At 40.0% G+C, this 61,156-nt stretch overlaps 4 protein-coding genes across 6 annotated transcripts; all 4 read right to left on the bottom strand.

The window, feature by feature from the left end:
* Window positions 1–995: 995 nt before the first annotated feature.
* Window positions 996–6,971, bottom strand: hsd17b7 (hydroxysteroid (17-beta) dehydrogenase 7). The gene is made up of 9 exons (XM_086171901.1): window positions 6,816–6,971; window positions 5,472–5,675; window positions 4,954–5,046; window positions 4,766–4,880; window positions 3,698–3,892; window positions 2,721–2,825; window positions 2,583–2,639; window positions 2,369–2,467; window positions 996–2,218 (listed from the first exon to the last, which is right to left on the bottom strand). The coding sequence occupies exons 1-9, from the start codon at window positions 6,848–6,850 to the stop codon at window positions 2,054–2,056; spliced, it is 1,068 nt and encodes a 355-aa protein (XP_086028027.1). The 5' UTR covers window positions 6,851–6,971; the 3' UTR covers window positions 996–2,053.
* A 238-nt stretch (window positions 6,972–7,209) lies between these two features.
* On the bottom strand, window positions 7,210–19,194 carry ddr2b (discoidin domain receptor tyrosine kinase 2b). Its single transcript, XM_086172388.1, has 17 exons — window positions 19,081–19,194; window positions 18,394–18,509; window positions 16,221–16,323; window positions 15,769–16,006; window positions 14,027–14,174; window positions 13,798–13,900; window positions 13,501–13,684; window positions 12,907–13,147; window positions 12,704–12,769; window positions 12,066–12,202; window positions 10,724–10,934; window positions 10,404–10,627; window positions 10,134–10,261; window positions 9,784–10,005; window positions 9,444–9,678; window positions 7,962–8,111; window positions 7,210–7,886 (listed from the first exon to the last, which is right to left on the bottom strand). The coding sequence occupies exons 2-17, from the start codon at window positions 18,467–18,469 to the stop codon at window positions 7,752–7,754; spliced, it is 2,601 nt and encodes an 866-aa protein (XP_086028514.1). The 5' UTR covers window positions 18,470–18,509; window positions 19,081–19,194; the 3' UTR covers window positions 7,210–7,751.
* Window positions 19,195–22,793: 3,599 nt separating this feature from the next.
* Window positions 22,794–40,893, bottom strand: LOC147219168 (carboxyl-terminal PDZ ligand of neuronal nitric oxide synthase protein-like). 3 transcript variants are annotated; one of them, XM_086173017.1, is made up of 10 exons: window positions 40,801–40,893; window positions 35,593–35,664; window positions 33,065–33,157; window positions 32,909–32,967; window positions 32,718–32,826; window positions 27,876–28,005; window positions 27,339–27,466; window positions 25,233–25,394; window positions 24,500–24,668; window positions 22,794–24,165 (listed from the first exon to the last, which is right to left on the bottom strand). In XM_086173017.1, exons 1-10 carry the CDS (start codon window positions 40,831–40,833, stop codon window positions 23,633–23,635), a joined length of 1,488 nt encoding a protein of 495 aa, XP_086029143.1. In that variant the 5' UTR covers window positions 40,834–40,893; the 3' UTR covers window positions 22,794–23,632. The 3 variants fall into 3 exon arrangements, with proteins under 3 accessions (XP_086029143.1, XP_086029144.1, XP_086029142.1); XM_086173018.1 differs by lacking the exon at window positions 40,801–40,893 and adding an exon at window positions 38,208–38,270; XM_086173016.1 differs by lacking the exon at window positions 40,801–40,893 and adding an exon at window positions 36,153–36,697.
* Window positions 40,894–46,473: 5,580 nt separating this feature from the next.
* Window positions 46,474–48,069, bottom strand: rgs5b (regulator of G protein signaling 5b). The gene is made up of 5 exons (XM_086172377.1): window positions 47,922–48,069; window positions 47,683–47,772; window positions 47,538–47,599; window positions 47,296–47,459; window positions 46,474–47,184 (listed from the first exon to the last, which is right to left on the bottom strand). The coding sequence occupies exons 1-5, from the start codon at window positions 47,963–47,965 to the stop codon at window positions 47,029–47,031; spliced, it is 516 nt and encodes a 171-aa protein (XP_086028503.1). The 5' UTR covers window positions 47,966–48,069; the 3' UTR covers window positions 46,474–47,028.
* Between the last annotated feature and the right edge of the window lie 13,087 nt (window positions 48,070–61,156).

The following is a 61,156-nucleotide window of genomic DNA, read 5'->3' as shown; positions in this document are numbered from 1 at the left end:
CAGATGTTCAATGCAAACACAGCAGAGACATTTGACCAATTCGAGTTGGCTGAAATTACTTTTACTTTTGACGGAGTTGATTAGTAAATACAGCAGCTTGTTCATATACAGGAAAACAGTCACTTTCAGTTTTTCAATTCAATTGTACTAGGAAGATAAAGAAACTTGATTTTGTAAACCCTTTTGTATCTTGGACAATATAAACTCTAAATTTGTTTATATTTAATCCAAGCAACCTTCATCTTTATAACAGCTACATGTGCAATTTTTTCATGCTCTTGTGCACTCCTTATCTCTCACTTGTTACTTAAGACACTTTATAGTTTATTTGTACATCTTATTCTCCCCTTTTCTCTTATTTTTTACTGTTTATACATTTTTTTCTACTTTTATTTATTATTGTTACATTTTTCTTGTAACTCTGGCACAATTCCTTCGGGATAAATAAAGTTGTTCTTATTCTTGTCTTTGGGAAAGATGGCTGACAGCTTGAGAAAACTGGAACCTAAACAATGTAATGTAGTAAGCAGTTGGTGAAGTAACATGACACAGGTATCTATATTTTAAAAGACAGTGGTGACAGGTGACACTCCTTATTGAGGTCATGGATCTTTTGTGATTTTAACATGGGAAAATCAGCTCACTTCAGGACACCAATGGATTTTCACATTTTTATTGCTATGGATATTGTTGAAATCCTAATTACAAGTCCCATTCCTAACTGACATCCTTGAATACTTTTTGAGTACCATTTCAATGTGATGACGTAATTAAATGCTCAAATACATAGGTATTTTCTTGCTAAAGTTTACAGTATTGAATGGTTTCCTGGCGGCATTTTTTTTTTAAATTTCATAATTTCCATGCAGAGATTTAGGTGTATTAAAACAGTTTTCTTCAATTTGTTTGTTTCAAAATTTTTAATTCTAAGCAAAAAAAAATCATGATTGTGTAAATAATCAGGTTAATTGGTGAGAAAACATAATCAATAAACAATTTTTTTTTTTTTTTTTAAATAATTGACAATGATTTTACAACAGTGACTATCTAAAGTCACCCCTGCAAGGTATGCAATAAAATAATCACTATATTCTTTCCCAAGTCAGTTATTCTTAAACTCACATCAAATGTAGATTATTCTCAAACTCCAAGGATAAATTGTCACTTCATCACAGACTCCACAACAGTGTGGTGATATTTAAATAGTATTTATATGACAACAAAACAATGGCCAACCTAAGGCAGCAGTCAAAAACCAGCAAACCATGCCGCCTGCAAGTGTAATGTTTAGACGTCTTCACAAGATCTTTTGGAAAGTCTTAACTAATAACTAAGGTCAGAACTGCAACAACAATAAAAGATGTTCAGATGGTCAAACATGAAAACACTGATTTGAATTCAGTGAAAGAATCATGCATACATGTTCAAATTAAACATTAAATATAAAGGGGCAGCACAAATACCTACCTCTTCCTTAGTGCAATATCTACGGTATCTATAGAATTGTTTCTGATTTGATATCATCTCATGACACAGGGTTCCCACTCTTCTGGAGAACACGTTCCAGTATTTATTCTGGGACAGTTTAATTGGAATGAATGAAAAATGTATAAACTCTAGTCTGTGAATATGCTGAGTGTTCTGCCTTTAGCTGTCCTTACCAATAATCACTTGATTAAGATTGTTTTTGTAAGCAACTATTTTAACAACAGTGCTATTAAATCTAGGAAAAAACACTTTGCTTGTGACCGCATACTATTTTTTTGCTATATCTCTAAAATAGCAACGGATATAATATTTTAATTTGAATACTAATATGTTAAGCCTCTTAAAAGAAACATGCTTATTAAAATGTTTCCAGGACATCAAGATATTTTCCAAGATATTGGTCCCCCTCATTTTTCCGTGTTGTTTCCAAGACTAGTGGGAACACTGGGGACCAGTGACGACATGATAAAACTTAGTCGTCACCTTAACTGAGGTAAATATGGTCCCAGAATTGTAAGCTCAAAAGGAATTCATTCACAGTAGAACAGGCAGGCACAAAATGTAATTATTTCAACTGCTGATGTTCTTCAGAACCGTCTACTCTATCATTGAGATACTGATTATAAACTTCTTTATCACAACTTTTCTCCTTTAGTTTTCTTCTAACTGCTTTCTCAAGTTCAACAAGTTTTTCATAAAGCTCCTCCGATGTTCCTTCATCAATATCCATCTGAAACAGAAACAAACACCCAATTTGAATCAGTTCTAGAAAAATAAGGGAAAAATAGTAGATATCACTAATATGAAGAATTTCTAAACCAATCATTTGGCATTGGAGAAGTAAATGGCTAATGTAAGGAAATTGGCTCTGGTAAATTACCTGACGAGGTTTAGTGTAGTTTGCCCCAAGACCTGAGGTCAAACTGTGGTACTTAGCTCTTGGATCCAGAGACTGTGGTGTCTGAAGGAACAGCCAGTGCTGTGAAAGACCAGATATCACAAGCCTGAGTGCATTGAATGCGTAAATATAAATCATCTAAGATTTTTTTTTTTTTTTTACTAATAAACATTAACAAGATATGTTGATAACATACCAGTGATTCTGCTCCATTGTACGGTGTGAGCGTGAATGTGTTGGTGAAGATTCTAATCTGAGAGAAAGCAAAAACATCCAAAATAAAACAAATGACGAGAATCAGCAATTAAATGAAAGCTAAAATAAAAGAACTCACCAACCACATGATTGGCATGATGAGAGTCCAGAGGAAGGGTGGGAGGATACCGTAGGTCAGATTGGTCATCACCATTCCCGGGCATGTGACAGATGAGAAAAGCCCCTGGGAAAAAAAAATACAACTTTTAATTTAATTAAAAAAATGTGCTAACTAAACTGTATTGTAAGCGCAACACAAGGGCTATACTTTACTTTACTCTATAATTCTCTTCTGTTCCATCATTTCCAGCTGTGATTTTATGACCAGCTACATTACTGTCTGGAAACTACCAGGTAAACATTTTGCAAGATATTCAGGCTCACATTGTTCATGTCTGCTTGATGTGTAAAAAGCAGTTACTCAATAAACCTTGTTCATACAATATCTTGTGTTACTTGGCCAAAAGTCATGTTTTACACCTTATCTAATTTGAAGGTAATGGAGGTAATCATGACGTAGTGAAGTAGTGAAAAGAAATCTTATTTGACATTTTTTACCCCACGAACAGGCTGATAGTGATCTAAAAGGGACACACCTTATATGATTGTGAGATCTGAGTAACATTGGTCAAGAGTTTAGACTAAGGGTGGGAGATAAAAATAAATAAACAAATAAATAACATAAATATATCACTGCAGTCAGAAACCCATTTTTAAATATTGTTACAGAGTATAAATGTATATTAAAATATACATATAAATGTACAACGTTTTTAGTTTGTTGCAAATCTTAAGCTCCGCATTAGTTCATGTCAGACTGATTTTACAATGATTTTCAAGAGCATTGACTGAAGGAAAATGGGCCTTTAACAATAATGACTAAAGCAGCCCTGAATTCCACATTCTCTAAAATAAGCCAATTTTATTGTCCAGCTGTAATGATGACATTTCCATATTTACTATAAAAGACCAAAACAATGTGAAGATCTTAGACAGAGCGGAATTTTTGAATAAGGCTTGCAATTCTTGAGTCAGTACTGCGTGTAACAGACACACCTGGCTGTTTTTATGTCTGTTGAGCGCCAAACTGAGCAGGTCTGAGGCGTACTTGGATGAGCTATAGGGCTCCATCCCACTTGTGTGCTGGATGTCTTCAATGCTGAAGGCAGAGCGGCGGGCATTGCTGGAGGAGGTCCACACTACACGTGATGTGTGATCTGCCTGACATAGAAGAGGATCTAACTCCTGGATCTACCGGAAAGACACCAGGCAAAGATTATTCAGGGGGAAATACATGGAACATTTCCTAAATTCCAACAGAATTTCTGAAAGAAGTCAACATATTTATTACTCTTTTTAATATCACCAACTACTGACCAATCTATTTCTGTCATATTGATTATGCTATTTTAATCTGTACAACCCAGAGGGTAACATTGATACGACTTAAAGTCACAAAATTGATAACTTTAATAGAATGTTTAATAAAACTTGATCTTCCTCTTAAATGATCTACCTTGGATCCAACTGTAAGCTGCTTGTGTGAACTGCAAATTGAGGAAATGGCAAATGCTTACCAGAATTTATAACTGTTAAATACACAGAAAACCCAGGGGAACACTGCAGTTTGAATAGGTTTGTTCAATGCGTGTGTAAATTTTCACAAGCAGGAGGAACACTGGAGGCTGTCCAAAGACTATGCCTTTAACCGCTGAAACATTCAGGAATGGTGAGGCTCAAAACTTGTGAGGAGCCTCATCTGCTGGTGGTCTTTCGATAAGATTTGATTGTCCAAACTTAAATCAAAAATATGTGTCTTTGGTTAAGTGTGGAGCACAAAATATTACGTTAGCTCTTCCTATCTGGCATCAGGACTTGCTTGAGACTATGGAACTTTTCACTTGCTTGCAATGTCCCTGACTCAGGACCTGAATTTAAAACACTCCATTAGATCATGTCAAAAAATGATTTGGTCCAACCTCGGGCACCAAGTACTTGCCTCAGAGCGTCATTAAACAACCACCTTGTTGTGACGATAAATTATGGGATAAACAATGCATAACAAAAATGGCTTCTAACATCATGACATCGATTGAGAGTCGATGCGTTTGTAGTATGACATACCAGGAGGAAATGACCAAAGAGGTTGGTGGCAAAAACTTCCTGTAGGCCATCAGAGTTAAGGCGGTCCTGCTGAGTTAGGAGGCCCTCCGCTGTTGCAAACATGTTTACGACATTCCTGTATGGAGAACCAGATACATGTTGCAGTCTTCTAGTTTCGCCCCAATGTAAATAATGACCAGGAGGCTTACCTGGAAAACAGACCCTTAAAAAATGCTTTGATGTCCACATGTGGATTGGGCATGATTCCAGCGTTCAGATACAAAAAGTCTATTCTGCTGTACCTGCGGAGAAAGTAATATGTTCACCTACGATCAATCAGTCTCAGGTTTATAAAAGAATATTGTCTCATTTCTTCACTACATGGGACTTTGTCCAGTTGTCCCGTTGTCCACTTGTTGTTTTCATTAACATCAGAACAAAATGTAATGTAAACCGGAGCCAAAGTGATTCAATGGACAGACAACTTGGCCATTAAAACTGGTTCTGATATTTAACACTGAATTCAAAAAACAAAAACTTCCTAATAATATTACCTGAAATGACCTAAAAATTAGTCTCAGATCATCTAAAGATCAGTAAGAAGGGACCTTAAAGGGTGGTTTAACAACTACTTCTCTGTAGGGGATATACTCTGAGAATTTCCACATTTTAGCAGATAAGTCCTATTTAACAGCGTCATATTGTCTGTGCGTCCAAAGTCTCTAACCTGGACTTAACCTCCTGAGCAGCAGTGAGCACTGACTGCACCGACCCAACGTCAAGGCACAGCAGGTCGATATGGGCGCTGGTGTGGGACGCAAGGAGGGCAACACGGGCCGCCTGGGCCCGCTGCATGTTCCTGCATGCCAGACACAGTCGAAGCTGACTGTCAGCAGCGAGAAGCCTTTCACACAGTGCCAGACCGATGCCACTGCAGACAGAGACAGATGGCAGATAAACACAGTAGCTGGTGGAATTGTGGTCCAGTAAATTAAAATATTAAGGCAGATTAAAGACAGTGCAGCACAGTACTAACTGCTGATGTATTTTTAATTCAGAATTAGAAGAACCATAAACTGTATAAGTCACATAAAATATGCTCCATGTCTTCAAGAATACTACAGTCAACATTTAGACACAGATGTATGATTTTATTGCACATAACATTGTTCACTTAGCAATATTTTAACCGTTCTAAAAAAAGGTTTGGATATGTTTTCTTACTACACTAAACATGTATACAGTATGTTCTATTAGGCATTCAATTTGAACAGCAATGTAATGCTTGTAATTATGGGAACAGACTTGGAAATAAAGAAATTTCGGTGAGATTGAAGGTAGATTTTAAGTTAGCAAAAATATCGTCATTTTTTAGGCCAATTAGTTTTATACTTTATTTCATCTTCTATAATCTTTTCTGTGTCCAGTAACCCTTCTCTATTCAGACACTATGTCAGGTCTTTAAAAGCACCCAGTCTGACCTGTTGCATGTTTGCATGTTTCAGTGCTTATCATTTTCAGTGACAGAAAAACATCTTCTATGGGATTGGGATCGCCATATCTGATAGACGATGCTTCAAATAATGACTTCCATGTCAATTCTCCTTACCATTATGATCCTGTCGTTTATGTACACGCTCAGGTGAGTTTTGTGTGTGCAAACGAACACCTGAGACCATTTCAGATTTTTCCTGATCTGACTTGGCTGAGTCTCACAGTGGTTCAGTCCAAGTTGTAAACACTGTATTAACGTTCGTCACACGTCGTCTTTACAAAGGAAGCCTACTTAAACCTATCCATCAAATACACTGACACGCCACTGGAACTTACACTGACATTCTAGTGGACAGCTAATTAATAATGGAAAACACACCGGATCTTGATGTGGTCAGTTTTCAGAAAAATGTGGAAAACAACGCCAACAGAGCTGACTTTACTCACAAACATGTTTAATAAACAAACACTGTGACCCAAATTCGTAAGGAGTCGCATCAAACTGGGCGTAACTTTAAACTTGTGTATGTGGTTTAACGCCTCGAAGTAGTTCCACCCCCGGTCTCGGTCGGTTTACCTGTTAGCGCCGGTTACAATGACAACTTTCTCCATATCCGCACCGAGTTGATGCAGATTTTCTTCTCGAAAAAGGACAAAAAAAAAGACTTTCGACGTTGTTTTTGAGGACGGTTAACGTGGGACGTTCAACCCCATCATGCGATCCCGGGCAAACGAGCTAGCCTATGCACTGACAGGTATGTGGTGTGATTGGATGACAACAAACAAGCAGCCAATCAGGTTTGACTACGGAGAGCAAAAGGGCTCAAAAGCAGCAAATAGCGCAACGATTTAATCCAAGTTTCATTGGTGTGGATTTGTAAAAAGAAATCAAAATAATAATCAAACGAAACCAGTTTTTATCTATTATTTATTTTCAAGCATCTTTGGTTTGAAACGCTATTTGTCTCAGGTCTACTTTAATAATATACGTTTATTTCGGTAAAACAGTATAAATCCTGTTTATAAAACGGCTGCAGAGTAAAGCAGATTCCTATCAGGAAAAGGCTTGTCATCATATTAAGAGTACAGGAAAAAAAAGAGATAAAACAACGATTAAAAAAGATCACATAACCCTAAAAACAGTACCTAAATGTGCAAATGGATTAGATATAGACTTTACATTGAAATTTTAACCATAATCCAAGAATTATCACAAAGTTCTCTATAAATAAACAGAATAAGAAATAAAAAGAAATCAATAAATACACTGATGTGTTAATATGATGTGATAATAGTGCTCCTTGAAATAATATCTACAAAATAAGGCTATGCTGAACTTATGGGCCTTCTTGACATACCCTATTATTTACAGCACCATTGTCACAGGAGAGCTCACAACAAATGTATAATCTTTGATGGGTTGATTCTGGCTCCACAATCATTCAAAGAAAAATCCTGACCAAGGGGAAAAATGGGACAGTGCATGACAGAGAGGAATTATATGTCTCATCTGCTACGCCAGACTCTCCATCAGCTGTCTGTGTATTTCCAGAAAGCTTGGCCTCTGTTTGGCATTTCTCCTCCAACAGCTCAGCATCAGCTCATTGTACACTCTGTCAGGACAGCAGCGAGGTTTTGGCAGGTAGACCTGAACACAGAAATAAATTAAGAGAGCCAATAGGCGAGTCATGTACAAATAAGACCGATCCCTATAAAGACTCACCTGCTTGCCCTGGTCCCTGAAGAATTCCCCTGTATTTTCAATTACTTGTTCATCAGAAAGCTGTGAGTAGGGCTGCTGCTCACACAGAGTCAAGATCTCCCACAGAGTCACTCCGAATGCCCACACGTCACTGGCCATGGTGAACTTACCCTGGATACGTGTCAGATTACACAATGCTGTTAACTTTTTTTCTTTTTTTTTAAACATCAAGTCAAAGTATGCATTTGTATACAGAGAAATCCAGGATATGATTTACAATATTCAACATCCATATTGATAGATCTCCCAATTATGAAGATAGTTTGCTCTCAATTAGATAATTTGTGTAATTCAATAGCGAAAGCAGACATAAAGTATTCTAGTAGATTAGGGAGCTGCTTTAATACAGGCTTTGTTAGTTTTTTTTTCTGATCTTAAAGACCATCAAACTGATAATAGTAAATGATGTAAGACAAATAGATTAATTCCTATTCATTTGTTTGGTATCATCATTCCTTTTATAATTTCTGCTACAAGCTGGTTCATTTCAACACCATTGAATTATATGTGAGTATAATAAAGCTTTTAGGCTGTAGTTTTATGCCAACCATTGATTTTGTCTCTCCCTAAATCAAAATATATAATACAGTAAGTGACAGGAGTAATAATAGCATGATGGGCAATTCAGTGGACCTTTTTATCTTAGAGATCCAGGTAAACACTGACAGGTTCACAATCATTCACTCTGCAGGGATCATATTTTGTGAGAAATAACAAAATGACATTCAACCATCCTTCATGTTATTGATTGCACCCTTCCTGGACTATCTCAATCCTTTGTGTGAAAAGGGTGTATCAAGCACAAACGTGTGAACCAGCACGGCAAAATAGGGTCCAACTGTTATTGGATTTTTTTGCAGGTGATACAAAAATCTTTTGGAGTACAAAAAGTCTGGTAAATAATAGAATTTAACATGAATAGTTGAAGTGCCTGGTATGCAAAATATGTTGAATAGTGTGGCACTGATTGCATGTAAAGTACATCGATCTACCTACATATATATGTATCCATGTATATATATATATATATATATATATATACACATGAATATAGATGGAAAAGAAAGAGAAGAGGATACAGAGAATAGGGCTAGATGGAGACGGGTGATTCGCTGTGGCAACAGGGAAGGCAAAAGCCAAAAGGAAAAGAAAGAGAAGGTTCCTTGATAGTTACTTGGTCATTTAATGGACTCTGATTGGAGTTTGACTGAAAACTATATAGCTGTTGGAGTTTAAAAATCTCAATTGTTTTTTAAGTTGTCAAAAGCTGCAAAGGTTAGCGTCTTCTTCATGATTTACCTTCCTGCACCAAAAATGAATAAGTGGTCGTTTAGAAGTCTGCAGCCATTTCAAAAATATAAGTAATGTTGAAATATAATAAGTTCTTTTATAAAAACAGGGTTTAACTGCTAGACTAATGTCTTGGTTCCTCAGATTACCTACCAGCAGGATGCTCTCCCAAGACATCCAGCGGATAGGCAGGACAGCACGGCCTTGGATCCGGTAATAATCCCCGCGGTACAAGTTGCGACTCATCCCAAAATCTGCTATCTTTATAGTGTAGTTTTTACCCACCAAACAGTTGCGGGTGGCCAGATCACGGTGGACAAAGTTGAGAGAGGACAAGTACTTCATACCAGATGCTATTTGCATTGCCATTCCCACCAATTTACTGTAACTGTAGAGGAGACAGAGAATCAAAAAATAAATAATACATTTCCTGGATACTTTTTGGCTCTATTCACAGTCATGCCGGAATATGATTTACACGAGTTTACCATACCTGACCATGCACTTCTCCTCTTTCTCCTCTGCATTCTCCTCTGCGTTTTCCTCTTCATTCTTCCTTAGCCTGAGATTGCAAAGGAACTGGTTGAGGTCTCCATTCTCCATGTACTCTGTGATCATACACAGAGGGTCTGTGTCCACACACACAGCCAGCAGCCGCACAATGTTGGGGTCCCTCAGACGAGACATGATTCGGATCTCCTTGAGGAAATCATTCCTGGCCATTCATGGCACAGAAGAACACAAAATGGCAAGTCACTGAATTATGTAGTATTATTATTGTCATATTTATAAAATCATATATATAGTATGACATGAACTCTGATTTATAAAGCATGCCTTCACCTTGCATTTTTGTTGGCATCTTCTCGCAGAGTTTTAACGGCCACAAGCAATGGCGATTCATTGAATTCTTCTAGAGATAAATCCTCATCCAAGAAGTCCTTCATCCCCTCTGCCTCACACAAATGCACCTGTTAAAAGTCATCATCTGTGCATCACCTTTTTTACAGCATCTGCCACCTTCTATTGAAAATGGCCATATGAGAAGAATCAGAATATCAAAGACTACTTTTTTTAAATCCCATAACAAAAGCGCTATCAAGCTGAACTTACTTCACCAAACTGGCCCTCTCCTAGTTTCTCCTTGAAGGTGAGCTTGTCTCGGGGGAACTCTCTCATGGACGAGTCGGTGCCAGCGAAGAGATTCATGTTGACAGCTGTAATGGAGAGGGTGCCAGTGTCTGAGGACTCCTGCAGACTGATAATGTCTGCCTCTGCGTAGTGGGGGGCGCTGTCTGAGCCGCTAGCTGCATGGGCTCTGGAGGAGGTGGTGGGTCCTGATGTGGACCACACACACAAACACTCATGGCAACGGCCATAGCAACAGACATCCACCTTGCGTTATTCGCTGTGTTATGCTTGTGCCACCTTACCCAGGTGTTCTGTGGACTGAGCAAACTCAGGCAGTTTCCGGATGAAGCGTGAGGGCTCCTGGTAGTCGGAGCAGAGGGGGAAGATTCTCTCATAGGTGGAGTTGGAGGTGGAGCAGCTCTCAGAGGACAGAGATGAGTGGTGGAAAGAGAAGGCCTGAGTCTGCACTGCAAGACGAGCTGTGAGTTCATCATCCAGCATGCGTCGGGAGGCCTGTTTAATCAAGTTCAGATATTGATTAAGATACCCGTCACTTCATTCTTTGGTTAAAAAGGTTGATCCAGAGCAGACCTGGGCATTTTACGGCCCGCGGGCCACATCCGGCCCATTTGGTTTTTTTATCCGGACCGCCAAACTATTTTCTTTGAATAGTTCGATAAATATTTTCAATCAATATCGAATTTCCTTTTGTTCAATTTTGTATGGATGATTACATACAAAATAATGTGGGTACATTTAAAGGATCATTAATGATTTTAAAGTTGAAATAAAATGTCAAAAAATGTCAATATTTAAATTGCAATTTTCATTTTGTTCAATTTACATGATACCTAGTTGGCCCGCGCATAAAAATTAACTAAGAAATGTGGCCCGCCAGCCAAAATAATTTCCCACCCCTGATCTAGAGCCATAAAGCCTGAGCTCATAAGCAATGATAAAGCTGTACCAAAACTGAATATTGACAGCAACATTTATATTATCACTAATCACATTTGATATGTAAAGTTTGTGATGAATTTTTTAATAGCTACTTTCAGAGAATAACACTAATGTTATTTTGATGTTCTCATTTGGCTGATTATAGAAATGGCTATCACTGTCACAATTTAAAATACAAACAATTCAATTTGGTGACACCTAATAGTGATCTTGTATTGATGAATCAATGTCCACACAACTTGAAATTTTAAATGAATTCACACTAATTCTAGCAAATAAGTTAATACAATTTAAAGTTGTGTTGGTATTCATTCCATAGTGTTGATCTCAATGTTATTTTTATTCTCACTACCAAGTATTGTCATTCAAACAATAAACTTTTAATTTAAATCAGGCATCTAATGTGCCTGATTTAACTACGGCTCAAATGTCAGTTAAGTTGGAAAAAAATATGATCCATAAAAGTATTATGGCAATTTGAATAATGAGTGAATTAACTTTATACTTTACTTTGGATAGATTTTGCTGACGGTAATTATATAGATATAGATTATCAGCAGATTAATTGTATGTCATAATCAACTGTAACTTCTTGCTCCAAAAATCCGGTACTATTTTCGGTGTGATTGAAATTAATTTGCATCTTTATGTGAGCTACTACCAAGGAAAGACGTTCCTTCGCACCTTCTCAAGCATTTTTTGCCAGACTTGTCGCCACAAGATGATGACTATTATGGTCAAAAGGATTGCAATAATAGCCACCAAGCAGCCAATCAGGATTCTGGTATTGCTATCATCCACCTTATGAGTAGGATCCTCCCCTGAAGAGAAATGGAAAAAAAAAAAAAAACAGTGTGGAATTAATATGGATTTGATTTGATCCATAACAGCTCGAGTAACAGATTAAGTTCTTATCATATCCTTAAATAATGGCTTTCTGTCTAATCCCTCTCATGTTTCACTGTAAACTCAGGGAGACTTCAATTGTCAGGATTCCTAATGATGTCAACAGGGGGCGCTGTGCGATCAATCTTTTCAACAAAGCAGCACCTGCACTGTAAGACTAATATGAATCACTACACACTCTACAAAGATCTATAACGGCAATTAAAATCCAATTAGAAATAGTGAAATAATGATTTTTTTTTAAACATGTAATCGATAATTCATAAGATTAATCTTCAAAAGATTACTGTTTAGTTTTACCACATCTCACTGTCATATTTCAAATTAGTACATGTCTTGCCCTTTACTTTGCCTTTTTTTTCTTCTTTCAATGAAATAATGTTGAAACAGCAAGCCTAGGAGGCTCAGCCGCTGACCTGGCAATGTGTTTGTTGGATGTCCGTGTTTGCGGGGAGTCAGAGATGTGTTGTAAACTGCCGAGCCTGAAAGGAGGACGCAGTGATGCATCTCGGATCAGTTGAGAAGCCGGACAAGATGCGGCTAACCAGGCCAGCCGACATGCATGCAAACATTTTTCTGGAAAGTCAGATGTGAGGCTCTGACATCTCATACTGTTTACCTGACTGGAAAGCTACTTCGCTGAACAACATCCAAAGGTCACTAAAGTGGAACCTGCATTTGATAGCGGCGGCTGTGCGGTCTCCCAGCGGCACCGTGATGAAACGGGCGTTCTGGCTCGCGCGGTCAACAGTAGGCTTGAAGGACACCGGATCTGCCTCCCAGTCCGATCCAGACCGGAAGTAACAGGTGGCCTGTCTGAACATCCTCACTCCTCGGCTGAACATGTTATTACAGTGAACCTATGCATATGACAGGAGGTATATATATATATGCATCGATGATCAATGGAAAAAATATGAATCCTGCAAAATGTGCAGAGGCAGATCTTTCATCACTGAAGCTGTAGAACATTTTCTCGTCTCTCTTATCTTTGGCTGCACTGACAAATTAGTTGATTATACATAGAAGACTGATTTTCATACTGTGAAGATATTTGAATGGTTTTACATATTTTATCACCCAATAAAATTAGGAGCAACTACACATATAGGAGCTTGCTTGGCACTTTACAATTCACAGCTCAGCACTTGGGATTCATCAGTTATATCAATAATCTGTTTTGTGAAATTAACTCCTTGTGCTGACATCTCACCTTCATGGAGGTGAAATTCCGGACATGGTCAAACTCAAAGGTCATTTCCACGTAACCTTTAGGGAAGGTCCGGTTGCTCCAGCCTACATAGTCATACCCAGGCCACATGCCGTAGATGTGACTGTGGAGGAAATCATCCAGACCCCAAGTCCCATCAGTCAGCTGGCCGAGCCCCTTCGTCAGTCTGGTAGAGTGACGGAAAGCACAAGCGGTGATTGCTTTTGCAGCCCAAAGAAATAAACCTCTGAAATTAGGAAAATGTTCTTTCAATATTTCATGAAGAAGCGTAAACCAGACTTCTCAGCCGATGCTCCATCATACACAGAGTCATTAAAGTAGACATCCAGGCCCCTGTAGATCATTTGGTGACCATCTGGGATGCTATAAGTCATCAGACCATCTAAAAGGGAGAGGAAATGTAGACAATTCTTTTGTCTACCAAATTCCCATGTTTGCACTTTATCAGAAACAGGGTTCATGCTGGTGGATGAATCCGGTTAATTATTGTTACGGAGACGTGACTAACCAAGCCATTCACAGCCGTAGAGCTCCACTCTCATGCAAACGATCATAGAATGGTCTGTCACTGGCATGAAGCGCACAAAACGAGCTATAATGGGAGGCTCAAGATCTTTCAGGACCACGTCATACGCATTACGATTCCCCTCGATGACCTGGTGGAGAGGAGGGTGGTAATTGTAGAAAATGTAGTAATAATCAAGTAGAAATCCACATAGCAGTGGCCGGGACATGGTGGTTGTTCAGACTAAAAAATAAGGTAAATATTCCTTTATAGAATAACACATAATAACCATATCAATAGTATGGTACATTAATAGAACACACACACACACACACACACACACACACACACACACACACACACACACACACACAAATATACATTGCTCAAAAAAATAAAGGGGAACACTAAGATAACACATCCTAGATCTGAATGAATGAAATATTATTATTAAACACTTTGTTCTTTACATAGTTGAATGTGCTGGCAACAAAATTATACAAAAATCATCAATGGAAATCAAATGTAACAACCCATGGATTGTTGGATTTGGAGTCACACTCAAAACTGATGTGGAAAAACACACAACAAGCTGATCCATCTTTGATGTAATGTCCTTAAAACAATTCAAAATCAATCAGTTTTGCTTCCTAAGTGGACAGTTTGATTTCACAGAAGGGTGATTGACTTGGAGTAACATATTGTTGTTATGTGTTCCCTTTATCTTTTTTGAGCTGTATGTATAGTATTGCTTGTTCTTGCACGATGCGAAATGAACATGAATAAAAAGACAGAATTGATTTCCTACCTCTGAGCTGACCAGAGCAATAATATATCTACATGCAGACAGACACCATATTCCTTTGTGAAATCAGCCATTTTGATATTCATTGTGGTAGTGCAATGTTTTCTCTCAATGTTGACTGTTTACTGTTGATTTTTTTATTCAGTGCCTTGCGACAAAATCAAGAGCATCGTTCCTTGAATGAATATTTTATTGGCGTATGTCAAATTTTGTTTCATTATTGTTTAGGCGCTCCAGGCACATTGTTGTTATTGTTGTATATATGGGACTTCTTTTTATAGTATTTGGTATTACACTTAAATTTCTTCATGTTCCTGTACTGTACACAATGTGCTGCCATGGCTGGATCATGGTTGGAGAATCTGAGATGAATAACATGCAAATATATATATATATAACATACATAATATATAACATATATAACATATATATAACATATATAGCATGCAAATATATATATATATTTTTTTTCATGTTATTCGTATATATACACACACACACACACACACACACATATATATATATATATATATATATATATATATTTACTAATCCCCCACACATATACATATATACACACATGTATACATTACTCAATAATTGCAATAGACATGAAAACAGATCTGTTCAAATATATTGTTCAAATATATTCAAATATAGTTTTTTTATAAGGAGGAACTATTATCTAACTATAAGTATAACTATAACTATAACTGTAACTATAACTATAACGATACCGATAACGATAACGATAACGATAACTATAACTATAACTAACTAAATAAATCAATGTGTGTGTGTGTGTGTGTGTATGTATACTCCAAATAATGACACGTACCCATTACCCCATTATTGAAATGAACATTAACGCAGCTCTTTTCCATCTACCTTTCCTTTTGTCTATGAGGAGGATCAATGATATTTATCAGTATTTGCTCACCTGCCTTCCTTTCCTGTCATGCCAGCCTACCCAGTTGCTGCCGTCACGGCTGTATTTGATCCTGTATCTCTGTGCAAACTCATTCCCCATTCCGTCAGCATGGCGACCTTGAGTGCCCACTAGTGTGATGAAGTGCAGCGAACGCAAGTCCACCTGGAGATACTCTTTGAGGCCGTCGGGCTCTGACAGTATGTCAGGGCACCAGGCCCCGTCCCCGTCGCCGTTGTCAAAGTCCAGCCTGAAAAGCAGAAAATGTATAAAAACGGGGATTCAAAGAGAAAAGGGAAGAGGAGAAAAATAGGACAGTTCAAAGGAAGTGATATTAAACATTAATGTTATGAAACTATTAGAAGGCAGATTAAAATTTTTGCAACTTGAAAGAAGCACTATCAGGACCACATTTGAGTATTTTGCTCAGTTTCTATCGAAAAGTAAAGTTTGGTCAGACGTGCCTTCCGAATTTCGCAGCAGTTGACTCGGACCATTGGCTGGAAGCAGAGATGTCCTCATCCTGAATTTGTCCCCCGGTCATTCCCAGAGGGTAGCGGCACATTTCTACCAACACATTCATCGCAGTTCAGTTTGATGCCTTAAAACACACTTCGGCAAGAGCAACAAGTAGACTGGAAAACTGGTGCAGTGCAGCTGAAAATAATACACACTACATATATACATATACATATATTCACACACACAGACACACACGCTGGTAATTCCCTATGTACGCCGGATGATACATTGCGGTAAATCATAGAGCATAAGGAAGGCAACAGCTTGTGTTACATGAATTGACATTGGAAAATATGTCAGTATTCATTACCTTGATATGATTTTACAGTTAAAGTACATCTCTTACTAAGTCAAGTCATTAAATTTTAGTAACTTTGATCGAAAATATTCAAATCTTTGCACAATTGAGCATTTAATTTTTTATACTTACTCCCTAAAGTTAATTCCCTTCAATCATTTAAAGCTTCTTGCACTCCATCTTTAAAGTTATGCCCCTTTACTTCACAAATTACTCCACGATAGTCAAAATTTATGAGTTCGATTAAGTCATAAAGGAAGAATATGTCACATAATATCCACCCATAATGGACCTCTTAGAATTTATTTCAAACCCCGAGTCTGACCATTTGAAATCACAGCGATTATAAATTCAAAAACATTCAATTTACAATGAGCTTCAAACATTAAAACATTCCTATAGTGTAAGAACAAACACAGCATATGAAAACAGCTGTAAAATCAAGCATTCAGCTGATAGGATAGTATATATCAATCCAACAAATTAAGAAATGTAAAAATGCAAAAAAACAAAAAAACAAAAAACAAAAATCGAACTTCAATTTTATGTATTTCCAAAGCACAACTTGTCTTTTTTGTAACTGATTGCTGGTTAATGTTTCTTTTTCTTCAAACTTATTCTCTTATCCGCAATTTCCTACTATAGGGTGCTGTCATACCATGACAAATTCCTGTGTACATAGCACATTTTCAATTAAAGAGATTCTGATTCTGATATAATATGTAGCGCAAGTGGACATAACGTGTGCGTTTATGTTTTCCACAAAGCACTCTGAATAGAAGAGAGTACATACATTTTAATTGTCAATATACGAATCATAACATAATGTTTGCTTTCTACATAAACCTATTAGTTTTGGTAACAATGGACCTCACATGCCTCTCGTATTTTACACGTGACTCTTATGAATTTGGAAATGTTAAAACTCTGCAATTCCAAATGTTACACAAGGTTTTTTATTTTATGTATTTACAAGTGTTGTTGAGTGTTGAGTGGTCAGGGCGCGCCCCCCCCCCCCCCCAACCCACCCTCCCCAAGTCTCCTTCCTGCAGCCCTGCTTGGCCTCCAAAGCCAAACAGAGGCATCACTGTTTAGGCGCCAGTGTCAGGAAAACCAGTGGCTCGGGGACGCTCTTCAGTTTTCTTCACTTTTCAAAAGTTCTACCGTGGCCTTGTGAGAGAGGTTTTTTAACTATGTGATGACCGGGCTTCTGCTGGACACATGGACAAACAGGCGTGTTTCATTTTAATCTAAGAGATTCACCTTGCAATTAAGGCACGTCTGTGTGTTATTCACATTCCCACTGAAATGCTTGACATTTACTCAGGAGAGCGGCAGGACAAACAATCCTTTTACTGTGAAAATATTCAAAAGTGGGGGAATGTCCAGTGTGTGTAGCTGTGTGTTACACCTACAAGTACACTTACAAATCTTCATACCCTTTTTTTTCCTTCACTGAATGCCCCCTGCTTGTGAAAGGTCTGCCTGTTCTTAGGATATTTGCTGTCTGACCATAGGGTAAACCACACACACACACACACACACACACACACACACACACACACACACACACACACACACACACACACATAGCATTCTTGTATTCTAAGCCCACCCACCAAAAATTGCTTTCCTTCTCCATCTTGTCATCATATCTATCCCCCAGGAGTATGAAAAAGTTATTTTGAGCTCACACTTGACATGAACACACTCACTGACTCCATCTCACACAAAGCCAACTCATTCTATCACCGATCGCCGGGCCCCGTGCACGGAGAGAACTCTTCATGAACTGACCGTCTACCTGGTATATCTACCTGGGTTGACTTGACCTCCGACTGCAGCAACCAGAAGGATAAAGATAACATGGTGCTTTACGTGTTGAACCTCCATGACCTCTGTTGCTTCTCAAGGCGCTGCCCACCTGTATCAACTGAGGAGGTCGGAGTTAAGTGGGAGAAATGGGTTTCACAGCCCGACGCTTCTCCATTTCTCCCGGCATCTGAAGTTTTGAAAAAAACTGTTGTGAAAGTAAAAACCTGTTGTCCAGTTAAGATTTGGAGGAGTAAACGCACACACAATCCTACATGCTGCCCGGCTCCTTGTTGTCCCCCACCAGAAAACCTGCAGTTGGATTGTTCTCATGCTATTTTGCTTGTAAAAAAAAACTACTTAAGATGTAAGACACATGAATGTTGAAACACTATATCGAGAACATTTCCGCGATAAATGTTAACAAAGTGAAGTCTTATTCACACAATAAGCCTCCTGTGGATCAATATTATATCAATAATGGTTTACTTGAATGATTATCTGGTGTGATGGATACTTTACTGTCAACATATTTCTAATTAGTATCATTTAATTAAATTCCACAAAAAGACTCTTCCTTGTACACAAGCTTGTATTTATCCAACTCTATCTTTCTCAAACTGACAGGGGACTGAAAATAGAAGCCGCATGCATTACAAGCAAAAGATTAGAGAAACGTGGATCAGACTTACTTCTGCAAGATTTAGTTGTTTCTCTATGACCCCATCTGTCTCAATGAATATTCCTCATCTGCTGTGAGTTGATGCTCTGGCATTGCAAGTCACTGACCCCGTCCTTGGGAGGACTTCTTGGGCTGTAAAAGTGAGAAGGAGGGAGAGAGAGAGAGCGACAGAGGGAGAGAGAGAGAGAGAGAGAGAGAGAGAGAGAGAGAGAGAGAGAGAGAGAGAGAGAGAGAGAGAGAGAGAGAGAGAGGGGAAACATAGGCTGATGTAAGAGTTTTTCTGGCTTGTGGAAAAAAAGAGAGAAAATAACACACTTTGGGATTTTGAGGTGAGGCCGAAATCCCAGAATTCCACCTGATCCGCCAATGGTTTCAATTACGGCCCACAGAGCGGCATGTGGCAGTCTTTACCAAGCGCTTCAGACAAAAACAGTGCAGAACTCCTTTTCTGGGAGAACCTGCTAATTACCGGAGGAGACGTGATGCTTTGTTAAATAAAAGAAGAAAAAAAAAGAAACAATCACGAGATATCAACAAATTGCGTCACGGCGGGGATTAAATGTGAAGTAGCAGAAGGAGCCAGATGATTCTAATAAATCAGAAGCTTTAGAAAGAGCTAAACTTAGGAATTTAAACCCCATGTTTCCAATTCTGGTGATACTCTTTAAGCTGGACTGTTGAGACCTCTTCATATTTTAAGGAATCACTCCAGATGGTTCAGAGCGACTGAAACGTTTTAGTGTGTGTTCTTCCATTGGATTCATGCCACAGGCAAGACCGGCAAGCATTCGGCAGACTGGCATAGGAGAGCACATAAAACCAAAATACTTAGTTATTTTGTGCCTTTTCACCTCTTTTTTGCACTTAGTACTTATATTGGAAATGCATAAGAAAGAATCTTATTTGTTGTTGTAATATACCGATTCTGATCGCATGCAATATATCCAGTTTATGACCTATTTGTTAAAATAAACTGTGTGTGAACCCTGCCGATGACCCACACTCTCCACACTGTGAACTTATACTACAACGACATCAGCTATTCCTATCTGACGCTAATGTCTGTAGGACATTTAGGAAAATAAAGTTTTATTTTCCCCAACAAGTTTTCAGCTGCTGCGTCGGTGACATAAATACCCATGAAAAGCTTCCTCCAGGATGTTTTGTGAGAAACCCTCAAAAAACTGAGGGAAATATAATAGCTGGGGGAAAAAAAAGATCTAAATTAAACGACAGACTCAGAGAAGCCTTCCATTTCAGTGCGTATTTGAGATTATACTTCTCTTCCACATTACTGTAAATCTAATTCTGCCATAAAACTTCAACGGTGAAACCTTTTTTATTTCTCTCCAAGTTATTAACAGAGATAACAATAAGGTGTGTTGTTTAACAGTTACATTTATTTAATGGAACCAGATAAGGAAATACAATTCCTTGCTGCGGTTTGGATAAAAAGATATACAGTTGAAATGGTGCTGAGGGTAGTTTGCTTTCAGTTGCTTGACAGACAAAGAAAGAGGAAGAGAGAAAAACACCCCTGGATCTGTTCGATGACTAAAAATAACATTGATTATAATATACCCGATACTGCATTTACACATCCCCAAAACACATTAAAAGGGGCTGTTGGGTTAATTCTCTTCCCTACAAGTAACTATTAATCTCATGCACAGATGACAAGAAAGTTGAATGTTTCTTCCATGAATGATTGATTTAGAAAAAAAGGCATCCATGTCTGTCAATGGGAGGAACAGAACTCCTCAGGAGTCAGGCAGTCATGATGCATAACAGTGTTGTCATGGATACATGATGCACAGACTCACACACGTTTTATAGCTGGACATGATTATTATCCACACTATCTCATAAAAAAGGGGGTGAAATTAAAGGTGTTTGCACATCTGATGATGATTAAATGATTGATTAATTCTCTATTTTCATTTGCAATGAGTGATTTATTTCTTCTTTTGCTGCTGCAGAATCTGTAACTCTGACTAGATCTATCATGCCTGATGATAAAATTGATCATGATGACATTATTCTAAACAGATTGAATTTTGTTTTGTGTTCTTATTGTCATAGTTGCACCTTTACATGTCATTGCCATGGATTAATGGAAATGGTGCATTTGCACAAAAGAGCTATGGTTAAGAGCAAAAACAGACGCGCTCAGAATTCAATTATGCATTGTTTTATAATTTATGTTAATACCTTAATTATTCGAGTTTCTTTCCAAAGTTATGCAACTCAGAGTTCAGCTGGTTTGGAGGAAGAGGAGGGGTCGGAGGTCAGGGGCGAGCAGCAGGAGCCAGTATAGGAAGATATGACAACCTCTCACATGATAGTGCTGCTTCTAGACTACATTGTGCAGATAAAAGCGGTACCACTTTGAACATAAATGGTCAGGGCAGAATCCTCCCCCCCCTCTGGAAAAAAAAGGATTTAGTCCATAAAAAAAAAAAAAAAAAAAAAAAAAAAAGAGTAAAAGTGATTTCACACAAATTGATGCTGCTGCAGTGAAGTTCCGCCAAGCCACACCCACCCGGGCCATGCACTGTTTTGTGCCAATCAATATATAATAGATCAGAGAAGTTAACCAGCAGACTTGTCGTTCATCCGGTTGCATTTTGGCGGCAGAGAAAAAGGCTGGTTCAGAGGATGGTTCGGCCATCTGGGGGGCAAAGTTTTTGTGATAATCAATCTGTTTTTTCTGATTTCATTATGGAGATATTTAATCTCTCCTGAAGCAGAAGGAAGATCTTTGCTAGAGCGGCAACCTCCCCTTCCCAAAGGAGGCGGGGGGGGGGGGGGGGGGGGGGGGGGGGGTTCACTTGGTTCATTTTACTTGTTGATTACAAAGAAAACGACAGAAATGGATTCAATCGTGGGAGCGCCGAATGACAGCTTGGTAATCATGCAAATGAAAGCAGAAGCCAACCCCTGGGGGCCACCGATTATTAAGTGCGCTGTTGTAGTTGAACGTGGGTGGAAAATGGTTATCATCCATCTTATCAAGCTGTTACATCCAGTTGCTGCTGCTTGGATTCAAAAAGTGTTTTTGCGTGTGTTTTTTCTTTTGTCCCCGCGACAAGAGCTGCCACGACCGTCATACTTCCTGAGCCAGTTCTTGATACTAACAAGGAAAGGTTGCAAAAATGGTCACAGTTCACAGACGGGTTACAGTTAAAACAGCTGAAACCTTGACACAAGATAGCATACGTGAAAGTGTTTGAGCGATAAGAATGTGGACGCATGTGAGCGCGATATTTTTCAGTACACTTGTTAGCAAATGCAACTTTGAAGGCCGGGAAGCCTTGATTGATGGGTGCTGCAGATGAGTGCATGACAGCGGGAAATAGTTGATCAGCATCTTGGAAAAGCAGGGATGAAGGTGACAGGGGGGAAAGTGTGTCAGCGGGACCAGATTAATTGATTTTGGAATGAGCTCAAAGACACGTCCTCGATTCAGAGAGTCAAAGTGCTGGCTCCCTGTCAACATAGCAGAGCTGCTACGACAGATGGCCTAAGCTTTCCCCGATTTGGTGCTTCAGGACTTAAGACAGAAGGAGAGCAGCAGTGACATAGCAGTTTAAAGCCTCCACAATGCGGTATTAATAATACTTACTTTACTTTGAGCAGCAGAGACCCGCTGAGGCAAAGCGCTATTTGTTCTAATCAGAAAATGGATCTTGCATCATGAAACAGGATGGAGAGCTGTCAGTCATGCCACATATTTTATGCATTGCGTCAGAGCTAATAGAAGTGTTTACTGTGGAAGTAAAAAAAACAATTCAGTTCAGATACTCGGATACATATTCATTCTTAAGTGTCGCAGCAAACACAACGATACTTCAGTTTTTCACATAAAAAAAGTGCTAGAATACTCAGCCAGACTCAGTAAAGTGAGTCTTTTCAAAATGACGAAGTGTCCGTGCGAGATGTGTCACAAAATCCATTAAGCCAGAAACAAATACTGAAATAACAAGCCCAACAAGTGGCGCCGGGGCAGGATTAACACGGCAGAGATTTTCAGAGCAATAAGCTGCGAGAAACGGCACAGTGTGGCAGTCCCAGGTTTGAAAGCGATGCACTTTGCAGAATTTTGTGATTTTAGAAATGTGGTATACAGATCTCATGAAACTTTCATCATGTTTGAATTTTTACACTTTGACAAAATGCGTCACCTCATTGGATAAATTCTGTAATCTATTATTTCCAGCTCATATATTTGTATCTGGTTTGTTAACACTGGACATGCATATGTGTAAAAACTAGCTTCAGGTGCTTCCGACTAAAAACTTTCATTCATGTATTCATTTTTCTGTAGTTTCAGAAAATGTCTTTTTTTAGACGACCTCAAATTCAGAACTGTTCAGCTGCAGGTGAGTTGCTTTGCTCAGGCATAATTTCCAACCGGCTCTTTTTTAATACCTGCGTGTAATGCAGTTTGCTAATGTCACAAAACAATATATAGGTGACACAGTCCTTATGAATCCGTGTTTCACTTTTTCTTTCCGTTGTGCTGATGGGCAAACCCGGCTTTTGCGTCGTGGAAACTGGCGCTACACGGCCATCTCGTCTCCTAAGCAGTCTGCCAGACTCTCCGCGTTCAATACGTTGAAAAGACGAGCTGCTCCGTCGACCCCGGCCCCCTCGCCGTGCCCCCAGCTGTCCCGGTCGTCACTCTCATCTGTATTGGATTCATACTCTGATCCGATCCCCGATTCCCTGAAGCGAAGCAGCTCCAGGGCGCCCAGGACCTGCTCGCCCAGAAGCGAACCGTCATCCGGGGCTCCGTCGCTGGGCATCTCCTCGGCTTCCTGGCCTTGGTCCTGGTTTTCTGGCCCCCGGAAGGAGAAACGGAAGCACTCAAGTCGAACGCCGCTGCTGCTTAACCCCAGAGGGCTGGCGTCCGTGCCCAAAGTGCCTGGAGAACAGGATCCAGCCAGGGAGGAGACCCAAGCCCCTTCACTTATCTGTTGCAGCGACTGGGAGGCCAATGGGCCTGAGGCTGACAGAGGAGTAAGTGGTTCATGCGCTCCGCTGTGGGGCCGTGCACGGAAAGTAATCTCCAGAAGACTGTCCTGAGAGCCCACTGAGAACAGACAACAAAGAAGTGCAAACTCTGAGCGAAGAGCAAGATTTGTGAGCTGGCTGGATGTGATAACTCATAGCTATGAGGCAGCAGAACACAGCTGGCAACGTGCATGGAGAGGAGAGCGGGGGCATAAAAGAAGTCTGCCAAGAACCCTGTTAATTGCATGCCAGAAGTGCACGGAAAAATGAGCTATAAAAACAGGCAGGGGAGGGAACGTGACAATAATAAGATGAGGGGAGATCATTTTTTTGATGTCATATAAAGGAGGAAATGAGTAAGAAATGACTCATGGAGGAGGGATTGATACACTGAAAAAAGGATTTGCACTCACTAGACGTTAACTGTCCGGCGGCTTTGAGCTCAAGCTCCTGGATCTGTTTAACCAGGACGGAAATGTGTTGCAGCAGGTCAGTATTCTGCTGCAGCAGCCTCTGGACCCGAGTCTGGGCTTCAGTTCGGGCGCATGACTCCACCGACAGCTGCTCCTGGAGCACGTGCACCTTCACGGAGCAAAACATCTTTTGTTAAATGCACTCTAAAGCAGTTGCATAGGAATAAGACCAAATCTGAATCACCCTCGACTTTCAAGGGTAAATTGCTACAGTTTCTTGGGTTTGGATTTTGAGAAAAAAAAATTAAGAATTAAAATATTTTTGGAAATTTCTTGCAAATGTATCTAATTATTTCTGCAGGTATTTTTTTTTAATGATTTTAAATGTAAATAATTTCTCATCTACTTCTGGCACTGATTGAAAACAATTGAGTGCAACTAATGACACACACACACACACACACACACACGTGTATACCCTTTTAAAGACAAGTGCAAGAAATTTACTCTTCAGCCTATTACAGACCAAAAGCAACACATCAGCACGATGAGTAACAAATTGTAAAGCTTTTTTATTTTCTGTCTTTCCTGTGTTATTCTTGGAAAAGTTTTCTCTTTTTACGATGAAAGAATTACTCATCAAACAAACGAAAACACACTGTAAATTAAAATAAACAGTGGGGATATGTAGGAATGTTTTATTTTTTTTTTGTTGCAAGGACATCCTCAGTACCTGCGCCGAGGCTGCCAGCGCCTGCTGCTCCTGCTGCTGCAGCTGCTTCTGCAGCAGTTGCACTTTGTGGTCTGCAGAGCGCGGGGCCTCTGCTGCAGGCGGGCTCGATACCACAGCTCGAAGGACGGGGGAGCCCAGCAGGGGAGAAGCGTCATCTGATAACTAGAGTGGCAGAGACGACAGGGAATTGCAGGACAAACTGAATGGCTAATATGTTGTATCTGACAAGACAGGAAATACGCCAATGACAGGTTGGAGACAGATTTCATTTAATTTCCAATCGATCTAATGACATTAAACTCTTAACCGCACTGCAGGATGCTGACCATAACCTTTTTAATTAGTCATTTACACAGAGAAGTATAGATTCACGTTGACTCCATCTTGATAAATGTCAACCTTTATAATGTTGCTTGTTAGTTTGTGCTCAGTGATTCAAAAGCATAATAATAGTTTATCTTGTATTAATACCTCGTGGGGAAATTTGTTCTCTGCAATGACCCCATCATGGACGAACCATGAGCAGTGGGCTGCTGTTCATCAGTGCCAGGGGAGCAGTTAGGGGTTCAGTGTCTTGATCAAAAACACTTCGACACACGATTGCTCTAACTCCTGTGCCGCACTGCCTCCATATCAATATGTATATCAATTATATCACTAACAGATTTTAAAATAACCACGTGGAGTGTAGTTGTATTAAATTGAGTTCAACAAGAGTAGTTCTGGAATCTTTGAAAGCCGGGATTATGTCAATTTATCTTCATATTGAACAATGATTTACGAAAACCATTGTTTTCAGCGTTGCACCCTGCTGACCTAAATCTCTTCAGCTCAATTTGATTTGTATCTTTTCTTTGTTGGGCCAAAAACTCTACAATGCACCTTGGAAGTTGGCCCTTCTGTGTGACTGCATGCTTGCCCTGATAAAACAAATACTGATGAGCATCACCTCATCAAATTGTGAATGAGGTGTTTTGAATCGTGCTGGAGTTAATCAACTAAAAGACTGGACGGCTGCAGTTGGAGGGTTTGGTCAAACAAGACTTAAGACTCCGATAGCAGTTATAAAAGGTGATTGAAGGAGAGAAATCGAAAAAAGGCAATAAGAATTTGGTCAATATAGAAGTATGGTTAACTTTCTTATTATCGACAGCAGCCGGTCATATCAACCATAAAAGTAGGTAAAGCTGCACCTGTTTTATTATGGAAGAGCTCAAAAGTTAATATATGAAGCTTATTTCACCTTTTCTCTGGTGAACGTTAATCAAATCTAACGGCCATTAATTTCAAGCCAATTAAATCTTTGCCAGTGCAACATTGGTTTTCTCACTTGGCTAATAAAAACAGCAGCAAAGAGATTAGGTTTGGAAAAAAAGAGCTGACAAATTGCAAAGAAGATAGCTGCTTGTTTAACATCAAATGATACCCTAAAGTGATTGGACCAAAACCAGTTTTCATCATAAACCACATGGTCTGATGAGGCCTGAAGTCACTGGGGCGGCATTTTATCCACGAGCAAGTCTTAAAGATGATTTAGACCCCTCAGATGAGTTTACTAATCTCATCCGGCTCCTTCTGGGACGGAAGTTTTATCACGGTCTTCTACTCATCGTACTCACAGAATTGGGAATGAGCCAAAAACCACATAATATTTCCCCCTCAGATGTTTCTTCTAACCAAACTGTGAACGTCAGTGACGCAACAAGAACACAGATAAATTAGCCAAGTTGCAAGCATTGATGGTAAAACGGTGTTGTACTGCTATATTTTAAGAGAAATGTGTATTTAATGATAAATTGTAGCAATTTTGACATCTCATTAATTGTACTGCAATAAAATGAGGGGACTAAAACGATAGTCGGTCAAGTAATATAAATGATATATACATGTGCTGTAGTTTTAAATTAATTATACATATATAAGAAGCATTCTGGTACAGTAGATGCTGCTTCCATAGAGTGGAACAGGCTGGTCTCGTCCGCATACATCGTCATAGAACCTCATACCTTTTTACTTAAATTAAAAAAAAAAAAAAAACAGACATAACAAAACAAAAACGACAAAAGAGACAATTAAAAAAACAGGTAGAATTTATATGACATGTACCTTCCCATCATTAGAGAGGCCCTTGTCCTTTTTGCTCCTCTCCGGGTCTGACGAAGACACGCACTCAATGCTCTCCTCTGTTGTGGCTTCAAGGTCAGTCTCGTCCGACAGAGCCAGCCTCTTCTTCGCTGCAGATAGATTACGTACATATACGGGGTATTTTCACACCGTGTTTTACTCTGCGCTCTATAGGGTGCAACATATCTAGAGGCGGATGAAGCAGCAGAGGGCAAAGTGGTGGGAGAAGCCCACACAAGCGAGGTCTTTGATCAATGGCTTACAAGACTCACAAGCACACCGCTGAGGCGTTGCAAGCTGCCGAAAAACTATTGCCCGAGGACAAAGACGCCTATTCTGTCAGAAGAATGTTTGCCTCTGCAGATGTTTTTGTTTGTTCAACAGACGGCAAGAGGCAGAATGGAAGATTAGCGCGTTTCTTTGTGCAGTGAGAGAAAGGAGATTTTGACAAGAGGGGTGGGGAGTAACTGGATTGGCGGTCGCAATATTTTGTGCGTTTATTGTGCCGATGTCAGTCACCTAGCATCTCCACAGACTCCTCCGTTTGCCCCTCCTCAATCTCCTGGTCATCGCTTTTCTGCTGCAGGGTCAGTTGGTGACAAACATCGAACGCCTGGCCCACCGTCCGCACAATCCTCATGGCCTGAGACTTGAGGGGAAGGACAGGGAGAGAAGAAGTTTACAAGCGTGCATGTGGAAGGATACGGCAACCAGGGCACAGTAAACAGGGAGGCAACAATGTAGGGAGTGGATGGCAGTGAAAACGAGGCACCGGAGGATTTACGCAAGGAGCGAGTGTGTAGATGAGTGTGTGTGTCTGTGCGTGTCTGTGCTCCGGTGCACAGGTAATGAGACAGAAGGTGAAAAACGAGCGCAATAGTGGCTGGGGGAAAATGTGTGATGTTGTGGCAGGGCGGCAGGTGAAAAATGAACAACAGGAATGAAAAGGAGGGGAGATGAAAACCAAAATTGAAGTCAGAACATGTTGTAAGCACATAGCTAGGGCTTGGTGATGTAGTGGTCTGGACCTGCAGTCACGTAAGACATGAGTTTGTTTTTCCCGCGGTAAAATCAGGAACGATGTTTGTGTGGCAATAAGTGAAGAATTAGCCTCTGGAGTTGCAGTAACGGAATCCTGTTCATTCAGGAGTAACATTTTCAATTTGAATTCAATCAACTTTCCGCCCGGGGGATTTACGGCATGTCATTTTTGCATGATAAGCTGCATTCACGCTGCGACTTTGAAACACAACATAATGAACTGAATAAAAACTGGCTCTGCGTGAAAAAAAACCCCTTTCATTTGGAAATATAAAATAAAATAAATAATCATTCATTTTATTTTCTATATATTTCTACCTTTGCCCTCAGCTGTAATCACAGGTTAATAATCCCATTGGTGACAGCAGTAATTATATTCGGTTGGAAAAAAAGGAAAACTGAGACGCAAATATATTCAGCCATTTCATTTGTGCATCACTGTTGATGGAGGAGATTCTGAGGAGGAGTTCAGGTTTTTACCTTTTCAAATGTGTCAGTTTATTTGCCTCACGCGGCACCAAATGTGTAGGGGAATCTTTTGAGGTGGGCCTACACTCCTGAGTCACAGTGTTGAATTTACAGTGAACTTTTGGATATAAATATTATTTTGGCATTAACTGTTTCTATCTTTCCATCGAGTGCAGCCGTCGGGAACCTATGGCTCGTGAGCCATATATGGCTCTTCCGGTGACGGAAGATAGCCAACTAGTTTATCCGTGTCAACCCTCATAACGGAAAAGATGGCGAAAAGAAAAAAAGATGATGACTACCGTGCACTCTGGGCTGCATGGAGAGAGGAATTTGCATTTGGATCTGCGCTATGGCTTTTATGGCTCTCCCAGTCAAAAAGGTTCCCGACCCCTGATCTAGTGCTTCCACCACACAGCGAGCAGGTCTGTGGTTTGATTCCGACAGGTCGCTTTTCCAGATGGAGTTTACATGGTCTTCCCGTGATTCCTCCCACAGTTCAAAAACATGCAGGAGGTTCACTGGAGACCCTAAATGTGAGTGAGAGAGTGAATATCTCTATATGTGGCCCCACGATTGCTAAGCGACCGGTTCAGGGTGTCGCCCGCCTCTCGCCTATTGACAGCTGAGAAAAGCTCCGGCCTTCTTGCAAGCCTGAGTGGAGGATAAGTGGGGAGCAAGTGTGAATGCATGAATGTTTCTATCAGAGACGTGGGAAACTGAATTTGTTAGAAGGTGCCATTTGGTTTTGTTCATGCGACCTTGAGCAAAGTGTTGTTTAACCTTGGATCTCGCTGCTATGAAAATGCCACTGTGGGTGGAAACCGAAGAGCCTCGAGTAAACCCACACTAATGGTGGGAGAACATGCACGCTCTGCACAGAAAAGCCCCCTTGCTGAAAATTGAACCACAGACCTTTTTGCTGTGAGGGAGGAAGCGGGAAGCATGGGTACTGCATGAAAATGATTAACTTCCCCCTTATGTCGCCTGCATCCACAATCTCTGCTAACACAGATAAAGCACAGATCGTGCTTCATCACTTTTTATACCCTCAACTCTGCAGAAAATCAAAATGGGAGTGTAGTGGCTCAAAATACAGAGTCTATGAATTTAAACATATGGAGAAGTAAGAGTTTGTTACATGAGTCAAGTACTGTGAGGCACATATTATGGGACAAATATTGTTTGTGGGTTTACGTGAAAGAAAAAGGCACACTTTCTTAATCCATTTCAAAGTATTTTCTAGAGTTTGAAAAACGGTTGAACACTGAATTAATTGAATTGCAGTTAATTTATCCTGCTCCTTCTCATCTCACTGAAGCTTTAGTTGTTATATCAAACAGTATAATGAAATGACTGTTATCACAAGCCTCAAGGATTGCAGTTAATATATTAAGGTACGTTAAGCTAGAAAATGTTTGCTCGTATTCGGCAAGAAATAAAAAAATACAAGGAAAATAATTATTAAAACAAACAAGTCATTAAATCGGATATTTTGTGGCATCAATCATCGGTAAGTTTAATTAACCACAGATTAACAATTAACAATTGAAAAATGGTTCAATTAACCATTGAAAAATGTCAAACAAAGCCATCCGTGCTCGGAAGCCCAAACGAAGCTGTGACATCTGAAAAACCCCGCTGGGCGGTAGTGCATCATGACCAAAAGAAATCACATTTCCTCTAATCAGCCGGTGCATCTCTTCCCACTCAGCTGCACGGTCGGTCTGCAACACCCAGATAAAGCTTCACGTCCCCGGGGGAGGCACTGTGCCACCGCCGGACGTCTCTCTTACTATGAGGTGGGTGTTCGTTCAGCAAGGGTGAAAATGTCTTGAAGTGCAGATAGAATTAATGTTTTTTTTTCTCCCTTCTATCCATCCAGAGCATGATAATTCATCCTCAGCTAAGTCACTATCTTTCTGTATCCATTGTGACGAGACAGGAGCTCAACCTCACCGCTGGCCTTTTCATTGTCACCGAGGGGAAAAAAAAATGGACTCGGTTTGATATGCAGTAATATCCCTTTCATATCCATAAACACGTCACCACAGGGCAAAGAAGAAGGCAGATTCAGAGATGAATTGGATATGCATTATCCACCAGGATCATAACTCACACGGACGATGGGCATAATGCCGACACACCAGAGGAGTCACCTGAAAATAATAAGCCAAGATGAACTTGGTGCAGTGCTTATTTTTTTTCCAGGGACACCTATGGGAGGTTCATGATGGACAGGTGATGGAAAACAAAAAGCTTTCCCACGTGGATGTCGGCAAGAGATTGATGAAAATGCAGACAATCAAACCTGTTGATAAAGAGGCGCTTTCCTTTATTTTCAGCTTTCTGGCAAGGCAAAACCAAATTGTCTTTTTCACAGTAAATTCACTAATATGTTTAAGAATATACTCTCTTATATTCGTTTTAAATCAGTACACTGACTGGGACCTAAATTGCCATAATCTGTTATAGTTGAAATTATGCTGCAGCAAAACAGTTTTTGTTGCAGGACCGATCAAGGTTAGACGGGAATCTCCATGGACCACGAGAGGTGGAGGTATGCTCTGGAAAGGAGAGGAATGAAGGTTAGTCGCAGCATGTCAGAATATATGTGTGTGAATGAACGGAACCCGGGTGGAACGGTGAGGCTACAGGGAATAGAGATCTAGAAGTTAGAGGATTTCAAGTACTTAGGGTCAACAGTCCAGAGCAACAGAGAGTGTGGAAAAGAGGTAAGAAGTAAAAGAGGACCAGCATTGCTTTACGGACTAGAAACAGTGACAATGATGAAAAAACAGAGCTGGAGGGGATGCAGAGATGAAAATGTTGAGGTTTTCTTTGGGAATGATGAGGATGGATAGGATCAGGAATGAGTCCATCAGAAGGAGCTGAGATGGTCGGGTCATATACAGAGGAGGGATAATGAATATATTTGTAGATGGATGCTGGAATTGAAGTTGCCGAGCTGGAGGTCTAGAGGAAAACCAAGGAGAAGATTTTTGGACTTGGTGAGAGAGGATGTGAAGTTAGTTGGTGTGAGAGAAGAGGATACAGAGAATAGGGTTAGATGGAGATGGTTGATTCGCTATGGCGACCCCTGAAGGGAAAAGCTGAAAGGAAAAAAAGACTGATCAAGCATGACCACTGAATAGTGGATACATGTAAATGACTCTGACACCATGTAAGGTTGAAAAAGATCACTGGAGTTTCTAGATAAAACTCTGATATGGGTCCACTTGAATAGCGCTTTCACACCTTGCACTTTACACTGGATTACATTCACCCATGCACACACACCGATTCATGCAGGCGACTGGGGATAAAGTGTCTTGCCCAAGGACACTTTGGCATGCAGACAGGAGGAGCTGGGAATCAAACAGGTGACCTTCTGATTAGAGGGATGGACCTATTCAGCCGTAGCCACCCTCCTCGAACACAACAGTTTTCGTAAACCTGCATTGTCTCGGGTCACAGTAATCCATAGTTCCCATGTGACTGATTTTTTTTAAATCATATTTGAGAAACAAAAAAGGACTTTCTGACAAAAAAAAAAAATTGAATTATTTTAGACTTTTTAGCACAATTTAAACTCAGATCAAGTTGTTGCCCCTCCCCCCCCATAAAAATACAGCAAGGAATCCTGTCATGATTTGTACTTTTTAAGACCTTAAAACACTTTATAGCCTTGACTTTGACACTTCATGGTTTTATTTGTAGTTCCTATTCTCCTATTCTCCCTCCTTCCTACTATTATTTATTATTGTTATGTTTTTACTTGAAACTCTGGCACAACAATTTCCTTCGGGATGAATAAAGTTGCTCTTATTCTTATTTTTGCAGTGAACTTACCTTCCTCTTAGACTTGAAGACGTTGCAGCGGAAAATGTTGCTTTGTCCGTCTCTTGCTATGTAGCTGAAGATCTTCAAGTCTTGCGCGTCGTGCGAAACATAGAAAATCCTGTTGGGAGAAGAGGATTGAAAGCTGGCTGAGCAGTTCTGATTTGTGACCGCATTCTAATTCAGTGTCGTCGACGTCCAACCTGTAAATGGGGTCTTGTGTCACTAGGATAGTGTTGTCATCCCATGCCCAGCCTTTCCTCTGCAACAACATATAACCAAAGCGGAGGACATTGAGAGACGCTCAGTCAACTACAGTTAGAGATGCATCACACCGGGTGAAAAATGACAGGGCTGACCTTTTTCTTTTTGCGTAAAATCACTTTGACGCAGTCGGTGGAGACGACAATGTTCACCTTCTTCTTCTTGATGTTCTTCAGTTTGAACTCGTACTGAAAACGACAAATTCGGGCAAAAAGCCTCATTAAAATGTTCATCAGCAAAGTGATTATTAAGCTCCGTGCTGCAGCGTGTAATAAATACCTTGCCATCCCACTGAGGCATGTCTCTTTACACACGATAAATGATATATGGAAAAGTGTGAAGGGATCAGGCAGACAGGAAGATATTGTTTGACTATTTTTCTCCCTGGGGAATACGCAGATTGAGTAAACACCGCACTGCTGTCAGTTTCTGTTTCTGGGAGACATTTAAGCTTGCAAAGGAAGCCTCCCAGAGGGAGGCAGACATGATTGGGACATTTTCATCCCCCTCTGTGATTAATGCTAGAGCTTCTGCATTCGCTGCTGGCTCACACTCCAAATATCATGGCCCGGGGATGCGAGATATAAACCGAGCTTCATGTGGAATACAGGCTTTGCTTTGAAATCGACATCAGAAGATGAATTGATGGCTTGAAGTTCGGTGAGGACACCCACCAATCTTCACGGAGTGCGCCGCCGCCCACTCTGCCCGACAGCATCCGATACAGGCCGTCATCCTCCCTTTTGTTTACGTGCATATGACAACCCCGTTCAGTCTTTCACTCATAGTTATGGGAACCGTCACTCGTTATTTTGACAATCTGGAACAACATTCATCTCTCTAGAAACTAGAAGCTGCCTCCCTTTTCTACCTGAGATAGTAAGTAACATGACAATGAACATGGAGCCGTGTTTCTGTTAGCTTGTGGCCTGTTTTACATCCATAAAGAAGCCCCAAAAAACAATCATTTTTTTTATGCCTTGTCATGTTCTCTGACCCAAGTCATCCATCTTAGCGGAGCGTGGGAGAGTTTCCCCCACATGCAATCAAGGAGTACGGATGCTCAGGTGAAGGACACAACCTCTTATGTGTGTGTGTGTGTGTGTGTGTGGTTGTCTTGCATCTGGGATAATGTCTTTGTATGTAGTCACACATAAACTGCAAAAACCGTGCCATCCCTCCCCACACACACACAGCTGCTGGAGGCAGAGGAAGTGGAACAGCAGAAGTATTACTGCCTCATTTCTACGCCGCCCTCCTGAAACTGATTCAAGTTAATGCTGCCCTCGAGCAAACAAGTGCAGCAAAGGTCATGTAGGCTAATGACTAATCTTTGCATTAAACTGATACTTCAGCTTCTCTAAGGATGCAAAAGCATTTTAATGTTTAAAGTGCGTGACCCTAGAGTGGAGGCTGCTAATTGTGGAGCCATTAAAGGGCTCACAAACAGCCTCAGCCATTTACTGTAACCCGTCTTGAAAATTAGCTGGTCCAATTAAATGTTTATTATGTTTTAATTTGTATACTGGAATTTTTTTTTTCTTTTTTTTTGTCTTTTTCACCTCATTGAACAACAGCTGGTTGTCATCCAGATAAAGATATACACATCACAAATTCACAATAGGATAATTATTGATAAATGGTAACAATATTTCATGTATGTATAGGACATATGGATGGGCTGTATGAAAAATAGAAATGCAGATACCCTGGATTGATAGATAGATAGCTAGATAGACAGCGATACAAACATGCATACGTACTGAAAATACACAATTGTCGATGCCTGTATAAAATGACAGCTATTATTGAATATTTTCAATTTTTGTGTATTTATGAAGAACATCTTTGCTGTTGGATTTGTATTTCAGCTTCCGCTCATAAAAAAATGGTTGTCACCAGAGAATTATGGATTTTTATTTTTTAAATGATCAACAAAGAGTGTTAGGTGAAGGCAAATGAAACAAAAAACCTCAAGTATGAATGAAATTCAAAATCAGTGCGCTACATACCGACGTGGACTGCGGAATCGTTACGATCCCTAGTCTTCATGGAAAAACGGCCCGCACATTGCCACTTACCAAGGATCGGGATTAAGTCCCTTCTGGGTGTCACTGGGGATGCAGCTAACCTCAGAGTGACACACTGACTTGGTTGTTAGATTAGATCTAACAGCTGACAGGAAGCTAAATCCTCCTCTCTATGTATGTGTTTCTGTGACGCTGCAGTGAAACGCAAAGACAAGACACTGCAGTGTAGTCGGCGGCCTTGTCTGGGCGAAGGAGATGTTGGCTTTTATAACGGTGTCACATATAAAGCTCCATGCTCTGTCTCTCCGCAGCTCTAAAACCAGTCGGCCTATGAATCCAGTTGTGATTTAAATGGCTCCTGACAGTTCACTGACTCTGCTGAGGATGTAGTTGCACACAGGCCGGTGATTTAATGTAAAAAGAAGGGAGGAACAAGCCTCTCAGCGCTGAGCACAAGGTGAGGCATTAAAAAAAATAGACAGAAAGGAGTAATGTGTTTGCAGTCAGTCAATCGCTGGCTCTTTGTAAATGTCTTTAGACTGCTTTTACAAGGGTCAGGAGCATCTTTACATCTCTTTTTTTTTGGGTCTTACTCGTATTCTCCTCATTGCAGCGACGATCTCCATCCGGCTGCCAGGGCGACCCACCTCCAAACTGCCAATGTACTGCAGAATGTAAAAAGGAAAAAAAAAAAAAAAGATTTAGCGGGTGCAAGTGGAGGAACTGACTGCCGCTTATTGCTTGGCTATATTACCGCATTGCTATATTACAGATTTCATTTGTGCCAGTGTTAACAGCCTGCACATAATTGTTTGTTGAAATAACCCCCTCCCCATTTGATCTGTTGAATGCCATATTAAACTTTATCCTACACTGTAAAAAGTCTGTGAGAAGGACAGGGTTGACACCAATTATGCTGGTGAACATAATAGTTGGTTGCGACCTCATTTAATAAGGACAGAACTTAAAAAGAAAAACAACAAAACAACAAATCCCTGCTGTGCAAGACACATAAACCAATGAAATATCCCAGAAAACTCCATTAAAATGAAAACCTCAGAACTGATAAAGAGCACAGCTCCCTTATCAATCACATCCATCAACCCTCAGATCGGATCTGATCAGAAAGTACAATCTGTTGCAGGTTCCTTACCTTCGCCTCGAAGCAAACCCCATGCTGGAACACCTCCTCGTTGTGCATAGGGATCCTCAAATCGTGCACGTCATCTACTAAATTGTACTTGGTTACACCTGGCATCGCGTCAACGACTAGTTCCCGACACTTGTTTTACAACCGCGCTAGAGGGAGACTTGCGGATCTGCACATCTCACCCTCCTCCTCCACCTCTTCTGCCTCCTCCTCCTCCTCCACCTCTTCCTCCTCCGCCGCCGCTGCTTCCGCAACCTCACCCTCTGGAGGTTATCCGGGTTTCGCCTCTGGAGGGGGGAATTGATCGCTCGGTCGGGCGCGATTATCGCGTTAATCGGCGATCCGTGTGTTGCACTTACCGACCCCCCACCCCTCCCCGCTCCCACTGTGAGGACCGCGGACGAGCATTGCGCGCCGCCGGGGTCCGGATGACGCACGACGGAGATGTCAACGCGTTGTTTCCTCGAAGCACCTCGGTGTCAATCCGTTCATCAATATTCATTCAGCCACTTGGAGGAGCCGATCAATATTCATAAGAAAAAAAAAAAGGTTCACCTCGCCAGACGACTGGTGTTTTTGGTCCGTTCGCCCGTAATCTTTACTCTGGCGACATCTAGTGGCCATTTGGGGGAACTACACCACCCAAACACTTGACAACCAGGAGCCTTCAAGGATCTTTGAAAAGCACTCTAGGCCCCCTTGGCAAAATCAGGATAATACAAGCATTTACCTCAGAGAGTGCAGCTTGAGTTAATTTAATTGTAGTTTGGCAATCTCATGTGTAAATAGATAGATTAAACAAGTTGTATATCTAAGGACGTTGACACGTCCTTTTCCTTCCGGCTGCTCCCTTCAGGGGGTCGCCACCGTGAATCCTCTGCCTCCATCTAACCGCATTGTCTAACTTCAGTTGACTTCATGTCTTCTTTCTCTACATTCAGAAATCTCCTCCCTTGTCTTCCCTCAGGCCTCCTCCAACCTCAGCATCCTTCTACCTAGATATTCCTCCGTATATATGTCCATTAGAGTAATTGGACATATTTGGACACGGTTTAAACCAATGTGATGTTGGTCTATATGAAGGCAGGAGAATGTTTTGTGCTTAATATTGGAATATATTCTCCTGCTGACCTACTCCAATATGTCTGCACTCAAGTGACCCGTACTGGACAATTTGTCAATTACAGACTGGATGACAGGTTCGGAATTTCATTTTGACATAAACTCCTATGACATGTGACTTTACATGGTAAAAGACCAGATGAACCTGATGAGAATAATAATGGATTTCAGACATTCAGCTCTCCAGGAGCAGCCCCCTCCTCCCTTATCTAAGAGGGGCACATTTAAATTGCCGACAGGCACATAATGTAGGGGATTATTAATTTCAACAGCTGCTTTTAACCCTCTTGTATCACTGCAGACTACTTAGTCTTCAATTTTAGAATCAGATACACGTTCCAGCCACAGCGTGCAGCGGAAAGGGGACAGCTTTTATCTCAATAAACGAAAAAACAATAAGCTGGACAACTGTAAAACACTTTGACAGTTATTCTCTGTTGGGCCATCATCATGCGAGAAACCTTCACAAACATCGTGACTTGATTGGATGTTAGTTTGAAAGTATTGATTTGTCCATAACCTGCCAAGATTCTGTTGGGCCGCAGGAGGAGAATTGATTGCCAGAATCTCCAAGATCCTTAAGGGATCCCGAGACACAACGAGGGGATGGAGGGCGGATGGGTTGCACGAGTATTGTCAGAAACAAGTATTGACATACATGAAACGAACTGAAATGCAATAAAAATGAACAAAACTGTACCAAATTATTTCTGCAAGTTATCATTTCAACGTATTGCATGCATATTTTGATATCCCGGTATTTGAAAAGAAACATTAGATCGTCAAGAAACCAACTTATTGATAAATATGACATAACTGAACTGAAAAATAATAGCTGACTTTATTTCAATTTGATATCAAACTAGTAATAAACTGTAAGATATAAAGTTAAATGATGTGTGAGCTGGTGTGTCTTGAGTCATTTGTCTCTGGTACCTTTCTCCTGGGTGGTCAGACCTTGAACAAATTGACTCTTTCTGTCCATCAGGGGGCGACAGAGATCTTTGCCCATCCAAGGCTCGAAGAACAGGATCAGAAAACGGATGTTGAAGTTCCAGTTTAAATACCAGGACAGCCTCTTCTAACTCTCAGTGCTCCTCTTTTCCTTCATACACACATCTGCATCATCTTGATTTTACCTTTATGTCATGACACCCTGAGACGGATACTCGGAGACTCTAACAGCGTCCACACACACCGAACAATCACACCTCCCCCTAATTTATTTGGGATCCAAGCAATTATACAAGTGCCTGGCGACAGTGTCCTGAGGACAGAGTGTACTCTAAGATCACACTTTGGCAGAACCGAAATACCCTCTCTGGCTCTTGCATGCTGCATAATTTTAAGTGGTACTTCTATGCATGTTGTTCCCTCGGCACTATTGACTGCAGCTCCCCCTCCAGTTGACAGTGACACGTGTGTCAAGTGTTTGGGTTCATTTGTTCGTTTGCTGAACTTCGTACAAAAAGCCGAGGCTCTTAGTTCTTGGCGGAAACTTAACTTGTGGTGTATATCATGTGCGTCAGATGCTGTGGCTATTTCAGTTCTCCGGAACAAGCGCATCCTTCTGTCCATGTACGTGCACAATCCGGATCCAGTGTAAAAGCTCTATAAGTTACAATATGCCACGTGCGACAAAAGCCACATGTGTCTGATGCAGTTTAAGATCACGCTGGCTCACACGCCTTGCATTTACCTCAACGTATGTATTTTCTCAGTGACGTCAGTCTTTACACCTGAGGGTTAACAGTAGCTCTAATTTAATCTTTCTCATTAAATTAAATCTTTTCTGATGCCTCTCTTACTCATCACATTGAACTAAAATTTTGGTTTCACTCTCCAATTCATACATCTTGGCATTTTTTTTTCTCCAATTTTTCCAATTAAGCCTCTACATGTATTTTGGACTGCTGGAGGAAACCTGCAAGAAGTCACGGGGAGAAAATGGGCTGCGCTCAATTGGGGATTCTGTACTCTTAACTCGCTGTAGGAAGTTTTTGGTGTGTAATTCCAAAAATGAGTATGTTGTGTGTGGACCCGTTCCGTACCAAAGGTGAAAGGGGTCATAAACACTTGGAAGGGGGTTCATTTAAATCAAATGTAAGTTTCCGACCAACTCCATCATCACTAGGCACAAAGGTCACGTCAATCAATGGTTAGGTGGGTGGAAAATCTGTCTGCAGAATAATATAGGGACCAAATGTTACGTGATAGAAAGATTGTGTCAAAGGCCGCCTCCGCTGTTGAGTGATGGTCTTCCAAGTTTGACAGATGGTGTCTTTTGTCCCTCTCAAACTGTCCCTATTATATTCTACCTTTTAATCCGTCTAGATGAGGACATTATTGTCCCACCTCCAAAGACAGGAATTCCCCACAAAACATTGAGAAAAATTAAAATAACCAAGTGTGGTTGTCACGGTAAGATGTCTAAAAATTTCTTTAACCAAGATGACTTTAAACTCTTCATTTTTTTTAAACATTTTTCCAGTCAATTAAGTACAAAAGAATAAAAAAAAAAAACCCATTAAACAGAAGAGAAAGACAACTTAAAATGAATAGCTGGCACAGTTGACCTCACAGGGAATATGAATTTTTTTTGGATTACATTTTTCAACAATCAAGGGGCACCGTTGTCATGGTAACAAGGATTATACTATTTTGCGTTCACAAATCATATTGCTGCACAGCTTTGCCACTTGGGTTTACTGCTGACACAATATCAAAAAGGGTCAAAGTCAGAGTCTTTTGCCAAAAAAATGGAAGAAGACGCATAATGTGACACAACAGCTGTGGCTGGAAGAAAGACTTGTGCAGAATTGCCTGACAGGTGTTCAAGGAATTTTTACATGTCTGTGAAGGCGTGAATGTTGCAAAAGTAATATGATTGGCGCTTTGACGCGGTCGGGAAGAACCTTGTGGCTGAGAAACCAAGTTATTTCAAAGTGTCTGCTGATCTCCTGGGGGGCCGGAGGAAATCTGTTAAAGCATGTTACATTTGTGTGAGTCTGGTATTTGCTGGTTGACACATTTCTTACACGGAGAGACCCGAAATGAATGAAACGCACAGGACTGAACTAAATGTTTGCTTGTGTATCAAAACAGAATAAAATATGTGGGGCCATCAGAGAACTATGACCTCCCCCATGTTGCTTTCCCTGAGAAAGTGGACAAGCTTAATTTTCAAACAAGAACATTCCGGCATCAGTTTGACTTAGTTTACACATTTCCTGCTTTTATGTTTTTTAAGTTCTTTCTCGAATAATCAACCCGAGGGGGGGGCACAAGGAACTTTAAGCGTCAGGCGATGTTTAATTACTCATTTGGCATCAGATGCATAACTTATAGGCGTTTTAAAAGCTTTCATACGTTCATAATTTCAATATTACCCAGAATCTAACCTCATGAGGGAAATGCATCTAACACAGATAATGTATACATAAATATAAGTTCGGCATTGGTATTACAAGGCAGACAAACACATGGAAGGAAATGCATAAACTGTCATATATTTGCAAGATTTACTCACCTTCTTCCTGTCCGAGTTTTTGTGGGAATCCATGATTCATGTGAGATTGTGGTTTAATCTTAACATCAAGTTAGCTAACTGGCTGATTTCCCCGGGTGGCTGAAAAAAATCATGTCGCGGAAGAAACGGCCAGTGGAAATTTTTCAAATCCTCCGGGGGCGTATAGTCATATCAACGCAATCCAGGACGTTGGGGACTCTCATATAACTGCCTTTTGGGATCTTTAAGCTTTTAGATTAGCCTCCTTAAAATCTATTTGATCTAAATTTTGACTATTGTATGTTCCATTGTTGAATGTATCTTTTTTCCACAACTGGATGTGAATACAAAATCGTACTCGACGTTAGAACAATAAATTGTATAATTATATGTAAAATATTTATCCGAAACCAAATAATACGAAGAAAGATTTTATACGGTCATTTGTTAAATTGCCTTGTTAAATTCTAATAGCAAAATTCTGTGCATGTTATTAGGCAGAGGGAGGAGACACAACTCCCGGGGTCTGCATTTTCACATCAGCACCACAAAAACTCTACAAAGGAAAGAAAAATAGCTACAGGCTGTGTTTCCTCTGAAAGTCCACTGTAACTGCAAACACATGTTGCTCTGCTACCCTGAGGTGAGATCATCATCATCATCATCATCATCATCATCTGCTGTATATGACTCGACTCCTGCTGTCTTCGAATGACATAATAAAAACGAGAAACTCGACCGAGATAATATGATCCATATGCTGATATAATAGGTCCGTGGAGTATTCCAATATTTGTCACCAGTTTTGTGATACCTCCTTTAATCAGTATGAGTGTTTATGATGTGAGCTATTTTCAGATGATGCACACAAAATACATTATTTGCAGTAGGATCCGATATTCATTTTGCAAACCAAATGACAGAAAGAATAAGGTCAAGCTCATGCAGTATAATTGAGTGTTTTTAAAGTGAGTATTGGGATGGAACCTCTCAGCTGCACTGGGTTTGTTCCCTTGGTTACCTCGTAACCATGACTGCAGCCCCTTTGTTTTTACACCACTCTATTAAAACTTGAGCTGCGCCGGGGACACCGTAATCACCACACACACAGCAAATATGTTTTATACCCAGCATGCTGACTCATTCCTACCCTTGAAGCAGGCGCCTGGATCAAGATGATGTACTTCACCTCCTCTGTTGCAAATCAGGTTCCCGCCCCCTTGACATTTGGAACAGTTCCTCAGAATTGATCCCGTAAAAAAAAAAAAACGCGCCAGCACATCCAGGTGTGGGACATGTCAGTGTTTACAGTTTGTTTACAGTGTCAGTTCAGGGTGGGTGCTTAGCTGTTAAAAAAAAAAAAAAAAAAGATTCCGTCTGTTCATTAAACCGTGCAAATGATTAATTGGAGGCTTCTGTCACAGATCAAAAAAAGGGGGTAAGAGAACTAGTCAAAAACATATGGAAGCACTTTGTTTTAAGGCAGTTAGCCATATTCCAAAATCTTTGGGTGCCAGTTTTCTCTTATATAAGCTCACAATCTACAGTCCATCCAGCACAGGCTGGAGGAAAACAGAGGTGAAAACAAGTCCAGGGAAGGAGTTAACTTTACTGCAGAAACAACAAGAACTGACAATAGCAAATTTGATATAACACAGTCAATGTAAGAATTTTAGAAACAAATCCTTGTTTATCAAACTCAACCTTGATTTTCACTTATTATTGCAATAACACATCAAATAAGACAATCTACGTTAGCGTGATCTGCTTTTTCCAGAATATATTGTCTACTTAAGTCCAGATGAAACTGTTCACAATAAAGAGTGAGTGGTTCAGTGGTGTAATGTAGTTTTAGGATGTAGGTCATTGAAGGTCTATTATGATGATTGGGTATATGTATTTCATGGTGTTGTATGTCACTGCTAAAATGCTGAGCATTCTATTTTGTTGTGTTATTTTAAATTGCTCATGTAAAAGAGCTGAAAATTAACAAAAGCTATTCTTTGTAATGAACCATCGCCCCTATCTAAACTCTATTGTATTGTATTCTGATTATTCTTTGTCAGCATTTGCCTAGTATTCTATAACGGTAAACAGTTACATAGCTATATATCATATCGATAGTAATCCTTTAAGTCTATTTTAGGTGGACAAAATTTTAACTAATACATTAATCTCCTCAATACAGTGTTACATATTTTTTCTCCTGTCCTGTAGCCTGTCTGTTTTAGACCAGAGATGCCATAAGAAAGTGCACCGTCTATCAGCAGCATTTTCCGTCCTTGTGTTCTTAAAACAAATGTTTTGAATAGAGCATGCAGATATATTTCTATGGAATACATTGATATAATGTTTGGCATTAAAACCAACTGTAACTGATGTGCTGGGTGTCTCCTAGGTCTGCGTGTTTGCCAGGGAGGCGACAACTGAGCCGACTTCTCAGTTATCGTGACCATTTATCTATTATGCCTCATCGCCTTTTGTATGCGTGTGTGTTCCTAAGCGCAAATGATTTCTTTTCACTGTCACGAGAAAGTTAAAAAAGGGAAAAGATGAGGAGGAAGTTGGACAATAATCACACAACTTCAACTGAAAAATGCTTTCTGCACTGATGCATTATTTTCATTAAAAAGAGGAGAACCCGTGACGCATCTGTTTCTTGAGATAGCTGTGTAGGATGAAGGCGAGTGGATCAAAGGTGCAATAAAGAAAATTGCTTTTGGGTATTTATTTCTTCTTACGTTTGTAGAATGTGATTGGTTGTGTACTTACAGCCCATGTCTACTTAAAATGGCTTTTCATCATTGATGACGGTCTGGTGCCAAAACACAACAAATAAAAACTTTTAATCGCAAGCGAGACATTGTGCACCTCATTAGTCACCTCCGTAGTCGTGTATTCATTACCGCAAATTGACGTTTTAATGTATATATTAAAAAAAACATGTATACGTATGTATGTATGTTTTGATTGATTGATTTATTTATACTTGCATGCGTGCGTAATTAATATTTCACCACATTTAGACAAATAAACTTTACTCTTGCTCCCGTGAAAAGTCTTTTCTTCGAAACAAACGTGCCGAAGCCCTGCTTGAAAAACTTTAAAACAACATTCTTCCTTGTGTGTGTGTGTGGCTATGGTGACGTTCCGTACACACATCCTGCACTAATCAAAAGCAGCGGGTAAGTGTTTCCCTTCATGAACAAGTTTATAAAATGAGAACGAACTAGAAAGAATGTTTCCTCTCGGAATAATTGTATTTTTTCTTTGGAATGACTAGTCTGTAATTGCAGCAAGACTCTTCTCAATTGTACGGAACATCAAATAAATTGCGAGCCTTTTTTACTGATGAAACGTTCTGCGATGAAAAAAAAAGGAAAGAAACGCAGGAAATGAGCCAAAACTGGAGAAAATGATTCATCTGATTCATTTGTCCTTCCATGTGTTTGTAGTTACCCAAACACACATTCACACTCATACAAACACACAAATGTAAAAAATGCACAGGTGGAGATGGTGTCACAATAGCGTCATCTTCCTCGGCACAAAGAAAAAATTTGACCAGTGAAAAAATTTCTTATCAGAAATATAACCTTTTGTCTGCAGCTCTATCTGCATTCTGTGCCGCTCTGTGTGTTCCCCCACTTGATCGGTTCCAACAGAAACCCAGACAACACCCGAACAATAACACAAAACAATAAAAACAAGTCTCCATCGACCCACATTCAGCCACACCTGATCAAACCTCTTATTGCTTTTCATGCTTATAAAAATAATGGTGATATTTGAGGGAACCAGTCTGACATTCCTCATTCATGTTCATCTAGAGCGTCTGCAAAATTGTCTGATTGCGCTTGACAACAATCAATCACGTAAAATCATGTAAAATTCTATTCTATTTATTTTTCCGCTTACTCTCACTTTTCACACATCTTTGTGTAAAGCATCATTTCAGCCTTTGTGCTCAGATGAAGATGGAGAGGAAAAACAAATTCTCTCTTGTCCTCCTCAATTGTGAAAGGGGTGTTAATGGCTTCAGCCTGGCTTCCCTAGGGGCTGATAGTTTAAACAGTTTTCGGCTCCTCTGAATTGGGAGCGTGGGAGGCGTTCGACGAGGAAAGTGCCACAGGAGATGGACAGCAAGCGAACGGAAAGAAGAAAGAAGAGAGAAGAGACAGCTTTACAAAAAAGGAGGAGGGCGGCCATGACTCACAGGCTGAATGGCTACCGAGCTAGTAAACAAACCTGCCTGCGGAGGTGCTTCGTAGGTGGGTGCTGTCTCCATGGATACGATAATTTTTTAGCTTTTGAACACACGGACAAAAAACACACACTCTCACACATGCACTTTCCTTTTTTAATTGAAAAATACTTCACTCTAATGATGAACATACCTTTACTAGGAACGCTAAAATAAAACTCATGTCTAACGTCAGTCAGTCAACACCCCATCTCTAATACCGTCTCTAAAAAAGGCGTCTTTATGAAATATCAACTCTAAAAAGGTTTTAATGCAAGACTGGTCATTAATATAATATAAAAAATAATAAGAATAGGACATGAAAACTGTTTAACTTTTATCCACCCAAAATGCTGGCGTTAACCCACAAATAGGCATTTTTTTTGGCCAACTACAGCCTCACACCCATATTGATCTTCTCTATTGATCTCTAACACAAACATTTTCCAATTTCTCAGGACAAACATCCCACGATATGATGCTCTGCTTTATAACACAGAAACAAGATCAAAGAATCAAAACTCATGACAGTCAGTATGAGCTCTGCCATTCTGTCAGATGCAAATACCCATAGCAAGAGTAATATTCAGTTGAATTTGTTATGAACCTCCATCAATCCATCGTATTTTACTTATCCTGCCCTCAGGGTCACGGGGATGCCTGTCCCAGAGAGGCGGGGTACACCCTGGACTGGTCGCAAGTCAGGAGACAAACAACCATTCACTTTCTCATTTATTTGGGGTGATTTTCTCATTTTTTTTCCCAATTAATCTGCATGTTTTTGGACTGTGGGAGGAAATCGGTGAGCCCATAATAAACCCACGCAGACATTGGGAGAAAAGGTCCCCTTGTCATAATCGAAACAGGGTCCTTCGTGCTGCTATGTTATCCTAATATCCTAATATTTTACCTTAAAGTTAAAGATTCGGGGATGATTGGGAATCAGGCATGTTATGTCTCCTTGGCCCTGTGGACACGATCTTATTGATTAAACAATTTCAGGGCTTTCAAAGCTTAAAATGTGACCGGACTGTTTCTCCCTGATTATATTAAACCATGTGTCTGTGCAAGTATCATAGCTATTAACAGGCTCAAATTACTTTAAAAAATGTGTTTCTTGGCAGGTCACGCTAATGTTCTCTGACAAGACTTGTTTGTCAGACCTCTTTGTGTCATCTCCGGTTTACTGCCAATGAAGGTGATAACCCCCGTTGCTTCTGTCAACTAGTCAGAAATGTATTCTTGTATTGATCACATGATAGCATTGGTCACAGCTGAGCTCATTCACTTTTTCCATTCACCGAGCCAAGAACTCAACACCTACTTGTGAAATGAAACCACGTGGCGCCGCAGCGTGGTTGCAACTTTGTGAATGACTGTGAGCCAGTACGATAGTTTCCGACATTCGTAACAACTTCCTCCTTAACAGTGACTGAATTTTTCCCAATTACCAACGCAGAAATCCTTTATCTCTTTGTGATTATTTATTGTATTTTTTTTTTTTTTTTTTACATACAGTCTTTCATTAAAATAGAAAAAAAAACAACAAAACGTACAGTACAAAAAAAACGGATTCACCTACCAGCTCCACAGCAAGCAGTCATATAATAAAAAAACATAATAAATTAAATAATAGTAAATAAATAAAGATTAAGGCTACGGAGAGTATAGCATTTCTCCCCTGTGGTAGTTTTGTTGTGTGAAAGCGACTAATTGCGGCCTCTCTTAATGCCACTCTGGCCGCCGATCGTGCGCAGATTTAACTATACAAAGTCGAGGCGTGTGTCTGCCAGTGCTTTGCGTCTTTTTCGTCCGCCTCTCCTCACAGCGTCACGTCTTCTGCTCCCAGCCTCCGATCACCAAATAATTCCACGTGCCGGTGTGGCTCTTCTCGGCTGAGGTAGTTGTTTTCAGTCTGTACTGCCAGGCGTCCCCTCAGAGGGTCATCCCGTCTCCCTGCGGGTCGTTGCGGGACAGTTCTCGGATAAAGAGTTGGTTGGTCTGTTTTAACCTTTCTGCTGGGCCAAGGAGCGGAGGAAGCGAGGGTAGCAGTCCTTCTCCATCAGGGTATAGATTTTGGCTTGAGCCACATCAAAACAGGACAGACAGGGCTTCTCCACGTTCTCCTTGGTCATTGCTTTTGTCACGTGATCAAGATTGACCTGTCAGAATGTCGAGCAGTCGAAGATTACGATTTTGAAGTTGTGGCAGAACATGAACTTTACCGATCAACAGAAGCGAGGTTTCCCTAATATTAAATATTTGTTCATTACCTCTTGTGGTGCGTCAGAGCTGATGAACTGGTCGTAGATTTTCTTGGCCTTCACGGCCAGTTTTGATGGTTTCGAACTCCTGTAGTCTTCACACGCTAAGTAAAACGCGATGTTTTCCTCGCTGAACTCTGAAACGAGGAATGCTCTGAACAGGCAGAGTCCGTCTGAGGAGAGGAGAGGGAAATAGTTAACATCTGTCTCCAACATCTGGAGGAACTTGAATCCTCTCCGTCTGGACTTACTTTGACTGGACAGCAGTTTCTCGAAGGACTCCCTCCATTTCTGGGGCTCGTCTGCACTTAAGCTGCAAAGGAGAAGACGCTGTCGGTGAAAATAGTCGAAACGAACTGGCTCCCGATGAAGATCGATAATGGATCATTATCTTACCTTAGTTGCTCACTTTTCTTGGACTGCCTGGAGATGCTGTGATCCGACTTCTGTAGTAAATTTCCAAACAAAGCTTTCAGCTCCTTTGCCCTGTAAACAGTAAAGCACAAGATTTCTTATAAAGGTTGAAAACACATAAAACACAGTGATGTTTTTTTTTTTTCTTTGAAAGTGCACAGCATAACAATCCATTATTAAAATGACAAAAATAAAGTATTCTAAAAACCCTTGCCGCTCACCTCTCCAGGCAGGTGATGGGGAGCAGCTCAAGTCCTCGGCACATGATGAAGTTTTTTCCCGGCAGTCTATTTCCAAAAGATCCGAAAGTTGCGAAAGGTCTGAGAACCTTTTCGTCTGCTTACAAGCGAGAGAGCTGTCAACTGGTCTGCAGTTTGTGGGAGAGATCCTCTTTTTATAGGCTGAGCCACACTGTGACATCATTCCCCTCAGCCAATGAAACGGGACATGTGGGAGGATGAGGAGACTCCTGATTTTCCTTCGCTAATTCCTCGGAGGTGAACAATATGTGTGACACTTACATGTCTTACAAGCTTTTTTCATGAGTGTGAATACGCTTTGGAAAGGTTATAGAGTTTTTCCTGGGGAGGACAGGAGACATTCCACGAAGACTACAGTTTCCAGCAGAGGCTTTATATATGGAATTGTGACATAGTGACAGAAAGTAAATTTAGTTTTCAGCCTCATTCAGATTACAGTTAGGGGTGTGGTGTGAAATCAAAAAAAAAAAAAAAAAAAAATAGCTGCAAGGTGATGGATTGATTTCCTTTGAGTAATAGATAAAGACTGGGTTATCAAAAAAAAAAGACATTTGTGACAAAAATAAATTGCTGATAGCTTTCAATTTATTTCAATTTGTGTTTTTAACTTAATCACCTCACCCCATGTTCATGAACCATCATATTGTATTTTGGTGAGTGAGCAAAAAAAAGGGGAAAATCAAATTATTTCAAATATTATAAAACAATATATGATGCAAGGTCCACTATAAAATATGATTGCCACTGGGTATTTGTTACTGGCTTGTAAAACAACAAAGAAGCACAGAAAATATTGTTATTTTGAATAGTTTAGGAGGAAAATAATACCATCTTTTTTATCATTCGTGTTATTGTTCAAATATGGCCAATTATTGTTCATTATTTAATCAAATTATGCTTATCATATCTGTGAATGGATGTCAGGCGGGTAATATATGCAGATCCTCACAAGCTTATTTGCTTATTAATGCTGTGTGTGCTACTGGGCAAATCTTGCACAACCACTGCCTGGACAATTTCATATCCGTCCGTCTTTTCGGCAGAAAAATGACTGCACAACAATAACAGCTGCACTACCAGAAAATGGTTCCTTATCTAAACTGAAAAACCTATATTTAGTCCGAGACTCTGATTGCATCTCATTCAACTGGCTTCAGGGGAAAAAAGGACAGGAAAGGAGGACTCGAGACACCGGATGAGAAAGAAAAGAGCTCAGTGAATAGAGTCTGAGCCAGTTTCCTCATCAGACTGTCCAAATAATTCTTTCCCTCGATCTGGCTGCCATGTCCCGTAAACGGTCACCCGGGTCGACACCAAGTTACTCCGACTGACCGCAGGCCCTTTAGAGGCTGTTTTCCTGAAAGACCTCTAAGGCTTTGTTTGGGAACTCTTAGGAATTAATATAATGGAGTTGTCTTTTTTATCCCGAGGTAGCTTTACAAACCGACTACAGACACCCTGGAATAAAATTATAAATTGGCAGCATTGAGAAGGAAAATTAAAGCAGAAATAAATGAAGAATGCTGTAAAGAAGTAAATGAATATGCAGTATAACTAGGTGTTAAACTTTGTCATTGAATGCTGAATTGTACTTTGTGATCTGCCTTTTTATAGCTTTGTAAATTTCATTGTTCTGAATTTGGTGTGTATTTTTGATGTGCATGGATTATTTTTGATTCTCTTTTTATTTTTGCAAAAATAATATCTCACTCTTGCTTAATTTCTTATTGAAAGAAGCCTTGTGTTGAGTGTATATTATAAAAGTCATTTTTCACAATAATATTCAAAAAGGAAACGTGACATTGCATACAAATACAAACCTCAATATTGTTTTTTACAAGAAAGTCAGTCTTATGAAAGATGATGATCCAATGGTAATCATGAACACAAAGGAGCGCAAAATAAACCATCAGCCTCCTCCTGCTTCATCAGGTGGAGAACGTTGGGAGTCGAGTGGGACAAAGTTCAAAACGGAAGTGCGAACAGCTTTGTCATCCGCAAATAAACGCAGTTGGGACGAGTTTTAGCCAGTTTGGCTTATAAATAGGTTCCACAGGGAACCAAACAGATTCAGTAATAAGTTGTATTTGATGACAGACCAGCTCCATTAGCAGCGATATTAAATTACACTTTATTAGCTGAGGCCTTAAATCTGTCAGAATGGTAGACTGCCAAAAGAAAGTAACTCAGAGGTTTAGACTCTTAGAATAAAAAAAAAAAAGATGATGGTAACCTATGCAAGAGGACCGTGCAATGCAACTAAAGGAGTTCAACCCGTCCATTATCTTCCACTTTTTCCTTGCAATTAAGAATAAGAACAACTTTATTTATCCCGAAGGGAATTGTTGTGCAAGAGTTACAAGAAAAATATAACAATAATAAATAATAGTAGAAAATTGTATAAACAGTAAAAAAAAAAAAAAAAAGGGGGGGGATAAGAAATACAAATAAACTATAAAGTGTCTAAAGTAACAAGTGAAAACTATAAAGTGTCTTAAGGTCTTAAGTAACAAGAGTATGAAAAAATATTGTACATGTAGCTGTTATGAAATATATTATGAAATATGAAATTATGGTCCTTGTTGTCATCCGGTGGGAGGCGGGGATCAGTCTGGACCTGCCGCCAGTTGATCGGAGGGCCACATATATGGACAGACAACTATTCAATCTTGTTGCCGGACTTATGTGCAATAATCTCCTTTGTGCCGTAGTGCAATAACCTGCTGCAACAAAAAGCAATTTCCCCTTTGGTTGTCACCGCAAAGCTATCTGATTCTTATAATAATTTATTAATCCCTCATGGCAAAATTCCCTCTCTGCATCTAATCCATCATGGATGAACCATGAGCATTTGTGTGTCGTCTTCCAGCGCCAGGGGAGCAGTTACGAGTTCGGTAGCTCTCCCAACAACATTTTGACACACTAGGAGGAGCCGGGCGTCAAACCAGGAATGTCAAGTTCCAAGGATGATCGGTCTACCGCCTGAAACACACTGCCCCTTAGTCTGATTCATACAATTTTGGGAAAGGGGTCATTAACTACATACTTTTTGCGTTTGTCAAAAAGTAGTAGTTTTACTTATTGTTTTCTTACCTCACTATTAGTCTCAGGAGATAACGTCACATTTCAAACAGCAACAACATCATATCTGCAGCTTCATCTGAGCGTCTCTAACGGATCACCATAGACCAGCTCAACACTTGATTCATGTGTTGGAAATAAAATCCTCCAACTTTCACTTTGGGATCTTTAGGGTCTTTTGAGAAGTTCATTATTATATATGTGCAAACTTTTGAACGTATTCAAATTTTCGAAGAAATAGATCAAAAAGTAAATGTACAGTTATATCAACTTAATAGATGGATAACTTTTGTGTTGCTGTGGTGTTTGAAAATCAATTGCTCAAGTTTAGCACATTCACCGCGAGAACATTGCACTGCAGACTGTTTTCTAGACAATCCTATCAGTGTCCTGAATATCTTTTCTCTTACCTCATTTAGGTCTAGGTAGGTTATAACGTTGTAAACATGTTTTTACCGCTAAATGAGGCTTAAAAGGTGAAAACCTTCATGTCTTTCAAACCGCAATCACAATCACCTTTGGGCTTTTCACATTTTCACAGGCAGATGACCGGACTCTGTTCCCATTCACCCCCCCCCCCCCAAAAAAAAAGAGGCATTAAATAAATACATAAATAAGAAAAGACCTGGTTTGCCATTTTTATTGTGTGTCAAATTGAGCTCCGAATGATCTAATTCTGCAGTGTATTATCTGATTCAGCTCTGAATGATTGACAGTGACGTACTTTCCACCGACAGTGCCGAATAAGAAAAAATATTAGCTTTTGTGACACCTTTTATACACAAACCTATCTGCAACATTTCCCCTGAAATGGCACATGTAATGACATAGTGACATAATATGTGGTGTATTACCAGAAATGCTGTTATCTAACAGGAGAATGGGATGCTGTTGTAATCTGTTTGTGTATAGAAACTGACACAAAGGAGTCACAGAAATTCAAGATGACACACTTCACGTAATTGAAATGTAGGTTGCAAGCCGATAAAACTAGGTCATGGACATTTTGTTTCTGGCCCTGAATTACTTAATACATAGAAAGGTCTCACTGTCCATCTGTCGCAGTGGTGTTGGCCCAGAAATATCAAATGAAAATTTTGAAATACAAAAATACAGTTAACAAATAGAGTAAAATAGACTCGGATGGTGGAGAGCAGATTGCGCCTCGGCACGACACACTGTGTTTAAGACGGAGAGATGATTCGCTACCTGTAATTTATTTCTCTTTGCATTAGATAACTTGATGAAAGGTATGAGTAAGATATACTCATACCCTTCAATGAGGGTCTGAAAGGGATTTATCTTATTCAAAGATACTAAATGCAATACAGGGCGACATAGAGGTTAGCGCTTCCACCTCATGGAAAGAAGGTTTCAGGTCTGATTTCGGTTTGCATGTTCTCTCTGTGTCTTCTCCAGATTCATACCAAAGTCCAAAAAGATGCAGAGTTCATTAGAGGACCTAAATTGCCAATACATGCAAATGAGAGAATGATGTGGTCACGTAATCGACCCATGACTGATCCAGTATCAATCTGACCTAATGGCAGCTAAAATGAATAAATGAAAATATTATAGAAAAAAATTGGAGTGATGCTTGGGGTGTTTTCTGTCATCTGCCCTTTTCTCACCCCCTCCTATGAAATCATAATTTTAGTCACACAATTGTTGTTTCTTGATTCTTTGTGCATCATGTAGATATTTCAACCTGCTGTCTGGTGTCAAACTTGTCAACATCTGGATGTTTTAGTTTCGTGACCCAGCAGGGACCACGGGAGAGCTTAAAGGGAGGTTTCATCTATCTTTTGTATGAAACAACCAATTATTTTGCCATACTGATACATTTTAAGAAGTGTAAGGTAACAATTTCATGATGAAAGTAAAACACATTCACAGAGTTATATTGCAATTGTTGCAAAGCCTTGGCTCACTTCGTCCTTAATTTATTCTCCTCGTTTCACGACGAGAGGTGACTCAAAAGCTCGTTTGGCGAAAAATGTCTCTTGTCCAGTATCAGGCTACAGTAGAAAGAAATTCGACAGAAATCCGCTGTTCTCTTTTCAATCCCACTGTTCCAAAATATTGGCCAAGAGCTCTCAGGTATTCCTGCAGCAGAATTTTGTCTCCCTTATTGGGGACTTTGTTATATTTATCTGCCTGATCCACACTAAATGCTTCCAATCTGTCTTCATTTATTCACTCTAAAGGCTGAGCTCTCACTGCAGTACAAAACCCTGATAAACTTTGTGGGCTTCTCTAGTCACTGATAAATGAAATCCCGCTTTGTGATAGAAAGTCCACTTAGGAAACAAATACTGAAAAAAAAAAGTTTTCTGGTATGCAGGTACAAAATAGAAAGAATTCTGTAAGAATTGCATTTGTGACTTTTGGATGACATGTACCAGTGCATCATTACATGTTAGAAAAATGTGTTAATAAATAATATTGGTCAAAATAATATAATATAGTATAATCTCCAGCAGAAAATGAGCAGAGTAGGCATTATAGCAGTCTGGATTCGAATTTTCTCACCTATTCAAGGCAATGTGTGCATGGAGAGCATTATTAACATGTTGTATTTACAGTGCATGTGCTCTGTAAATAAGGCTGACCATTTGTCTTGGATATTATGTGCCAGTACACTAGAAAAGCAGCCAAGAACCAACAGAATTATTTAAATAATTTGTGTTGTAATAATCCTTATCTTCAATCCTTATCTGACACATTTCCTGCCCCTGTTTGACAGTGATTTTGATCAGAAATGATAGCCTGGCTTCTGTATGAGTTCCATTTTATCCCGGAAAGTACGCAACACCATGGAATTCCCAGATTTCTTGGACTTTTCCCAGCTGATGTGGCTCTCACCCCTCACCTGGAAGCCATCCAAAAAAAAGGCCATTTCCTCCCCCCCCGTTTCCACCATATCCCTCCTCCCACTCAGACTCCACTAAGACTAACATGTTTTGACTTCATGTTAAGGGATTCTGGAAATAAATCTGGAACAGCAATAATATTGGGTCTTCATTGGATGCATCTCCTTTTGGAAAGTGTCTTTTTGCACTTTGCAGCATTCTGACTCCAGATGCAGTTTGAAAGGCACCATCTGGCAGTGGACAGAGAATCCACAATCTGCATATTCAGTCAGCTATCTATGTGACAGAGCAGGTGGAGGCTTACCTGCTACATCCCAACTACAAACTGCAGCCTGTGGCCATCAGTGATCCATCTGATACGATCTATGTGTGATCAAATGTCAAATGGCTATTGAACATCTGGAGATGCAGCGGTAAGGATGACAAATCAATGTTAACTAGCTTCAGCATCAGTGGAATATCAATGAGCACGCATGAAAAAGAAGAAGTGTTTCTGAATACAACAATCTCTCTCAGGAGCTCTCTGTACCTGCCAGCTGCTGATGCTGAATGTATTTTTAATTGTGACATGTTTATAAATACATCCATGAGTTGTTTTTCATCCATCTGGTAATCCAGGTGGGAGAAATCATTTTGATCGATTCATTAAAAGAAAAAAAAAAAAAAAAAGGTAATCAGCCGGGTGCAAAATCCATCTTCGTCTGGGATCGTAAGACCATCTTTAATAATTCACTTCTCACCCTTCTTGGAAGACAGAATATAAGCGGCTTTATTTTTTCAGTGAATTCTCTGCAGGTGTTTAACAAGTGTGCACTCGGTAGCACCCAAACAAATATGCCAGCAGCAAGCCTTGCAGATCACCAGCAGGATGCAGGGAGATGTGGCTAATTGGGAACATTGTCGGCAATTTAGCAGCATGCAAGTAGAAGCAATTTTATGGGAAACGTCAGCCTTTGGTCGTACCACTAATGCGCGTTCTTTTATTCTGAAATGCGGGCGCACTGTGACAAGATTGAGTGAGTGAGAACAGAAGGTGAATGTAAACAAGACAGAAATGTCACCTCGGTGTGTCGAGGGCACCAAAACCTCGTCCATATTCATCGTATCATTTGTTAAATTTAGTCCCAGGAACTGACCGGTTAGGTGGTGTGTATTCTCAAAAGGTAGGATGAACAAGAGAGATAAACAATGTGAAATTTCAAAAAACTACAAGAAGGGGGACACATAAGGTAAAGCTCAGTGCACTGTAAACCCAATAGGGTTTTCTAAATTTACATAAATTCACTGCTAAAGTTCGGATCACTCCATTAATATCATCCTCAATTCCAATCAAAATAAACTATGAGAGGAGGAACGTTTTGCAGGAACTCAACATTTTTAGCATTTATTTCTCCTATATCAAGTAATGTATTTCACCGCACTATAAATTTGAAATAACAAAGACACTTGAAATGATTATGAAACTCACAAAATTAGTGTTATTATAATGTTTCTATACACCATTTTTTTTTTCTTTTCTTTTTTCCATTGCAACAGAGTACGTAGATGTTTGTGCTTAGGTACTGAGGCGTTTTGAAGGAACAGCCTATTCTGAGACAACCTGTTGAAGGTCTCTGGGGAAGGCAATCTGCTGAGAGCTGGTCTGCTCGGCAACACTCAAGTAGCAAAGTCAAGGCACACGTTGATCATCCATAGCGATGCTCGAAGCTTTATGGCTTTTAGCTCAATGCTACGTCAGTGTTCCAATTTGTTCACAATGACAGCGTTAACACGCTGATGTATTGGGAGTTTATAGTTTACCTTGCACATCAGCAAGATAACTGCATGTAATCCTGCTGACAGGCGCTTATCAGAACCACTAATCAGCTGACAGTCTCTGGTGAGAGGAAGGTACTTTGTGCGGCATTAACTGACATAAATAAATTGAGGGGAGACATGTGCCGTTAAAAGATGAGCAGTGCGATGCATCCTTAACATCACGCCCCCACAGCCGCACTTGTAATAACAGGTAAATAAGATCATGAATTTTAATTAAGAGAAGAAAGTTTGAGAATCTCTGTATACTGTATTTATATATTCTTTTTTTTTTTTAGCATACATTGTTTATTTTGTCCTGTCCTGGTGTTTGGCTTTACTTAAACGTAATGAAAGTGTTTCTTGTCCTCTACAGTCAAAGGCTCCTCTCACATATACATAAGGCATCTAAGCCTTTATACCTCCTCCAATGTTTGCCTCCGAGAAATATTAATAAACTGCACAGGCGCAGAATAAATTGGTTGAATCTGAATTATATGTATGCTCGTCTTGAGTCTCTAATCCTGATGGGGCTCACAATGAGCTCTTCGAGATGCACTTGCTTTGTTCTGCAGGTGATCCTTGTACGCGCCGCGTGGGGAAACGCACACATCTCAATTTGAAAAGAACCTGAAGTCTGTTTGCATCTACAATAGGCAGCATGGCCTGCAGGGAGTCTGCAAGATGTGCAGGATGAATTAATGTACTGACTGATTGGTGCAAAACTCAGTTGAACATAAACAGTGGTATAGCAGAAGCATCTTTCTGTCCCCCTATGTAACATCTTATAGTTCTGCTACTTTCAGGGTCAATTATTTCACCTTGAGGTGATAATTTATACCCTATAATATACGTGCATATTCTCATTTAATACAAATGTAAATGGGCTCAGCATTACAGTCAAAACAAAGACAACTACTCCATAAATGTTAATTTATCCAATACTTTGTTGAATAGTTGTTAAAATTCCAAAATATTAAGAGAAATTAAAGCCGTATATTGAAAGGACTTCAAAGTAAATATGAGAAGAAAGTGACTGGTCCAGTAGAGCAGTGGTCACTCAACTTCCTTGTCACCATAGAAAGTCTTTTCTAATACAAATTATAGTTTTTTTATTAGACCTTCCGGATCTCATTTTGAGAAACTCTTCTTTCTGCCTTCGCCTTATTGCCGTACTTAATATTGTAATTGCCTAATATAAGGATTAATCGTTGTATTGAGATTTAATACTGTGAACTGACAAAAGTTTTTATTATTTGAACCCTTTAACCCTGTCCACGGAAACATTTTCATGCATAAAATGGATCCCTGGTACAAAAAAGGTTGGGGACTGCTGCAGTAGAGCATACAGAACAGCAATCACGTTCGTTCATAATCTACATGGGTTTTTGTACCTCTGATTAAAAATAAATGAATGAATGATAAATAAAATAACATACTAAATACATACATACATAAATAAAATTCCCAACAGTAAATGGCGGGGTTGGGGGAGGGAGCAGAAGAATAGAAATACGGCCATCTTGACACAATCTTTGAACTGCATATTATAATACAATAATGTTTTGGATTTAACTGGTTTGGATTGTTTTCTATCATGAATATGGCCAAACTGGACTGGTTCCTATGATTTAAAAATACTATTCAGTTTCCAGGACATACCAAATAACCGTCCCACATATGATCTCCACAAAAAAATCATAAGGGTACAAATCAATACTTTCAAGAGTACAACCCCTTAAAAGTACAATGATTTGTATTATCTTCTCAGCTCCGGGACATGTTGATTTCTGATAATTACAAGAAACCTGAAGGCTGGAAAATGCCAAACATTATGAAAGCTGGCAAGAGCAAATATTCTGAAACAAGGGGGGGGGGGGGGGGGGATTGCTGTTCCGGAGCTTGTTTTTCATCTCTGTTAACAACAATCATCTAAATATGGCCGGATAAGGCTCCTCTAACACGGGCCGTAATGGTTGGAGAGACACTAATAAGTGAAAAAGGGAGAGAGTCCAAATGTGTCTGAAGGATATTCCGCTGGAGAGCAACCGTGGAGCTGCAAAAGTAATAAAATGTGACCTTTTATGCAGATTAAAGTTGAATCCGCTGCATTTAACTGTGTGCTTGGATGAGCTTGTTATCCAGAGACTCTGCTGGCTCTGTTGAATATAATCAGCTGTGTCAGAGAGCACAAGAGACCACTGAAGGAAGCATGCACATCACATTTATGCTACAAAGAAGGAAGGCGGTGGTGGAAAAAAATTTGCTTAAAAGGGTAGCATAATGATGGTTTCACAGCATGCCATGTTGGGAGTTTCTGGAGAGCTGAGCGCGTGCACTGAGCACTTTAATACCTGCACTACCAAACTTAATGCCAGCAGGAAACCTCCACCTACACAGCAAGCAGAACTGGTCTCAGAGACTTAGTGCCACCAAATGTCTGGAGTACTTTCTGAGTGAATCATTATGACAGGAAGACAGTTTTCTTAAGAGAGATTTGTCATTGATCTAACAAGCTAAAATAAGGAGTGAGTCCAGACAGGAAACGGGGGAAAAAAGACATCAAAGTGATGAAATCGCGTCGGCTGAGTGTATGCTTTAATGGCATGGAAAGCTGTCCCAGCATTAAGCAACGCTGTAAAAAATATTGAAATATTGCAAAATGTCAGTCCTGATTTGACCTTTAGTTTCTCACGCTGATGGTGGGCTAGTGCTGCAGATTTATTCAGTCCTGTAAAAGCTTTTATGGTTGTTATAAATTTATTTTTGTGTGTAATAAAGTGTTTAAAGGGTGACAGTCCTGCTTTTTGCTTTTTTTTTGTTGTCGTTTTTTTTCATCTTTGATAGCTATTATGACGGCAATCACCATCAAATTTCCCACTTTGCCAAATCCCTGACTCAGTGAGTCCCTGTGTAAGCTGCTGAATCTTCTCTGGGAATACAGAGGTCACCATGGGGGGAATCCAGTACCACTCATGACAGAGTGAGACACTATTTTTCACATGGAGCTTTTTTTATTTTGTTTTAATTTTTTTATTGTCATGATCACATCTGGCTTTCATCAGGAGTGACTGCAGCCTCGCTCTCTCTAATAATACTAATAACAACAAACTACATTTTTGGCTTTAAAAGTGAATTAGAAAGTACTTTAAAATATAGGATGTATGTGAAATATACTTTTGGGATAAAATAACTAACATTCATAGGTCTGGAAAAGGCATTCAACCGTGTCCCGTGGGCATCCCTGTGGGTGATGCTCTGAGAGTACAGGGTACCGAACCCCGTTATACAGGCTGGGAGGTCTGAGCCTCACTGCTCTGGCTGCTGCCCCCTGTGACCTGACTCCTGATAAGCGGGGGAAGATGGATGGATGGATATGTTCAACTAAATTAATATTTTCAAATGCACAGTGGATTTACTGTACACCAAAACAAATGTTTTTCTGTCAGCAATGATAAGTCTAACTCTAAAACTTTTGACAATCTAGACCAGGGGTGAACAAACTTTTTGGCATTGACTTTTAAAATTTGACAGACAGGCCGGCACAAGATATGATACATATAAAAAAAACAAAAAAAAACAAAAACAAAAAAAAAAACGCATTTGTTAATAGTACATATCAGACTCGTATGACATTTGTTTTGAAAATAAAACCAGCTTGGATTTGAAGGCACTGACGTTTGCTTGCGTTTCATGCACAAACAAGTTTTTCCCTTGTAGCTTCGTCCAGCTCATTCATGTGTCAGTATGTCCACAGTAAAGGTTAAATCACAACGCCAGTCTGTGTCATTCAGCTCAGAAAAAATATGGCCCGAGGGCCGTAGTTTGCCCCCTGATCTAGACAACAATGGACAGACAATATAGCAGACAATACAGATTGATTGGTGATTAGTGTTTCTCTTACACTGGCGATTTGTAAGTTGGACAAGTTCTAATTGAGACACTGGTCTTTTTGTGCCTGTCATACTCACATTCTCATAATACATTCGGAAGCTATATTGTATATGCTATATATAAGCTATACGTTTAAATTAGGGGTAGGGCTAGATTAAAAAAGTAATCTAGTTAACTTGACACTTTGTGGTTAATTAATCAAAATTAATTGCATTTCAATATTTGACACAAGAAGAATGAATTGAGTTTGAAGAATGAATTAATATACATGAGATTAAACTTCACTGTACACATAATATTACTGACCCACATGGTAGCTCCAGGAGGTTTGGCGTTGTAGAGGTGACCGAGGGATCAGGTACTCCGTAGGTGATAAGCAAACTCCTTCCTGCATAAGTGCAAAGAAAAGCATTTTGTTGACACCTCCATCTGGAAGTTTGTTTTCTTAAAATTCCCCTTCAACCAGCATGGTTTTATCCACCCTGTCCATCATGCTATCACAGTGTGCATCAATGTCATATGTCCCCCCTGAAACTTGGACACCCAGAAACATTCCAGAGAGCAAATGAAAGTGAGATTGAAATGTGTACATTTTCTTAATGTTATTTTTCATTTGATAATCAATAGTTGGCAACTGAATAGATGTAGACCATGTGTGTACAGTGGGGCAAAAAAAAAAAAATGATGAGGCTTGTAGTTTTCATCATAGGTACACTTCAACTATGAGAGACGGAGTAAGAGAAAACAAAAAACAAAACAGAAAAATCAGTCTGATTTTTAAAGAATTTGCAAATTATGGTGGAAAATAATAATTTTGTGAATAACAAAAGTTTATCTCAATACTTTATATCCTGTGTTGGCAATGACAGAGGTCAAATGTTTCCTGTAAGTCTTCACAAGATTTTCACACATAGTTGCTGGTATTTTGGCCCATTCCTCCTTGCAGATCTCCTGTAGCGCAGCCATGTCTAGGGGTTGTCGCTGGACAACACAGACTTTCACCTCTCTCAATAAGATTTTCTACGGGGTTGAGATCTGGAGACTGACTAGGCCACTCCAGGACCTTGAAATGCTTCTTACGAAGCCACTCCTTCGTGGCCTGGGCGGTGTGTTTGGGATCATTGTCATGCTGAAAGACAATTCATCTTCAGTGTCCTTGCTGATGGAAGGAGGTTTTCACTCAAAAATCTCCCAATACATGGCCCCCACTCAATTTTTTGCAGAAAAAAAGCCCCAAAGTATGACCCCCCACCCCCCCATGCATCACTGAAGGTGTGTTGTTATTTGGATGCAACTCAGCCTTCATTCTTCTTGAAACACAAGTTGAATTTTTAACCAAAAAGTTCTGTTTTGGTTTCATCTGACCACAGGACATTCTCCCAATCCTCTTCTGGCTCATCTAAATGCTCTCTATCAAACTTCAGACAGGCCTGCACGTGCACTGGCTTAAGCAGGGGGACACGTCTGGCACTGCAGGATTTGAGTCCCTGGCGGCGTAGAGTGTTCCTGATGGTGGCTTTTGTTACTTCGGTCCCAGCTCTCTGCAGGTCCTTC

The sequence above is a fragment of the Fistularia commersonii genome, chromosome 25, assembly GCF_037954325.1.
Source record: "Fistularia commersonii isolate RoL2024-O1a breed Wild chromosome 25, RoL_Fcom_v1.0, whole genome shotgun sequence".
Taxonomy (NCBI): domain Eukaryota; kingdom Metazoa; phylum Chordata; class Actinopteri; order Syngnathiformes; family Fistulariidae; genus Fistularia; species Fistularia commersonii.
Note: the sequence above shows the minus strand (reverse complement) of the source record. Positions and strands in the feature narration are given on the sequence as shown.

Bases quoted from the DNA above. Each gene is read 5' to 3' on its own strand.
- hsd17b7 (XM_086171901.1), bottom strand. From the start codon at position 6,850: ATGGAGAAAGTTGTCATTGTAACCGGCGCTAACAG. The intron at 2,640-2,720 runs GTGAGTTCTTTT...GCTTTCTCTCAG, and splicing joins TCATGCCAATCATGTGGTTG to ATTAGAATCTTCACCAACAC. The intron at 2,468-2,582 runs GTATGTTATCAA...GGTCTTTCACAG, and splicing joins ACAATGGAGCAGAATCACTG to CACTGGCTGTTCCTTCAGAC.
- ddr2b (XM_086172388.1), bottom strand. From the start codon at position 18,469: ATGGAGGTTCAACACGTAAAGCACCATGTTATCTTTATCCTTCTGGTT. The intron at 16,324-18,393 runs GTAGATATACCA...ATGTGTTGGTAG, and splicing joins CGGAGGTCAAGTCAACCCAG to AAATGTGCCGCTACCCTCTG. The intron at 9,679-9,783 runs GTATGGTAAACT...TCTCCTCTACAG, and splicing joins GAGGAGAAGTGCATGGTCAG to TTACAGTAAATTGGTGGGAA.
- LOC147219168 (XM_086173016.1), bottom strand. From the start codon at position 36,257: ATGCCAGGTGTAACCAAGTACAATTTAGTAGATGACGTGCACGATTTG. The intron at 33,158-35,592 runs GTAAGACCCAAA...TGTCGTTTTCAG, and splicing joins CTGCAATGAGGAGAATACGA to TACGAGTTCAAACTGAAGAA. The intron at 24,166-24,499 runs GTGAGTGCAAAT...GTCTGTTCTCAG, and splicing joins CGCCGGACAGTTAACGTCTA to TGGGCTCTCAGGACAGTCTT.
- rgs5b (XM_086172377.1), bottom strand. From the start codon at position 47,965: ATGTGCCGAGGACTTGAGCTGCTCCCCATCACCTGCCTGGAGAG. The intron at 47,773-47,921 runs GTGAGCGGCAAG...TACTGTTTACAG, and splicing joins CCCATCACCTGCCTGGAGAG to GGCAAAGGAGCTGAAAGCTT. The intron at 47,185-47,295 runs GTAATGAACAAA...ACATTCTGACAG, and splicing joins GCTCTGACGCACCACAAGAG to GTCAATCTTGATCACGTGAC.